At 44.6% G+C, this 72,089-nt stretch overlaps 2 long non-coding RNA genes and 1 pseudogene across 6 annotated transcripts; all 3 read right to left on the reverse strand.

Annotated features, from left to right (window-relative positions):
- Positions 1-16,247: 16,247 nt before the first annotated feature.
- On the reverse strand, positions 16,248-27,040 carry LOC309341513. The gene is made up of 2 exons (XR_014156360.1): positions 25,105-27,040; positions 16,248-16,609 (listed from the first exon to the last, which is right to left on the reverse strand). It is a non-coding gene; the product is annotated as an uncharacterized lncRNA (long non-coding RNA).
- LOC309341466 (potassium voltage-gated channel subfamily A member 1 pseudogene) lies at positions 20,529-23,271 on the reverse strand (annotated as a pseudogene). Its single transcript has one exon. The product of its transcript is annotated as a potassium voltage-gated channel subfamily A member 1 pseudogene (transcript).
- A 10,816-nt stretch (positions 27,041-37,856) lies between the features above and the next one.
- On the reverse strand, positions 37,857-51,152 carry LOC309341509. Of its 4 annotated transcripts, none has more exons than XR_014156351.1 (5): positions 51,020-51,095; positions 44,537-44,640; positions 42,905-43,073; positions 41,715-41,805; positions 37,857-38,091 (listed from the first exon to the last, which is right to left on the reverse strand). It is a non-coding gene; the product is annotated as an uncharacterized lncRNA (long non-coding RNA). The 4 variants fall into 4 exon arrangements; XR_014156353.1 differs by lacking the exon at positions 44,537-44,640 and adding an exon at positions 47,128-47,191 and having other exon boundaries at positions 51,016-51,083; XR_014156350.1 differs by lacking the exon at positions 44,537-44,640 and having other exon boundaries at positions 51,020-51,152.
- Between the last annotated feature and the right edge of the window lie 20,937 nt (positions 51,153-72,089).

Below are 72,089 nucleotides of genomic sequence, written 5' to 3' on the forward strand. Positions count from 1 at the left end.
GTTTTATTGTTAATTTTGTGTGTGTTGGAAGCCACCCAGAGTAGCTGGGGCAACTCAGCCATGGGCTGGGTATAAATATAACAACAACAACAACAACAACAACAACAACAACAACAACAACAACAACGTATTTTGCGAGTCTCAGATGACCCAGACTCATAACAAGGATGCATACAAAGGAACCTCTTTAATACCATCAGTTATTTGAAAAATTTAAATCTGAGAAACAAAAGGGGTTCTCAGTAGATATTTCCCGATTCGAATCTGATCTTGTAAATTCTAAAAGAAAAACTCTTTCCAAAACTTACCGACTCCTCCTTGACTGGACAGTCAAGGAGGAGGAGGTAACAGTGGCAATGGTGAGGTGGTCCCAGGATTTTGGCCATTCAATAACCATCGCCCAATGGGAAAATTTATGGAAGATCAATTGGAAATTCACAAACTGTTACACGATTAGAGAGAACTTTCAAAAAATGCAACATCGATGGTATCTAACACCATGGAAACTTTCAAAAATGTATAAAAATGTGTCAAGTAATTGTTGGAGATGCGGGGACTCAGGAACATTCTACCATATGTGGTGGACATGTAGGAAAATACAGGTATTCTGGGAGAGTATACATGCAGAACTGCAAAAAAATGCTAAAGATCTCTTTCAATAAAAAACCAGAGGCCTACCTCCTGGGAATAACAGATTTGGATATTCCACAAAAGAGGAAGGGTATCTTTTTATATGCGATGGCGGCAGCAAGAGTTTTGTTCGCAGCAAAATGGAAGAGTAATGAAATCCCCTCTATACAAGATTGGATCCAAAAGCTGACAGAATATGCCGAATTAGATGGTTTATCAGAAAAAATAAAGAATAAATCAAAACAGGAATTTGTTTCTAAATGGGAGGTTTTCAAAGAATATCTGAAAAATAAATATAGTAGTTTAAATTCTGTTGCAGCATTCGAGGAACTTCAGTAATAGTTGCTAGGTAGATAGAAGAAATTAGATTTATTGAGAATAAGTTTAATTATGAAAAAAAATGTGTATTGGCAATAAGTAATATGAATTTGAAATATGGAATAGACGGGAAGTTGGGTCTTTAGTGTTAAGACCAATAGATGTTTTATTGTTTGCCAAGAAAATTATGTGTCTATGGTTATTTTTGTAATTTGTGTGTAATTTGGTATTTGGTTTTTTTGTGTTTTTTTTCTTGTTGTATAAATAAATATTATTTAAAAAACAAACAAACAAGGGAACCTCTTCTCCCACCTTCACAGTAGCGCCAGTCGCAACCTCAGCTTCAAAGGTCACCAACTCAATCCAGGATGAGCCCCTAATTCATAATTTGGCCTGTGCTTGAGGCTTCATGCCAGAAGCGGAACTGGTGTCTTTTGAAGCAAATGCTAACAATCCTCGCAATTCGGGCTGTAAAGCCGCTGGCTTTGTGATGCAACAGGGTTCGGTTACATTTGCTAGTCCGCACAGGACACTTTTTTTGGAAAGCGAAGCAGAATCGGAGGGGTCTGCTGACACTCCTCAACTAGCCTTGGGACCTCCCCAGTTGAAGAGAAACTGGAATGCAAGGAATGAACAAATACTCAAATGACTTTCTTTTCCAAAGGGGACGCTAAATGAGTTTTGCTGCAGCTAAAGGACAGAAGAGACGAAGACTAATAAATTTACTGATGGCAGAAGCCTCTTCACGGAAGCTTACGTAACAATAGATTGCCGTTGGTTTTGGTTTTGTGTTTTTGTCATCCGACAATTTGCCACGGTTCATCTGTTTAGCCCACATCTGCTGGCAGTTTGGTCCAGTGAGGGGACATCCTTGCTTCCCAAGCTTTCCCTGTCCCTATTTTCCCAGAGAAACGCATGTCGCTTCTTATCTCCCTCTCTCGTCTTCTGCCCTTGTGGCAGGCTCTCCTGTCAGCTGAACTTGAAAAAGTTTTATTTATTTAAGTGAACTCATATGATGGTTTAGATAGTCTGACAGCTGCAAATTATTTATTTTCTTTTCTGTTTTTTGTAACTAGCTGAAAGCTGTCAGTGACGAGCTTGCCTTGATGGTTCCTCAGGTCATTTGCTGCGTTTTCCTCTCTGCCTGCCTTGCAGCCTAAAGCTGGTATGACTGATTGGCTGGAGGGGAGAAGGGGGTGCATTTGACAGGAGATTGAAAGCCTGCTCATCCTGCCTCAACTCAAATGTCCCTTTGCCTTAATCCAAACAGCAGAGCATTCCCTGAATCCAAAGCCTCGGCTTAGCATACCAGTTCTGTCATTTCTCCCTCTGCCATATTGCTAAACTGCAGGAAAGACTCATGGAATCCTGAAGTGCCTGGGATCAGTGACCTGAAATCTAGTCTCCGCAGATAGCACAATTTCAACAGCATCCTTTCTCAAAGCAAGGGGATCCCACCGGCAACTAAAGGTTTTAGAGAACAGGATGGGATGTGTGGGGCCCATCTAGCAAATGCCTTGCTTGTCAAAGCCCTTTCCACAGGGTTTAATGGGTGTTTTTCGTATTGATGTCCTCAAAATTAGTTCCATTGTTTTAAGGTGGCTGATAAGAAGGCAGCCCGTCCACAAAGTGTTGCCTTTGTTTAGATGATAGCAATGCTTTTTTCTGGGGGGACGCACATCCCTAAACATTTTGTGAATCTTTATACTTTTGTCCATTTACTGTATTTATTTTTCCTGATTTGAACTATAAAATGGTGAATTTCTTGAGTCAAAATGAGAGTAATCCCTAAACATTTTTTTTAGAGAGGAAAAAAAGCACTGGGTGATAGTAAACCACAAACATTTAATTTGTGCACCAGGCATGGTTAGAACAAAAAAGCGAGCAAAAAGAGAAGTTTAGAGTTCATAAATGTAACTGTTTAAGAGATTTACATTTTGAAATCCCAGATGCTTGTACATTTACTTTGTTCCACTGAACTCAATGAGAGAAATTATGAACTGAATGTAGCCCCTAAGAGGGTGATGAATAGGGGAAGGGGAAGAATGCCATATTAAGGTGGCAATTGGAATATAACTGGAAAATAAGTTTTGAAGGGTCACTACATTCTATATAGGGACATGGGTAGCGCTGTGGGTTAAACCACAGAGCCTAGGACTTGCCGATCAGAAGGTCGGCGGTTCGAATCCCCGCGACGGGGTGAGCTCCCGTTGCTCGGTCCCAGCTCCTGCCAACCTAGCAGTTTGAAAGCACGTCCCAGTGCAAGAAGATAAATAGGTACCACTCTGGCGGAAAGGTAAACGGCATTTCCGTGCGCCGTTCTGGTTCGCCACATGAACCAGAAGCTGACCACATGATCATGCTGGCCACATGATCCGGAAGCTGTATGCCGGCTCCCTCAGCCAATAAAGTGAGATGAGCGCCGCAACCCCAGAGTCAGTCACGACTGGACCTAATGGTCAGGGGTCCCTTTACCTTTACCTCTAGTGGGATGGAGACCTCTTTAACACAGGAATGCATAATAGCAGAGACAGGGCAGTGGTAGGAGTGATCAACGATAAATATTATTGAGTGGAAAGAGTGAGGTGTCTAGGAATTCCAAAGATTCCTAGTTGGTAACATGAAACACATTGCCTTTTATGCTCAAGGTAGGCTTAAATGTTTTTAAATACAGTTAGCCAGGAATAATTTGCCCCCAAACTCTGAGAAACGGCATCTAAAAACGCATCTTCCTTCTGGTCTTCCAGTGAGTGGGGGGAAGGGATTAACATATATTTTGGCCTCCTCTGGCTACTCAAATGTCCTGGTTCGCTACAGTGGGAAGAGAAGAGAAGGAATGGCATTTTAGATGATGATATCTTGGCTTAACACTTTCAGAAGGAATCAGGTGCTCTTTTGTTAACATTGACAAACGATAAGGAAGCATGGCAAGAGCGTACAGGAGACAGCAGTCGATATAGATTTGTCAGAAGGTGTTTTGACTCAGCTTGCTGGAACATGCATGCCTGTGTTAATGGAGGAATCCGAGGGCTCCCTTGGACAAGAAACAAAGACACCAACCAGGATAACTTGGAGCAAAACAGCAGCCTGTAGGCTTGGCCTTTATTGGAAACTGTTGTGACAGGACTCCCACCCACAACAAGATGAAGCAAAATGGAAGCCCAGAACAGAAGAAGACCCCAACTTTTATTAGTTACTAATCCCCCAAACTACACTCCTAAGACTACATCACAACTACATTACAAAAAGGAGGACTTGAGGGAGGAGTTGTGGAGGTAACCTGAGTATCTTGTCACTTGGCTGGTTCCTCCTTTCCCCCCTCCCCATGAGTATTTTCCAGGTGACAAAGGGGAGTTTGCAGTTTCCTGCCCCCAGAGGGAAGAGCTGATCATTGTCCTTTGTTCCAGTCTGTGCTGAATCCACTCCTATATGCAAGTTCTTTGTGACCTTGATGGACTTCTGTCTAGGACCATCAGGGTTGGCATAGCAACTGGGGAGGGCTCCTGTGTATGTGCTGGTATGCTCAAGGGATTATGGCTGCCCTGTATCAAACCTTCCCCATTTTGTAGTCCTTCCTTCATGGAGTAAAATAAAAGTGGACCGGTGTAGATCCGATGTATGGTGGATTTTCTATGAATTTACAACAGAAGCGTAGCGTATGTAGTGTGTGTGTGTGTGTGTGTGTGTGTGTGTGTGAAGTTTGTATAAACTGAATGATGGGGGGGGGGTCCTGCGACACCTGCATTCCTGTAACTGAAGCTCTCACCTTGCCTTTCTAGGGGAAATTGGGGGCGGTGGGTGGGTGGGGTGCAGCTCTCTAGCAATAGCTTCATGTCACTAAAACTACTAGATTAGTTATTGTGGGGATGTGGGGAGAAGGAAGGAGGGATTTCTAGGTGATCGTAGTGGCTTGCTTCTCAAAGAAGTCTGATGCTCTTTTGTTTATAGACGATAAGGGAGGAAGAAGAAGAAGAAGAAGAAGAAGAAGAAGAAGAAGAAGAAGAGGAGGAGGAGGAGGAGGAGGAGTTTGGATTTGATATCCCGCCTTTCACTCCCTTTAAGGAGTCTCAAAGCGGCTAACATTCTCCTTTCCCTTCCTCCCCCACAACAAACACTCTATGAGGTGAGGGAGGCTGAGAGACTTCAAATAAGTGTGACTGGCCCAAGGTCACCCAGCAGCTGCATGTGGAGGAGCAGGGAAGCAAACCCGGTTCACCAGATTACGAGACTACCGCTCTTAACCACTACACCACACTGGCATACAGGATGGCAAGGATTTACAGTAAAGGAAACTGCAAACAATGGGCTTAGCAGGAGATATTGCAGCTTAGCTTGCTTGTAATGTGCTGCTTGAGTTACTGCTGTGAAGGCTCTGTCCTTGCCTCTCTAGGCCAAAAGCAAAAACTCCCTTCTCAGGTGCAGCCTACCACAGAAAAAAATGGTACAGAATACAAACAGCCTTGCTGAGAACCCAAACAAGGCTGTGTGCCACCCCAGGCATCCAGCCAGCGCTGTTGCAAATGGCACACTGAGAGCATGTCTTACGCTGAAATCAGTGTGACTTAAAATGCATAACTTTAGCCAGGCCAGGCCAATTATTCACTGACAGCTCACAAGTATAGTTGTGACTCAGCCTGCTTCCACACTCTTGAAAGGAATAACATGAAATTATATAAGGCATGTCATTGTCGAATGTTCAGCATAGAAAATGGCACTGCAGAATGAGGGAACAGATTGCTGTCAAGAACTGTGTGTTTCCCCAGGAAACAGATTGCGCATAGAAAAAGAGCGTTGCTTTGTGTTGCCGTTGCTTCACTTAAACTCTTGCCTAGTTATCTCACGGGAAGAGTGGGGGAATTGTGTCTGGGCTCTTCCTGTAATGAATGAATGTTGTTATAAATCTGTGGGTGCAAGACACCCTAAATTCCAGATCAAGTTACTGTTAGAATTTAATCAGGCTGGTGTGTTAAAACTGGATGCTAGACCCATATGTATTAAGATGTGTGTTAGATGATTTAAATTTTCTGGAATCAACATGTGTGACAGAACTAATTTAGCAAAGCAAACTTCCTACACTATGTATTAGACAACTTGCTAATCCCTTGGAATCTACAAGTGTTAGAAACTAATTAACTCAGACTAATTTCCTTGGAGGTCTTAAGCCTGTGGGGTAATGAGCCCATAGGCTAACAATGGATCAAAGGGAAACTCTGAGGTGACAAGGGGGTGAGGCCCCTTTCACTTCAGGGATAAAGCCAGAAGAAATGTGACTTAGTATAGCTTAGAGAGTGGCAGAGACCATGATGTTCACCAAATTCCTAGATGACACCAAACTGGGAGGGGTAGCTAATGCCGCAGAAGACAGAATCAGAATTCAAAATAACCTTAGCAGATTGGAGAACTGGGCACAAGCTAACAAAATGAATTTCAGTAGGGACAAATGTAAGGTTTTGCACTTAGGCAGGAAGAAGAGAAGAAGAAGAGTTTGGATTTGATATCCCGCCTTCAGGAGTCTCAAAGCGGCTAACATTCTCCTTTCCCTTCCTCCCCCACAACAAACACTCTGTGAGGTGAGTGGGGCTGAGAGACTTCAGAGAAGTGTGACTGGCCCAAGGTCACCCAGCAGCTGCAGGTGGAGGAGCAGAGACGCGAACCCGGTTCCCCAGATTACGAGACTACCGCTCTTAACCACTACACCACACTGGAAGAACCGGATGCACAAATATAGGATGGGGAACACCTGGCAGTACTAGCTGTACATGTGAAAAGGATTTAGAGTAAGGTTACCAGATGTCCCCGTTTCCAGGGGACAGTCCCTGGATTTACAAATCAGTCCCCTGACAAAATCCATCTATTTAGTAGGAAGTTGAAAAGTGTGCCTGGATTCATTGAAAAAAAATCTGGTAACCTTAATTTAGGGGTCTTGGTGGACCACAAGCTTAACATGAGTCAACAGTGAGATGCAGCAGCAAAAAAAGCTAACACTATTCTGGGCTGCATCAACAGAAGTATAGTGTCTAGACCAAGGGAAGTAATAGTTCCACTCTGTTCTACCTTGGTCAGACCACACCTGGAAAACTGTGTCCAATTCTGGGCGCCACAATTAAAAAATTATTGACAAGCTGGAATGTGTGCAGAGGAGGGCAACCAAGATGATCAAGGGTCTGGAAACCAAGCCTTACGAGGAACGCTTGAAGGAGCTGGGGATGTTTAGCCTGGAAAAGAGGAGACTTGAGAGGAGATATGATAGCCATCATCAAATATCTTTAGGGCTGTCACATGGAAGAGGGAGCATGCTTGTTTTCTCCTGCTCTGGAGGGCAGGAGAAATAAATGCATGTAAATAAACTATAAATAAATATGTGCAAATAAACTATATATCCCAAAGATACCACTGCCTCTGCTGTGCTTCATTTTCCAAAAGGAAACACACAGCTTGGGTAAGTGCATTGCTTTTTTCCCAGGGGGTACTCAAAGGTACGGGACGTGGGTGGCGCTGTGGGTTAAACCACAGAGCCTAGGACTTGCCGATCAGAAGGTCGGCGGTTCGAATCCCCACGACGGGGTGAGCTCCCGTTGCTCGGTCCCTGCTCCTGCCAACCTAGCAGTTCGAAAGCGCATCAAAGTGCAAGTGGATAAATAGGTACCCCTCCGGCGGGAAGGTAAACGGCGTTTCCGTGTGCTGCTCTGGTTCGCCAGAAGCGGCTTAGTCATGTTGGCCACATGACCCAGAAGCTGTACGCCGGCTCCCTCAGCCAATAAAGTGAGATGAGCGCTGCAACCCCAGTGTCAGTCACGACTGGACCTAATGGTCAGGGGTCCCTTTACTTTACCTTACTCAAAGGTACACTACTTGATGGTGACTACCAGCACCTATTTTTGCAGGGAAAAAAGCACTGGGTAAGTGCACCTTGAACCCCACGGAATCTTGCTTTTCTCAGTGCATGTGTGCAGCTCTTTGAGCTAGAATTAACATTTTAACAGTTACTATTGTCTTTGTTTCTTTTCTTAAAATTGAAAGCAGAAAGTATATTCTATTGAAAGATCATGACTTAAAATATCAATATCGATTTTGTCTTCAATAATAAGTTGCTAGTAAGTAGTTGTTGGAATATAAAATTTAAACCATATTGATCACGTATTTCCAATTAATTATTTGTTCAGCAAGTTTTGGCTATTTTTAAAAAAGAAAAACATGATACATGCATGTAGCAAAAAATTTAAAAAATACTTTTAAAGTTTTGTTTACAAAATATAAATAATACAAGCGTAATAAGATTCCAGGACGCGGGTGGCGCTGTGGGTAAAACCTCAGCGCCTAGGACCTGCCGATCGCATGGTCGGCGGTTCGAATCCCCGCGGCGGGGTGCACTCCCGTCGTTCAGTCCCAGCGCCTGCCAACCTACCAGTTCGAAAGCACCTCCGGGTGCAAGTAGATAAATAGGGACCGCTTACTAGTGGGAAGGTAAATGGCGTTCCGTGTGCTGTGCTGGCTCGCCAGATGCAGCTTGTCACACTGGCCACGTGACCCGGAAGTGTCTGCACAACCCTAGAGTCTGGCAGGGGTACCTTTACCTTTAATAAGATTCCAGGTAATATGATGCATCATATTCCAGGTAATTTGATGGGTGAAGGGCAGGTAATATATTAAGATGAGGAGGAGGAGGAGGAGGATGGAGGATGGAGGAGGATGGAGTTTCAAAACCATTGAACAACATAGTTGAAATGTAGTCTGAATAATCTCACATATCTAGTGCTACCATTATATAGAATGTAAGGTAAAGGGACCCCTGACCATTCGGTCCAGTCGTGTACAGCTTCCGAGTCATGTGGCCAGCATGACTAAGCCGCTTCTGGCGAACCAGAGCAGTGCACGGAAACGGCATTTACCTTCCCGCCGGAGCAGTACCTATTTATCTACTTGCACTTTCATGTGCTTTCGAACTGCTAGGTTGGCAGGAGCAGGGACCGAGCAACAGGAGCTCACCCCATCGTGGGGATTCAAACCGCCGACCTTCTGATTGGCAAGCCCTAGGCTCAGTGGTTTAACCCACAGTGCAACCCACGTCCCTCTCCATCCCACTACCCAACTCTAAAAAGCTAAAGGTAAAGTACCCCTGACAATTAAGTCCAGTCGCGCACCACTCTGGGGTTGCGGTGCTCATCTCGCTTTACTGGCTGAGGGAGCTGACAGTTTTTCTGGGTCATGTGGCCAGCATGACTAAGCCACTTCTGGCAAACCAGAGCAGTGCACGGAAACGCTATTTACCTTCCCGCCAGAGTGGTACCTATTTATCTACTTGCACTCTGACGTGCTTTCGAACTGCTAGGTTGGCAGGAGCAGGGACCGAGCGACGGGAGCTCACCCCATCACGGGGATTCGAACTGCCGACCTTCTGACTGGCAGCCCTAGGCTCAGTGGTTTACACCACAGCACCCTGCATTAATAAGGGCAGGTATTAAACATCCCTTCTCTCTATCTTGGCAAGTAGTGGGCAGCATAGGCGCTGACTCCATGGGGCCTGAGGGGGCCCGAGCCCCCTCAAAAATTCGTTTGGGGGGGCTCTGCCCCCCCAATAATTTAAGAAAATTATTAGTTATATTATGCTTTGTAAAATCACAAAATTATGTTGGTATTTTTTATTTTCCTTGTTTGACGATAGTTACCTTTTAAAATACATTCAGTAATGAGTTAAAACAAAGCCACTCCCAATCTAGAGAGGGGGTGGGGTTGCTGGCTCTCGACCCATCAACAATCTCGCGGGGCTGGCGTCAGCCCCGCGAGAAGCGGGGATTCCCCCTAGCTCATTAATATTCACCGCCCACGGCGGCAGCCAATCGGCTGCCGCAAAGGGCGGGCCCTCACAGGTTCACTTAAGGTCGGGGCAGCCCGGGGCTCGCCCCTTTCGTTCCCCCAGCAGCTGCGGTTTGGAGGTCTTGGGCCCCCCCCCCAATATTTTTTATAAGTCAGTATGGGCCCCCGCCCCCCCAATATTTTTTATAAGTCGGCGCCCCTGGGGGGCAGTCACAGTGCTCAAGATGCCAACTCATCTTCAAGGGCAGCCCCACTTTGCAGTAGCCAATCCAATGGTTACAAAAGCTGGAAGATAATGGTGGTGAGATCCATCTTCTTCAAGAAGAGGTACAGCCTCTATATTAGATATAACTGAGAGAATGTACTACTGTATATTTGTGTCTCCAGGTACAAAGCTGGATCTAGCAGCAAGACTAGACGGCAAACCTGCAATGACCTCATTCACCAAGTATATTCCTCCTACCAGAGCATCTGGTCTTTCCACTAATCCTGTCTCTCTTTGAATTTTGCTTCAGCTTGCTCAGCCTCATGAACACAACCTTCAGTCACTGATTCAAACCTGGTAGCTTAGTCAGTGATCCACGTCATCGTCGTGGTTGATGTCAGAGGTCCACACAATCTCCCCAAGCAGTTTCACACTGGAGGTTTTATGTGTATATATGAATAATAACAGAGTATTGAGATTTTGACCTTTGTGGAATCGCATACAAAAGTTTATGAAGAGCTAAGGAGTCTTCGCTCTGATTCTTGCACCTCCGTAACCACTCAACAGAGAGTTCAGTCAATTGCTACCAGATGCATTTTTTCCTGTTTGCATCTTGATTGGGGTTGGAGAACCTGTGACCCTCCAGATGTTCCCCCAGATATTTGGGGCCCAGGTTGCTAATAAGTATGGGACAGAAAAAGAAGTAAATTAGAGTGGTAAACAGCTGCCACACCATAAATCCCAAGGCTCCATTTGAGCCATTAAGACAATAAAGGTAAAGGGACCCCTGACAGTTAAGTCCAGTCACGAACGACTCTGGGGTTGAAGTGCTCATCTTGCTTTACTGGCCGAGGGAGTCGACGTTTGTCCGCAGACAGCTTCTGGGTCATGTGGTCAGCATGACTAAGCCGCTTCTGGCGAACCAGAGCAGTGCACGGAAACATTAAGACAATACACAAAGCCAATCTAGTCATAGCTCAATGTGGTGCAGCAGTGAAGGAAGGGAGAGTAAGCACTTTTGGGGAGTCCATGTATGTGCTCACAAACACCACAGTTTGACTTACTATGGCCTGTGAACCAGTCCAGGCCTTTTTTTATTTTCTGCTTTTGTCATCCAGAGCCATGCGCTTGCATGTACTTGGGTTGTGTTGTTCTTGGCACTGGCCAGCTGCTCGACTTTGCCTTACTCATTCACAGGAATGTCTCCCCTTTCACCCCTTATGCTACGGGGCCAGAGAATGGGCATCAGAGCAGTGCAAGTGTGGCAGGAAGGCCTACCCACCCTCCCACCCCCACTAAGCCCACAGGGCCTCATCCACCAGTGCAAGACTGCAGCGGTCTTTCGTTGCTTCCCTTGGCCCCCATGCAGCAAGTTTGCTCTCCCTTCTATATCAGATTTCCTGTTCAGAGCTGAGCTTCAGGCTTCCCAGAATCCAGCCCTGGCAACTCTCTCAGGATATTTTCCATTTGCATATATTTCCAAAACGGCTGACCTCACTTTTAGCTATCCTCCTAGTAGCAGCCCTTTCTCAGCTGCACATTACACTAACTCACCCAGCTAACTCACGTTTTCATCTATTTTCTAGAACGCGGAACAAAGTGAAAGGATATTATGGGAACCCAGGAGATCAGGGTTAAAATTACCACTCAGCCACAAAGCTCACTGTGGGACTTGGGCTGGTCACTATTTTTCAGCCTATCCTTCACCACAAGGTTGTTGTGAGGATGACATGGGGGAAAGGACAAAGCGTGTTCTCTTTCATGGAGAGCACGTGTTGCGGTGGGGTCTGCTGAGCCACCCCACTGTTACCAGGCAGGGTCTCTAAAGATGGCCTGGGGCAGTGATTGGTTCACTGGGTTGCTGGGGTAAAAGTTATGTTGCAATTTTGGTGGGAGGGGTAAAATGTTTAAATACTCTGCATGCAGCCTGGAGCTTTCTCTTTGCTGTGTGCAACGGATCACCCGCCCACCCGCCCTTGAGTAAGGGGTTGTTGCTTTGACCTTGCTATGCCTGTCATGGGGTCGTCTGCTTTGGAGTGGGGGCCTGGTAGGAATTTTGTCCATCTGGCTGATTGGCTGGGCCATTTGGTTTTTGCCTACTGCATAGCAAATTGTCACAACTTGTAAGGTTGCAGTTAGGCATTGGTTATAAATTGGTGGAGGAGGGGTTAGGATAGGCTGGGCCTGCCCCTCCATGGTTGCTGCGGAAAGGGAATTCCGTTTAAGGAATCCTGGGGCTTGCCATCTTTTCGTCCAATCTCTGGAATGGGACTAGGGCCGGCAAGTCTTCGGGGAGCAGGCGGGTGAGAGTTGAGGGTCTGTGTCTCAGCTCCAATTCTTCCCCGACTTGCTTTCCCCCGCACTGTCTTTCGGTGGTGCCCGGAAGTCAGTTCTGTCCCCAGGCGGGGGGACAGATAGTCTTAACCAATGCCTAAACAACCACTCACGGTTTTGTATTTAAAGAAAGTTGTGGCCAAAATTATGCCAAAAACCTTAAACAAAAATTAAGTGTGCGTTGTGAGTTATTTGGGGAGTGGCTTCGGGACCTCGACACGCAACCAGGAATGTCACATTGATCTACTTGGAGAAAACATGATTATGAAAATAATACTGATTGAGAGAGAATGATAGCCATTAAAATGCTTATGTCCAACCAGAATGTCCACAATTTTGAATTGGAGGGGTGTGTTTGTGGAATCATGAAAAAAAAACACTAATAAATATCTGCGACTCAGCAGAATATTCAGACATTGGTCTTTGCAAGCAGTTCCTCAGCAAATCCAATTTGTGGCTGTTGGCTGGGCCAGGCTTGCTTAGGTGATATATGCAGGCAGGGTGCAATCCATAATCCTGAACTATATATAGGCACCGAGCTCTCATCTGAACCATCTCTTGCAGTCTTATACTTTTTGGTTAAGAGCCTTTTTATATTTGCCAGGTTCTTTTAGATTCTTATTTCCCACAACGACCACGTGAGCACATTTTTAGCAAGACAACAGAAAAGAACATCGCTAGCACCTTCAAGACTAACACATTTATTTGGGCACAAGATTTGTGGGACTGCGGCTCACGTCATCAGATGCATCGTTCTTGGTACAGTGGTACCTCAGGTTACATACGCTTCAGGTTACAGACTCTGCTAACCCAGAAATGGTGCTTCAGGTTAAGAGATTTGCTTCAGGATGAGAACAGAAATCGTGCTCCAGTGGCACGGCGGCAGCAGGAGGCCCCATTAGCTAAAGTGGTGCTTCAGGTTAAGAACAGTTTCAGGTTAAGAACGGACCTCTGGAACGAATTAAGTACTTAACCCGAGGTACCACTGTATTCTATGAAAGCACATGCACTTGAAAGTGCTACTTGATTCCTGTGGCTGCTGTTAAGCCCTGGTTAGTTGGCTACCACTTGGACTGAGAACAGACCAGACCAGCCAGACCAGAGTAATCTATCCAAAACTACAATGCCTGTGACAGACAGAAGGAATTTTAAATTTGGTCTCTAGATCTTCTGGTGGGCTGGCTTTTTTAAAAAAGTGTGAAGGCCAGTTAGCTTATTGAGAAGGAATGTGTTCAGGCATAACTAGAATTTATGAGTGTCAGAAATCAATGGTATATGTACCGTGGGGAATAAGATGATTTCCCAAAATGTCCAATATGCCTTTGAAGAAAGCGCTTCAGAACGGATGCATTGTCTATCTAAATAGCAGAGCTGCTAAGCTCAAATCCTGCGGCTGGACTGTCATCATTGGCAGCAAGAGGAAGGAGAACTGCACAGCCACAGCTAGCCCCCAGTGGCCCCAGTAAAATAAAAATAAATATTACAGCATGCATTTACTGGCTGGAGACAGATGAGTAGGACTTCCTGGCCAGAGCAATACATTTGAGTGGTGCAGAGAGCTGATTGGCCAGGTAATGGAAGATTGACATAAATGTCTCCAGGAGCCTCTCTAAATTCAAATAGATTGTGGAAGGATGTGTGGGACAGGAAACAAATTGGCCATGATTAAGTGGGCACAAGACATTGGTCATAACATTATGTTTGCTGACTCGGAAAAGTTGTGGACCACCGGTATGAAATTTACGGCATGTAATGCCCTAAGAGAGAATATTATGAAAATGATTTATAGGTGGTACATGACCCCAGTCAAGCTTGCAAAAATTTACCACTTACCTGATAATAAATGTTGGAAATGTAAAGAGACTGAAGGTACATTCTTTCACCTTTGGTGGACATGCCCAAAGATTAAGGCTTTCTGGGAAATGATATATAATGAAATGAAAAAGGTATTTAAATATACCTTCCTGAAGAAACCAGAGGCCTTTCTCCTGGGTATGGTCGGCCAATTGGTGCCAAAGAAGGATAGAACATTCTTTATGTATGCTACAACAGCAGCAAGAATACTCATCGCAAAGTATTGGAAGACACAAGATCTACCCACCTTGGAAGAATGGCAGATGAAGGTGATAGACTATATGGGACTGGCAGAAATGACTGGCAGAATCCGAGACCAGGGAAGAGAGACAGCGGAAGAAGATTGGAAGAAATTTAAGGACTATCTTAAGAAACATTGCAAAATTAATGAATGTTAGAATGACGTCGGTTTAAAAATTATGTGGTTTCCAGCTGTAATGGTTAAGTAAAAAGAAAAGAAAGGTTAAAAACTAAATGAAAAATAAGGGAGAGGATTTGCTGAATTAATAATTAGAAACTGGAATACAGAAAGGGGAGGTATGAGGAAGTCGGGGAAGTAAGTTATAAGAAAATAAGGGATTGAAATTATACTTGTTTTTGTTTTTGTTTGTTTGTATTGTTGTTTTGTTTTGTTTTTATATAATTTTTGAAACTTTAATAAATATCTATTAAAAAAAACAAATTGGCTTTGAAATTATTATTATTATTATTATTATTATTATTATTATTATTATACTACAAATGGCTGGCATTCCACTTGGTAGGGACCAGTTTACATAATCCAAGGGAGAAAACAGCAAATTCCACTGGATTAAAAGGGGAATCCTTAGCATGGGCTGCTGTCCCCCCTAAATCAAGTAAATAAATAAAAATACTTGACTAAAAGTAGAAATTGCAGAAAGATTTTGACAGATTTTTCTGGGCACTTGGGGTCAAAAGAAAGGGATGTAAAACAACTGTTGTCAAGACATTTCATCCCAAATCTGCTAGACAGAGCCAGACAGAGGATGACAGGTGGGTGTCCTGCACATTCACACCCCACGACATAAATCCTGGCTATGCCCATGATGCTTAACCTACTATGACCTGAAAGAACATAAACATATGTACCACTCCCTCTTCCCCCAGAAAAGCTGTGCCACGTTTATGCTCTTAACATAAAGTGGCCTTTAATTTGTGCTGTTCCTACCCTATCTCTCCATTTGCAGTTGGGTTTAGAGCGTTCACTTTAAAAGCCCCAATCATTTAGGGCCCAGTTAAAGGAACACAGGAGGAAGCATTTTTCCCCCTTGAGCACTGAAATCCAAATAGTGAAAACTCACATTTAAAAGCACTATTGCAACTTGCATGCTGAAGCGTCTGTTTAGACAAGTTGTTGTTAATTCAAGTGTTGTTAATTCATATCTCCAGTAATATTGGACCTCTGCTTTCTCCTAGAGTGAAACATGGAGGGACTTTAAGGAAGCGTTCAGAAATTCTAGCTGCCCTTGATAGGCAACCATTCATTTTACAGTATCAAAGCATTTACAAACAAAATGAAAGACTCTCCGAGCCATTTTTATAGTTCTGTATTAATAACGTTGACTTTATCGAGGTTCCCGAACACATACAATTAAAAGAAAATGTTTATGCTGCAATTCTGTACACGCTTACCTGAAAGTAAGTACACCAAATTCAGTGAGACTTACTTCCAAGTAGACCTATATAGGTTAGCTCTGTCAATCCTCTTATTTATTTCATGACTATTGATACTCCTTTTTTCTGATTTTAAAGGTATTTTTTTTCCTTTCTGGAAATATTTTTCATATTAAACAAGATTGGCTTTTTCTTGGCCAGCAGTGTGTTTATATTTAGCGTGCATATCCAATAAACCCCCAAAGATCAGTTGGTTGAACTAGCAGAAGGCTTTGGCATTTTTAAGACCAATACCATTTTTATAGCATTAGTTTTCATAGGTTAGAGTCTACTTCTCAAATGTGCTTTTTCAGTTAAATTGCTGAAACCCTCTGCTTGACAAGTTTGGAAAAAACTCTGAGGTTTATTTTGTATTCAGGATTCACTGTCCTTTTTGCATTCAAAAGCACTCTCAGAATAAAATTAAAAGGTTTTATTGAAAATGTAAACCAAGGTCTTTGTTTAAAAATACAGATTTCGTCATTTGCAACTGTTACAGCTACAAAGTTTAACTTTTCCAGAGTCTTCTAAGATGTTATGCACGTTGAGTTCAGCGTATTCTCCATTAAACTCAGTGGGACATAACGATGAATGCATAGCATCAGCTAAACATGAGCCAAGAATCTTCTGTCACCTGAAACAGAACCTTTGCATTTCAAATCTCAAGCTAAAAAGTCTAACATAGAACTGCTGCCATTTCAATATGTTTGCTATGTTCCTCTAATTTTTTAGACTGCTATTCTGAGGCGCCAGGCATCCCCTAAAGCAGGGGTCAGCAACCTTTTTCAGATGTGGGCCAGTCCACTGTCCCTCAGACCATGTGGTGGGCCGGACTATATTTTGAAAAAAAATTAAAATGAATGAATTCCTATGCCCCACAAAAAACCCAGAGATGCATTTTAAATAAAAGGACACATTCTACTCATGTAAAAACATACTGATTCCCAGACCGTCCACAGGCCAGATTGAGAAGACGATTGGGCCGCATCCGGCCCCCGGGCCTTAGGTTGCCTACCCCTGCCCTAAAGATTATTTTTCTCATTTTCAATTCCAACTTGATAAACTGTTAGCCTAAGTGGTAAACACACAGGCCCAGATTGGGCCAGGGTGCCTTCCCCATCAGTGATAGGATGGAATCCCTGCCAGATCCACCTCAAAAATGCTTCTTCAGAGTGGCTTGCCCAGCTTCCTGCATCTCTAAAGGTAAAGGTAAAGGGACCCCTGACTATTAGGTCCAGTTGTGACCGACTCTGGGGTTGCGGCGCTCATCTCGCTTTATTGGCTGAGGGAGCCGGCATACAGCTTCTGGGTCATGTGGCCAGCATGACTAAGCCGCCTCTGATGAACCAAAGCAGCACATAGAAACGCTGTTTACCTTCCCACCAGAGTGGTACCTATTTATCTACTTGCACTTTGACGTGCTTTCGAACTGCTAGGTTGGCAGGAGCAGGGACTGAGCAACGGGAGCTCACCCCATTGCGGGGATTCGAACCACTGACCTTCTGATCGGCAAGTCCTAGGCTCTGTGGTTTAACCCACAGCGCCACCCGCGTCCCTTCTGCATCTCTACACCTTTATAATTTCTGCCCATTACCCAGACAATAGTAAAAATGTAAACCCTGCCTTCGGCCCCAAACTTATCAGCACCAGAATTTGGAACAGCTGTCAGCAGTATCCAAGGGAAGGGAATTTGTATGTGTTCTTGCCTATAAGATCCCATAGAAAATAACATTAAGACTTTCATCCTCCTCCTTATATCTGTCAATATATCCTTATCCTCCTTGTACTTTTGAACTAGAAGCAATAATCCTTATCACAATTCCATTATTAAAACATTTTTGGAGTCGTCAGGTACATCTTTTAAAATACACGTACTGAACCGAGGTTTGTTTTGGCTTCTTTATCTGATTACAAAAGAGTTTTTTCAGGTATAGGGAATTAACAAGTTTTTTTAAAAATGCATGTAATTCAATATCCTGAACCCCCAGATTCAAAATGTTGCAACTTTAATTATGCTTTTCTGCATGAGATGCACAATTCCAACCTGACCAGAACAGGAAATAAACATCACAAAGAAGAAAGGGTTTGATTCATAGCTGTCAACTTTTCCCTTTTTTTAAGGGAAATTCCCTTACTCCGAATAGGATGTTGACAGCTATGGTTTGATTTTCCCAACAAGAAGTCCACTCAATTTAGTTTGAGTCTTGAGCATGGATGTGCCTCTATTCACTTCCCTGCAGGGAGAAAATAATGACTTAACTGAGTTTATTATATTTAATTGGGGGGGGGGGCAGTTGCCTTCAAGTGACCAAACAGGGGAATTTTGCAAGATTTGGCTTCTTTAGGCAACTATCAATTTGCATATGTATGAGCAAGCAGGAATAAACACTGAAGGATAGCAACATTTATGGAGATGAGACAGAATTGCATTTTCAGACATGTGTGTTTTTTCTTATGAATATCCCCCTTCCCTCAGCTGCTTTTAGGGAAAACATACAGGAATCTTCTCTCCAGGCACAGGTTAAAAGCTTCTTTTCATATTCAAAATGTGCCCTCATTGGGTGTATTTGTAAGACCAAAAAAAGTCTATTAAAAATCACCAAGTCATGTAGAATGGCAATTCTGCTCCCATTTGCAAAGTTCTGGCCAGTTCATTGGTTGCTTTTATCTCTGAAGTGAGGGTCAACTTACCCCCTGGCAAAACTGAGGGTTATATCCCACGCCCTGAATATAGTAGTTGTGTGAGTAGGGTGTGTGTTTGAATTGTCCACACAAAAATAAGCCCTGTTTACAGAGAAGCTTGTAGAGAAGTATGCTAGAGAGAAGGGTTTAGCTAAACTTCATTCCTGATATGCTATCTTCCAATGAGCTGGGAGTTTTCTCTCTTGAGGATACACCCCACCGGCAGCTTGAAGTGGTGGGGTCCAAAGAAAGTCTTTCCACTTTGCTCTGCTGTCTGTAAGGTAAAAGGTAAAGGACCCCTGGATGGTTAAGTCCAGTCAAAGGTGACTCTGGGGTTGTGGCGCTCATCTCGCTTTCAGGCCGAGGGAGCCAGCGTTTGTCCACAGACAGCTTTCTGGGTCATGTGGCCAGCAGGACTAAACCACTTCTGGTGCAACAGAACACCATGACAGAAACCAGAGTGCACAGAAACGCCATTTACTTTCCTGCCACAGTGGTACCTATTTATCTACAGTGGCACCTTGGTTGGCAACCGTTTTGGATTACAACCATTTTGGATTACAACCATGTCAAACCCTGAAGTGCTGTGTCCCCTTTTTTTGGATTACAGTGGTACCTCGGGTTACATACGCTTCAGGTTACAGACTCCGCTAGCCCAGAAATAGTGCTTCAGGTTAACAACTTTGCTTCAGGATAAGAACAGAAATCGGGCTCCGGCGGTGCGGCAGCAGCAGGAGGCCCCATTAGCTAAAGTGGTGCTTCAGGTTAAGAACAGTTTCAGGTTAAGAACGGACCTCCGGAACAAATTAAGTACTTAACCTGAGGTACCACTGTACAACCCTTTCTTTTTTATTACAACCAAATATTTTTGGGAGGCCCCATTGGCGAAAGTGCGCCTTGAGTTACAACCTGTTTTGGTTTACAACCAGACCTCTGGAACAGATTGTGGTTGTAAACCAAGGTATCGCTGTACTTGCATTGGCGTGCTTTCGAACTGCTAGGTTGGCAGGAGCTGGGACAATGGGTGGCGCTGTGGTCTAAACCACTGAGCCTCTTGGGCTTGCCGATCAGAAGGTCAGCGGTTCAAATCCCCGTGATGGGGTGAGCTATCTGTATGCACTTGGCTTCTGTGTGCTGAGGTCTTTCTGGCATGTAAAGAAGGATTAGGCCATATGTTAATCATGACAGAATTCAAAGGAGTCTCCGGGCTAAGCTTTCAAGAGTGATTTAAAGCTACCTTGATTCACTTTCTTAGCACTCATTAACAAATGCAATTCAGCATGAATAGTTTTGAGTTAGATATAAACTAACCTTGATTGCCGGTCCTCTTCTATGTTCATTAGTAGACTGAAACCTTCATTCACAATGAAATGGGAATTCGACACAAACTCATATAACTTGGTTCCTTGCTGCAGCAACAACAAAAATGATGAGGATGGTTGTCTGAAGACATGGCTCAGCTGATTTCACAGCAGGCTGCGTTATCCTAGGTGAACAATGGAGTTCTGTGCTTCATAAAAGGTAGTCCTGACTCCTGCCATTTATCATTTGAGAACTTCTGTGCAGGAGACTGCGAAATGGGCCCATTGAAGATTTCTCCATGCTTGTCCCATGCAAAATCGAAGCCACAAGAGCATTATTTAGATAACTGCATTCGATACTTTCAGAAGCAACCATTCCTGGAATACTGTCAGTGAGACAACCATACAGTGAAAGCACTAAACGGTACTACCTGGAATCTAGAGTGCCAATTCCAAAGGCTTCACATCCTGAACATATTTATTCTCACGCTCCGCTTATGTCATGTTCAGTGCCTTTGATCTGTGGTGTACTTGGATCAAACCTGATTAATAGTAAACAGTTTCTAGTAACAAAACAAAACAAAACAAAACAAAACAAAACAAAACCCTTAAAAAACAACAGTTATAAAGGACAAGCAACCAAACAGCAACACCAACAAACTTTTAAGATTTTTGTTTCTTGGGATAAAAAGCACATCAATGGATTATCAGAAATATTATACAGTATTATATGTATTTATTAAGAAAAAAAAATCTGCATTTTTAATAATTTAAGGCTCAACAAGAGAACAAAACCCCAACTCTGACAACAAAATACTTTTCTGCTAGAAGGCTGAAAATACCACATTCACTTCACACACGAGAAAATCAGTTTTGTACTAAAAGGGGGGATATATTACTTCACTAAAAGTTTCTAGAGATTTTATGAAGTCATACATCACCGAAAAAGTGCTCTTTTCATCTATAAATATAATCAGACATATAGAAAATAGAAATATTTCAGCTTGAAACTACAGTACCAACAAATAAATCCATTTACTTCCCATGGAAAAAGAGGGTTTGGACAAATGAACTGTGCTACAAATGAACTGTTTCTTTTTCAGTAAAATAAATTATCCGCAAGCAACATCAATTTGCACTTAACAGCTTAGAAAGCCTCCTAGATAATGGGAGGTGTCTAGCTTAGTCTTAGCTGGTTTTATAAATAGATGACAGTCTCATGGGAAGGGGAGAACATTAAAAACCAAAATGAAACAAAATAACTTGCTTTTTCCTGAAGGTTTCTTAAGAACGGCTACCATATTTCAAAAATGAACACTAAGTGACAGTACCATTCAGCTTTCTCTAACAATTCCATCAAGCAAACTTCACCTTCTTCCTATTCCCCTTGTCTTACAAGTCTGTTTCCCTGTTGGTATCCAGGCAGAGTGCATAGAGAGATTTTCTGAGATCCATGCTGCTTTTAGCTTTGATGTTGGCCTTTTCCACAGACCCGGTCCCATTGTTAACCCCCTCAGCGTTTTCCAAGTGCACAACGGATTTGTCCAAAGAGTTTTTGCTGGTTCGTCTCTTCAAGTCCCCGGCTGAGCCGCCTTGAGCAGTACTAGACTCCTCCTTGAGGATGGCCTCTCCCTCATGGTCAGTTTCTCGGTGGTAGAAGTAGTTGAAGTTGGAGACAATAACCGGGACAGGCAGGGCAATGGTGAGCACGCCAGCAATAGCACACAAGGACCCCACAATCTTGCCCCCCACAGTGACAGGCCTCATATCCCCATAGCCCACCGTGGTCATGGTGACCACAGCCCACCAGAAGGCATCAGGGATGCTGGAGAAATGTGATTCGGGATCATCAGCCTCAGCAAAATACACGGCACTGGAGAAGAGAATCACTCCGATGAAAAGGAAGAAGATGAGAAGGCCCAGTTCCCTCATGCTGGCTTTCAAAGTCTGACCCAAGATCTGCAGCCCCTTGGAGTGCCTGGAGAGCTTGAAGATGCGGAAGACCCTGACCAGGCGGATGACCCTCAGGATGGCCAAGGACATGGCTTGTTGCTGGCCTCCGTTGCTGCTGCTGCTGCTGCTGCTGCTACTGCTACTGCTTCCCTGCGGCTGCTCCTTCTTCTGCTGCTCCTGAGCCAGCTCCGTCCCCAGCGTGATGAAGTAGGGGATGATGGCCACAATGTCAATGATGTTCATGATGTTCCTGGAGAACTCGGGCTTGCTGGGGCAGGCGAAGAAGCGCACCAGCAGCTCGAAGGTGAACCAGATGACGCACGTGGTCTCGATGATGAAGAAGGGGTCGCTGAGGGTGCTGGGCGCCGTCGGGGCGCTCTCCGCCGTGCCGTTGGGCGACGGGAGCAGGGGCGCGCGCAGCTCCCGCTCGTCGCGGAACTCGGGCAGCGTCTCCAGGCAGAAGGTGATGATGGAGATGAGGATGACGAGCACGGAGACGATGGCGATGCCCCGCGCAGAGCTGGAGCTCTCCGGGTACTCGAAGATGAGCCACACCTGACGCTGGAACTCGTGCGCCGGGAGCGGCTTCTCCTCCTCGCGGATGAAGCCCTCGTCCTCGCGGAAGCGCTCCATGGCCTCGTCGCCCAGCTGGTAGAAGCGGATCTCGTCGGCGAAAACATCGATGGAGACGTTGACGGGCCGCCGCAGCTTGCCGCCCGACTGGTAGAAGTAGAGGATGCCGTCGAAGCTGGGCCGGTTGCGGTCGAAGAAGTACTCGTTGCGCAGCGGGTCGAAGTACCGCATGCGCTTCTCGGGGTCCCCAAGCAGCGTGTCCGGGAACTGGCTGAGGGTCCCCAGCTGCGTCTCGAAGCGCAGCCCGGAGATGTTGAGCAGGACGCGCTGCTGGCCGCCCAGGGCGCGCTCGCTCTCCGCCTCCGCCTCCGGCCCCTCGTCACCCTCGTCGCCCCCAGCAGCCGACGAAGACGGCGGGGGCTCAGTGGCCGAGGGGGCCCCCGCCGCGGCCCTGGCCCTGCCCGGGCGGGGGGGCCCTTCCTCGTCGGCCGCCAGCATGGCCACGTCGGGTGGGCGCAGGAGGCCTCGCGGCGAGCCGCGCGCTGCGCCCGGCTCCGGGCAGCCCTCCTTGGCGCCGCACTCGGGCAGCCAAGGGAGCCGCTCAGCCCGGCTCAGGCCGCCGCCGGGGCCATCTTCGCCGATGGCCGTGGCGCCGCCGTTCTCCAGCGTTACCAGCGCGATCTCCATGGGGAGCAGCCGGGGCGGCGTCGGGGGCACCAAGAGGCATCGGAGGCTCCCCGCATGCTGCGCCCCGTCCGAGGCAGCCACCTCCCGGTGGGGCGGCGCGCCTCCTCCTCCGGCTGCTGCTGCTGCTGCTTGGGCGCGCACGAAGCGCGCCAAGCGGCGGCCAAACGCGGAGAGGAGGCGGCAGGCTCTCGCTCGCTGGCTCGCCGGCTCCTCCTGACGTCAAGCGAGGCTCTCGCCTTCTTCCCGGGCGGCAACCAGGAGGCGGGGGTCCCGGCGTAGCTCGGCTCTCCGGCGCAACCGCGGCCTCGGCAAATGCGCGCGCGCGCGCGCCCCCCACGCCGCCACCGCCGCCTGCTAAGCGAAAGCCCGCCCCCCGCGGCGCGCCGGGCCCGACGACGACGAAGAGCCGCTGCTGCGCGCTCGGGGCGGGACGCGGGAGATGCGCGCGCGCGCGCGCCGCCTGGACCACTGCCTCCGGGTGGAACGAGAGTGCCTCTGGGCGCGCTGCGCACCGATCGAGGTAGAGAGCCCCGGGGCGCCTCTCTCCGGAGGGGTCATCTCCATAGTTCTCGAGGGAGCGCTCCCGGCGCAACTTTGCGCACCTGTTGGGATGCGCGGGGATGCCACTCCGAGGCAGCGGAGATGCGCCCAGGCGGCGGGGGGGGGGGGTTGTTTTGCTTCGGCAAATACGGCGGCGGGGGAGGGGGGCCGGCGGCGGGGGAACTGCGGCTTCCCAGGGATAATGCAAGAGATTATTACTGTTCCCTTGTGATATTACTTTCATCATCCAGCGCACGAGTGGAGAGCGGGGGGGGGGCGGAGAGGGAGAGGATTATATCTCAGGAAAGCCACACGGATGTTTTGCCAGTACATTTGCAGCAGCAGAGAAATGGAGGCGTGTGGAAAGCCAGACATCTCTGCAAACGCCGCTACCATTTAGGTAGGGCTTCTGTTGCGCATGCAGCAGCATCAGAAATCTTTTCCGGTTAAGGTTGGTCCGTGTTTTATCTCCGAGACGGGGATGGAGAGAAGGTGGCTGGGGAACCTGTGGCTGATAAGCCCACCTGGTGCGTTTACAGCGAAGGTGAAATTTGGACCAGAGACTCGCCTAGTCACACACAGGATCAGCAGGAGCGAAAAGATCTGAGGCATAGATAGATAGCCCCTTTCATGAACTGGATTTTTGGGGGTTTGGGTTTGGCTAAAGGGATTTTACATCAATGAATGAAAAAATTCTCAACAGGCAAGAAACTGCTCTTCTTCCTCCTTCTCCTACATTGGAGGTGCTCCCTTAAACACCCCCACTGGCCCTAAAAGTTTGGTAACCTCTGATGGACACAGAGACTGGCAGCAGTTCATGGCAAATGCACAGAGAATGACCAAAGAAGTATCAGTAAGAATGGCCATTGTTTCCTCTTCAGAAGAAAGGAGTGAAGGAGCTTTGGTTGGACCTGCCTTAGGTTGTCCTGAATGACCTCAGGTAGTTGTCATTGTCAACTGTTCCTTTAAATGTTTTGGCTTGTTCATGGAGTATGGAATCGGCTGCCTTGTGGACTCAGTAGGCAGCAGCAAGGTTGTGGCAGATAACCCACAGGCATGGCCGTGTGGCAAACGGGCATATAATCATAGATTTATGGAGTTGGAAGGGACCGTGAGAATCATCTAGTCCAACCCCCTGCAATGCAGGAATCTTTTGCCCCATGTGGGGCTCAAACCCACAATCCTGAGATTAAGAGTCTCATGCTTCTTTCTATGACTGTCCTGAGATCCTGGTGCAATGTTGCCACAGATGGGCACTGTTCCTCGTCTTTCCTTTCTTCTGTGCTTCTCATTTCTAGGCTTCTGATTTCTAGGCATATGTTCTTGCCAGCTTCAAGGTCACTGGCATTTCAAATCCCCCTTTGTACTTGTTTTCATAATCTTAAGGAATAGAAACTTAACTAAAAGAAGAATCTGCACCAGCTAAAACTTGGGGCACTGAATGCAGGTGTTTTTTGTTTGTTTGCTTGCAACCACTTGCTGACAACACACATTCCCAGCTTCTTCTTTTGCATTGTTAGTTTAGATCAGGGGTCTAACCTTTCTCAGCTGTGGGCCGGTCCACCGTCCCTCAGACCATGTGGTGGGGCCGGACTATATTTTGAAGAAAAAAAAATCAATGAATTCCTATGCCCCACAAATAACCCAGAGATGCATTTTAAATAAAAGTGCACATTCTGCTCATGTAAAAACACCAGGCAGGCCCCACAAATAACCCAGAGATGCATTTTAAATAAAAGCACACATTCTGCTCATGTAAAAACACCAGGCAGGCCCCACAAATAACCCAGAGATGCATTTTAAATAAAAGGACACATTCTACTCAAGTAAAAACATGCTGATTCCTGGATTGTCCGCGGGCCGGATTGAGAAGGCAATTGAGCCGCATCCGGTCCCCAGGCCTTAGGTTGCCTACCCCTGATCTAGATGACCCTTTGGGACTGTTCTAATGCTACAGTTTTACAATTCTGTGGAATCAAAAACTTCCTCTTTCCGGTTCAGCCTCTCCCATTGCTATTTCCCTATACAGTATTGCAATTTTAAAACCCAGGAATCTGAAAGAGAACCTGACTAAACAAAGGGCACTTAATCACCTGCCCATCACACTGAGTAGTAAAGCAATAAAATGGGCTCAACCTGTAATCTCTCAGTTAATGTTAGAAATTACATTTGCTGAATGGAACTTACTTGCAAGTAGGCAATATGGAAGGATGCTATAATATAATGCCTTGCTGGATAATATTCTGTAGAATTAAGTGCTTTAATTTTGCTTCCTGCCAATTGAAGAAAAACTGCCTCTGTGATGCTGTAGGGTAGGTCTTTAGTGTGGAAACAAACGGTGCAGTTTTTCCTACAAAGATTTTGTTGTGGAGAGTGCTGTGGTCAGGTGTCATTTTGTTGCTGCAATTACTATTTTTGCTGTTATTTTCCCTATTGGTTTTGCTGTTTTTTTGAAGTTGTTTTTGTATGTTTTGTTGTCATAATTTTGAAGGCCACCTCCAAACGGTGGGGGAGGGGGGATAAAATGTTCCAAATAAAGAAATTGAAATAATAAAATCTGCTGAGCCAGGCTCTTCTGGGGCAGGTAAAGCCCCTGTCCCATAGCCCGTTGCAGAAAACTCCTGGGTAACTCTGCAGCGGTATTTTCATACTCAATCTGTCTGGCATCTTCATCAAGCCATATCATTCCCAATTTCCTAAGGATTAACTCATTTCCCTTTAATGAAAAACATTGCCCTCAAAACACTGCCCCAAAGATACAAAATATCCCTGCGACAGAAAAAAAATTAATTATGTTAAATGGTTGACATTAGTGATTATTTCCTGGCAACGTGGTCCTTTTGATATAATTTTCTTCCAACAATTTAATACGGCGTTAGTGGCATCTAAGGTTACAAGCTTGCAAAAATAATCAGTGTAGATTATTTATTGTTGAGAACTGGAGGTTACCTTATGAGGGGAGGGGGGTCAAGAGTCACCCATGGGGCGTGAGAAACTTGCAGGTACATCAACTGGCCACAGAGACAGGAGTTATGAAACTGCAGACGTAGCTTTATCTCTGCCATTCTATGCAACCGTATTTTTAAACCAGAACTGCTGGGTATATTTCTTCATGTTTCTTTATTTATTTTGAACGAGAACTAGGAGCTGCACTCCTGCTCATGTTGCTCACCAGCCCAGCCTACCCCATCTCCCACCCTATGCCAAACAACCCCAACCCCACACACTAACCCCTTAGACCTGTCAGTTTGCATTTCTTAGTACAGAAAATATTGGTATGATGTGTAGAGATCTTTCCTATTCTACTTAATTCAAGAGGGTTCTGGCAGCTTCTCTGTGTGAAAGAAACAAGCAGAAGGTTCATGATATTTGGGTGATTCCTTCAGAGAAGCTGATTGCAGCTGTCTTAAACTGGTTCTCTTAATTCTTTCTGTCAAGGGCATACTGACTATAAGAAGCCAGAAGGAGTCTGGGTTTCACTTGCTTTCTCTATCTCTTTTCCTATCGGTGTGGTGTCCTGTATATACTGTAGTTTTAAGGTTTAGTCTTATTATAAGTTATTGTAAGTTTAAGTGAAGTCTGCTGCAACTGGATTTCTTATGGACAGCGCCATTCCTGAATGTATTAGATTTGTGACCATTATGCTCATTTGCCTTCAGTTGGTACAAAAATGGTATTAAACACCTGTAAGGTTATAGCATATTACAAAATCTGGAAGTAAGAATTGTTGGAGGAAATGTGGAGTGATGGGAACGTACAGTCATATGTGGTGGGACTGTCCGTTAGTTAATGAATTTTGGAAACGGATTGGTATAGAAATATCGGGAATTGTGGGTTGGAAGGTGGGAATATCTAAATTAATGGTTCTTATTAGTCTGAGCAGCACCGAGTTAAAAACAAAAGAGGAATATAAATGGGTAAAATTGATGGTAACTGCACCCAGACAGGTTATAGCGAGTAATTGGAAAAATGCAGAAGAGCTAGGGGTGAACCAATGGAGGAAAAAACTGAATAATATTATAATTTTAGAATATCTAACTGTGAAGATACACAGAATGAAAGGGTTTAAGGTCAGTGAGAAAGAGGAGGATTGGTTTGAGAAGATATTGAATTATTTGGGTAGGTTTGAACAATTTGGGGCAATTAAAATGTTGAAAGTTAAATAAACCTTGCGGATGGAGGAGTGTTAACGTATATAAAATTGTACATATGGTTGATTTGAATATGTTATTATTGATTATGTATACCCAATGTATCAGTCGCCTGGGGGTTTCACTGTTTGTGTTTTGGTTGTTGGTAAAAAAAATTCTTTTTAAAAAATTGCCTTCAGTAGCAGTAAAGCTCTGCTGGATGAAATATTAATTGCCTCTGGTCTATCTTTTGGGAATCCTGCAACATGTTTAAGTTTTTACTCTGCTAACTATACTCTGGAGTTCTGCTCTGGATCAATATTGAATAGAATTCCACGACAAGACCAGCAACAAGAAACCTTTCTGGCTCCCACTCTAAGGACTAACATTTGACAGGTGGGTGGGGCAACCCACCTATCAATCACATGGCATTCTGATGTCACATGGTGGACAGGTGATGCTCCTGCCCTCTGTCCAAATCAGCAGTTGAAATGGGGAGTGTGGGAAGGTGTAGTGGGAAGGTGGGAGTGTGGTGGAGTGGTTAAGAGTGGTAGTCTCGTAATCTGGTGAACCGGGTTCGCTTCCCTGCTCCTCCACATACACCCAGCTGCTGGGTGACCTTGGGCTAGTTACACTTCTCTCAAGTCTCTCAGCCTCACTCACCTCACAGAGTATTTGTTGTGGTGGAGGAAGAGAAAGGAGATTGTTAGCCGCTTTGAGACTCCTTAGGGTAGTGATAAAGCAGGACATCAAATCCAAACTCTTTTTCTTGCAAATTCTTCCCTACACTAATTTCAACTACTTCATCTTCTCCCCCTTGCATGTCAGAGGTGCAAAGGAGAAGGGAAGGGTGTCACAAAAGGCTCAGGCCCCCTTTCCACCTCATGCTGCTGCCCCAGCCTATGTCATAGAAAGTGGTCTCAGCCAGAGGGAACAGCACAGGAAGGAGCCACCGGATGGGGGATCGGTGGCAGCTGCAGGACTGGCTTGGCCACGCCAGTTGGCTGACACTTCTGGCCACCTTCCCCCATCCTGCGCTGCTATTCCTCCCAGGCCGACTCTTCATTCTGGGCAGAGGCTGAGGTAGCACAGCAGATGACCAAGCTAGCTGGCAAGGAGGAAGGTGCCTAGCAGGAGCACCAGCCAGCCCGCAAATATATAAAAGGATGTCACATAGAGGAGGGAGAAAGGTGGTTTTCTGCTGCTCCAGAGAAGCAGACATGGAGCAATGGATCCAAACTACAAGAAAGAAGATTCCACCTAAACATTAGGAAGAACTTCCTGACAGTAAGAGCTGTTTGACAGTGGAATTTGCTGCCAAGGAGTGGTGGAGTCTCCTTCTTTGGAGGTCTAAGCAGAGGCTTGAAAACCATATGTCAGGAGTGCTCTGGTGGTGTTTCCTGCTTGGCAGGGGGTTGGACTCGATGGCCCTTGTGGTCTCTTCCAACTCTATGATTCTATGAAATCTGGCTGGCAAGTGGAGGAACCAAAAGAGCTTGAGGGAGCTGCTGCAGCCTGTTCTATGTGGGATGTGAAACACAAGAGCAGTCAAGTACAACATTCCCAGAGTGAACATGTTTACACATGGGGAGGAATGTTTGTCCAGCCAGCAGGTAAACTTCCTGTTTCCTTCTGGGCTGGGACAGACTTCCTCTGCATGTGACTAGAGGTGGGTGTGGCCTCACCTGTGCAGGTAATGACAAAAGCACAGGGCAGGGCAGCCATCTCTCTTTCACCACATGCATTGAAGAAACAACATCTACTGAGCCAAAGATGCCATCTAGCCAAGAGAGGACAAAGGGACTGTCTTCTTTTGAGATAGATTTCAAGTGTATGTTACTTCATTAAGCTAAGTCTGCCTTCTGGGATCTGACTGTGAACAGAATGTGAGTAAACTCTTTTTATACTTTTGTAAAAGACTGTGTCGTCTCTTATATTTTATGAGGGGAAAAAGGGGGAAATACCAGAGCAGTTATTATAGAGGCTTAGAGAGCCTGCGCAAAGGCATCCGTTGCAAAGTTTAAAATAAGGGGAATGTTACTCTGCTGAAATTGTGGAACTTGTTAACACAAGTTGGATAAGGATATAATCAGACAATATATCCTCTCCTGCATCCCTGAACATTCCCACATTCTAGCTGTCCTGCTGTGGATCACCAGGGCTTCCCTGCCAGCATCTCCTTCTGTGGCCAAGCAAACTGCAGCCTGACTACAGTCTTACATTTTTATTATATGTAAAGATAGATTGGGGGGGTTTCTTCGCAAAGGGCTTAGTTAGAAAGCAGAACTACAGGTTTAAAAGATATCTCATGTCATCATTTTGGGAGGTCTAAGGGGAAATCAAAAATTAACAGTGGTACTGCTTCAATGTAAACATGCTGTTCAGTGGGACTTACTCCCAAGTAAACACACTGAGAAATCAACAAAATGATTCAGCGAAACGAAGTTGGGAATCCTTATTTTTGATGTAATCCTTGTTTCTCTTCAGCCCCAGTCTAATGATAGACCCTCTGAGTGTCGCTATTTTCCAGGGACGTCCCTGATTTAGAGAAGCCATCCTGGTTTCTGATTTGATCCCAGAATGTCCCACTTTTCCTTAGCATGTCCCAATTTTCATTGGAGAAATGTTGGAGGGTATGGTGTTATCCAACCCCCAAGCCGTCTGAAGGCAATCTTCTATGGGGAAGTTTTTTAAATATTTCATTATGTTTTTATATACTGTATGTTGGAAGATGCTCAGCATGCTGGGGTGACCCAATAAGATGTGTGGGGTATAAATACAGTGGTACCTCAGGTTAAGAACTTATTTCGTTTCGGAGGTCCATTCTTAACCTGAAACTGTTCTTAACCTGAAGCACCACTTTAGCTAATGGGGCCTCCTGCTGCCATCACGCCGCTGGAGCACGATTTCTGTTCTCATCCTGAAGCAAAGTTCTAAACCCGAGGTACTATTTCTGGGTTAGCGGAGTCTCTAACCTGAAGCGTCTGTAACCTAAAGCGTCTGTAACCCAAGGTACCATTGTAGTAAAATTATCTTTATGGAATGGGATGTCCATATTTTCATTGGAGTAATGTTGGAGGGTATGTAATGAGGAATACCTGTTCATCTGCTGTAGTGCCTCTGCATGTTAAATAAGTTACTGGGGTATCTTTGTAAATAAAAAAAAATTCTGCTATTGTACAGCTGAACTCCTGCAGAACACAAAAATATGAGGTTGTTTTTTTTAATGACACAAGTTTATTTCGTAACATGATAGTGTTTAGATTCATTTTAATTTCTTTTCTTCCAATTATGCTTCCATAATAAAAGATAATTTAAAAGAAGATTTGGAAAGTAAACAGCAGCTTCGGGGGGGGGGGCTTTTACATCGGCTGAATCACCTGTCCCACTGTACTGCTTTCAATTTTAAAATATAAATACCTGAGCTTTTAATTTCTGCTTTTTTCTTCCTGCAGGAGCACTAATATCAACAACAGCAGCTTTAGAGGAACATTTAAAAAAGAAAACAGTGTGTGAGGAGACTTGCCAATAGTCCATAATCTAAAATCTGTGGTGCAGAACCCCCCTGAACTGGATTGCCAGGAAAATATGGAGTACAGCAAGGGGAATTGGCTCAATCTCTCCCCCCCCCCCTGCAGTATGTTTTAGGGCATCCTGTTGATTCACACAGGACAGCCGTGAGGCCTTGAGTATGCCCTAGTCCCGTATGTGGGAATGTTGAGGGTGGCAGGAGAGGATATAATCTTTATTAATATTCACCCTAACTTGTGCTAGCACGTTCCTTCACTTAGCAGGGTGCGTTCCCCTTCTTAAAAGGTAAAGGGACCCCTGACCATTAGATCCAGTCGTGACCAACTCTGGCGTTGTGGCGCTCATCTCGCTTTATTGGCCGAGGGAGCCGGCGTACAGCTTCCGGGTCATGTGGCCAGCATGACTAAGCCGCTTCTGGCGAACCAGAGCAGCGTACGGAAATGCCATTTACCTTCCCGCCGGAGCGGTACCTATTTATCTACTTGCACTTTGACGTGCTTTCGAACTGCTAGATTGGCAGGAGCTGGGACTGAGCAACGGGACCTCACCCCGTCATGAGGATTCGAACTGCCGACCTTCTGATTGCCAAGTCCTAGGCTCTGTGGTTTAACCCACAGCGCCACCCATGTCCATTCCCCTTCTTACACAGCAGAAAGCTGGTTGCAAGCTCAGTATCAGCAGTACAGGAAGTTTGCAGGACGGAAAGGAAGAGAGAAGAGAGAAAAGTGGTGGCATTCCTTGGCCTTTTACCAGGTCTGGAAAGGTCACGCCCACCCACTAGTCACATGCAAGGAAGGATGCTCCAGGTCAGGAGGAACAGTTTCGACTGGCTGGACCAAACATTCCCTTGCATGTAGAACTTTCTTTATGTATGCTACAGCAGCAGCAAGAATACTCATCGCAAAGTACTGGAAGACACAAGATCTACCCACCCTGGAAGAATGGCAGATGAAAGTAATAGACTACATGGAATTGGCGGAAATGACTGGCAGTATCCGAGACCAGGGAGAAGAGTTGGTGGAAGAAGACTGGAAGAAATTTAAAGACTATTTTCAGAAATATTGTAAAATTAATGAAAGTTAAAATGATGTTGGATTGAAACGAAGTGGTTTTAGCAATAAGGTTAGAATGAATTTGCAAAAATAGATTGATAACAGATGAAAATATAAAGTTACAATGTGTTAAGACATTGGATTAAGATTAAAGCAAAGAGGGAAAGGATTTGCTGAACTAAATATGTGAACTGGAATACAGAAAATGGAGGTGTGAGGGGGTCAGGGAAATAAGTAAATGAAGTATAAGCTATGAAAAGATGGATTTGTTTTTAATTGTTTTTTTTTCCTATTTTGTATTTCGTAACTTTTTTCTTGTATCTCTGTACTTTTGTACCTTTTCTTGTTTTTTTTTCCCTTTTGACATCTATTTTGTAATCCATTTCTTCTTCTAAAACCTTAATAAAGATATTTTTTAAAAAAAACAAAAACAAACATTCCCTTGCATGTCCACTCTAGCAAAACAAGGAATGTTGTACTTGACTGCTCCCAGTGGATTACATCTCACACGGTAACTTCTCTGTCCTTCACACTCTTGAGGAAACTGTGGTCACAGTCGACAATGGAAGCTTGTCTGTCATTATGGATCCTCACATGGAGGAAAGCTTGATAAGCTTCCTGGGAATTGCAAATGATCTCTGGAACATTGATTAAAAACCCGTGGGATTGCAGGAGAATAGCTGAAGGAAATATGGGCACAGCAGAGGCAGGGGAGGTCTGTTCTTACAGCCTGCTCAGCCAGTCCCTATTTTCATGAATCCAAATTACTGGGAATGGGGAAAGGAGATAATGTTTCTGTGTAAGCTCCCAGAGGGAGACACCAGCTGAAAGGCTCTTCTGTTTCCTGTGCAGTGGATTAAATTGCAACACCATTGACAAATCACAGCAAAACATCTGCATGGGGTGTATTCTCTGTACTGAAGTCTAATCCCCCCTGAAAAAAATTCATTAATGTATTCAGGGCATTCACATGCTTCTATCTATAGCATCTGGCTGGTCTATTTCAGCCTCATCCTTGCAGGTGATGATGCTTCTGGGGGCGTGTCCCAGTGCAAGTTAGGTTTTATTTTCATTTAGAAAGAAACTGGTTTTCACCCAAGCCTTGTGGCAGGAATTGGGAACTAGGGAGAGGACCTGTTTTCTGGTATGTATGAGCAGTGCCTTTGTTCCATTAAAAAAATGCTTAGGGGTGCTCTCATTTTCCTATTCATATTGAAATACTGTCCCTCAATGAGGCCAAACTTAGATTCACAAAATGTTTAGGGGTATGCGTACCCCTGCATCCGCCCAGAAAAAAAGCACTGTGCATTAGAAATGGATAGGTTGGAGGCCCAAAAGGAATTGCTGGGGGGGGGGCAGAGAAACAAGCCAAAAAAATCCCACCCCTCTATAGTATCCTGCTGTGAGATTTCTGAACATTAACTGCCCAGTTATAGGACTAATAATAATAATAATAATAATAATAATAATAAATTTTATTTATATCCCGCCCTCTCCAGCCGAAGCCGGGCTCAGGGCGGCTAACAACACTAAAGTAGTGCAACATTATAAAAACATTATAAAAATTAATTAAAATCAAAATTGATAACAACCATAAACTAAAGTTCTGTAAAGATTGCCAAAGGAGGGAGTCAGGCTGCGCCCTGACCAAAGGCCTGGTGGAACAGCTCTGTCTTGCAGGCCCTGCGGAAAAATGTCAAGTCCTGCAGGGCCCTTGTCTCTTGTGACGAAGCATTCCACCAGGTTGGAGCCGCAGCTGAAAAAGCCCTGGCTCTAGTTGAGGCCAGCCTAACCTCTCTGTGGCCTGGGACCTTCAAGATGTTTTTATTTGAAGACCGTAAGGTCCTCCGTGGGACATACCAGGAGAGGTGGTCCCGTAGGTACGAGGGTCCTAGGCTGTATAGCGCTTTGAAGGTTAAAACCAGCACCTTAAACCTGATCCTGTACTCCACCGGGAGCCAGTGCAGCTGGTATAGCACCGGATGAATGTGATCTCGCAGCGAAGACCCCATAAGGAGTCTCGCTGCAGCATTCTGCACTCGCTGGAGTTTTTGGGTCAGTCTCAAGGGCAGCCCCACGTAGAGTGAGTTACAATAATCCAGTCTGGAGGCGACCGTCGCGTGGATCACAGTGGCTAGGTCAGGGCGAGAGAGGTAAGGAGCCAACTGCTTAGCTTGGCGGAGATGAAAAAATGCCGCCTTTGTAATAGCTGCAATCTGCGCCTCCATGGAGAGGGAGGTATCGAAGATTACACCCAAACTCTTAACGGACGGTGCTGGTACTAATTGCACCCCCGCAAGAGATGGGAGTTGCCCCCTCAATCCCATATCGTCCCGTCCCAGCCAGAGGACCTCTGTCTTCATCTAGCTCCAAACTTGAGTGGAGGAGAGGGTGGAGAAGGGGGTCTACAGCTCTGGGATAGTTTGGTTGGGGTGGAAGAGGGGCTCATGTCACACACATCCTCAGCCCTAATTTCATCTTTCATTCCAGGATATTTTAAGCTGTTGGGGCATTTGGGGAAAAACTGTGTACAGTTCTGGTCACCTCGCCTCAAAGAGGGTATTGTGGAGTTGGGAACGGTTCAGAAAGGGGCCACTAAAATGATCAAGCAGATGGAGCGACTATCCAAGGAAGAAAGGTTGCAGGCAACATTGGGCGGGCGGGCAGCTTAAAGAAAAGGCAACAAGAGGTAACATGATAGAAGTACATGGCACAGAGAGAAGGAATAGAGAAAAGTTTTTCTCTACCATAACACTTGTGGGCTTCCAATGAAGCTGAGCGTTGTTGGATTGAGGACCGATAAGAGAAGGTACATACTTTTAGAATCATAGAATCATAGAATCATAGAGTTGGAAGAGACCACAAGGGCCTTCGAGTCCAACCCCCTGCCAAGCAGGAAACACCATCAGAGCACTCCTGACATATGGTTGTCAAGCCTCTGCTTAAAGACCTCCAAAGAAGGAGACTCCACCACACTCCTTGGCAGCAAATTCCACTGTCGAACAACTCTTACTGTCTCCTTGTGCCCTCAATCTTTCCCAACATCAGGGTCCATAAAGAAGACCATAAAGAAGGCTGATCGCCAAAGAACTGATGCTTTTGAATTATGGTGCAGTCCCATGGACTGCAAGAAGATCAAACCTATCCATTCTGAAGGAAATCAGCCCTGAGTGCTCACTGGAAGGACAGATCCTGAAGCTGAGGCTTCAATACTTTGGCCACCTCATGAGAAGAGAAGACTCCCTGGAAAAGACCCTGATGTTGGGAAAGATGGAGGGCACAAGGAGAAGGGGACGACAGAGGACGAGATGGTTGGATAGTGTTCTTGAAGCAACCAGCATGAGTTTGACCAAACTGCGGGAGGCAGTGGAAGACAGGAGTGCCTGGCGTGCTCTGGTCCATGGGGTCATGAAGAGTCGGACACGACTAAATGACTAAACATAGCTTGGTCAGCGCAGGGCAAAGAATGAAGGGAGAAGCCCAAGCACAAAGGACCTTTTTGCTCTAAGTTTCCCTGTCTAATCCTCAATTCATTCCCTCTGAAATCTCTTCCTCTGAATCATCATCATCATCATCATCATCATCATCATCATCATCACTTGTTACATAGGAAACATTTCCAAGTGACTTAGGACATTTTAAAGAGCATAAACGCAAGTAAAACAAAACAAAACACAATAAAAAACAAGCAGTTCATAAAAATCCTCAATGACAGCAGCAAAAAGCTTCAGCAGCACAACTAACAGGAAATAGTAATAGAGCACAGGACTCTTAATCTCGGGGGTTCAAGCCCCATGTTGGGGAAAAGATTCCTGCATGAAAAGTTTAAATCGAGACCAAAAAAATAGTTTAAAATTAATATTAAATAATTTTGGGGCAAGCAGATAAATTACAGATGGTTTTAATCATCTGATCCATGGAAGGTTTTCCATGCACGAACAGAGTCTCATTTTATATTCCAAGCAGAGAATAACTTCTTGGGCCAAGATGCTCAATTCACAATAGTTCCAATATGAGCTGTGCAAATTGGTATTCAGAACCAAGGAATCCAGAGGAGAATGAAATCTTTCCATTCCATTCCAAAACTGGGGGTCCAGCATTGGTTTGGTCTGGTCCAGTTAAATTCCAGGTGGAAACCCTGATTTTTGAATGCTGGGATGAAACTGATTCTGTGCATGAGCTATTCATGATTATCTGGCTTTTAAGTGTTTTTTTCGTTTGAAAAGAACATCAGTTCCCTTGTATCATTTTTATCTACTTCCATTTAAGTCAACGGGGACATATTGACTTGTGAACACAGACAAAAAAGCAGCAGACATTACCGCTGAAATCAGTAGGAAGGTTTAAAGAGGTTGCAGCTCAGGAAATGTGTCATGGGGACAAACAGCACTTCCGACCAGTGGCGTAGCGTGGGGGGTGCAGGGGGGGCCGGCCGCACCGGGCACAACATCTGGGGGTTAGGGTTAGGGGTAGGGTTAGGGGGCGCAAATCCACGGGTTAGGGGGCGCAAATTACTTGCCTTGCCCCGGGTGCTGACAACCCACACTACGCCACTGCTTCCGACAAAGCATTCCCAAGGCTGCAGCTTCTTTCTGTCCCCCACTGCTCAGCCAACAGTGTATCAAAACAATAACTTTGACTTTAATGGGTTTGAATATGCATTTTGTGCTGTCATCCCCTGCCCCTCTGCTCTTCACCCCGTTTTTTGCTCTGCTATAAAAGCACAAGTACGACATCTTATGGCACCTTGCAGATTTAATGACATAGTCTAGGCAAAGCTAAGCACCTTTAAGCCTCCTTGATTTCAACAGGCTAAACTTCTTCCACCCAAACTAACGAGGCTTGATGATGCCTGATAAACTATTACAGCATGAGTTTTCAGAGGCAACCAACAAATGCCACCAGAATATGTCATTTAGAATAATAAGGATTTATTTGTTTTACTACTCACTGAGATATAATATCTCTTTACATGATAAGCGTAGAGTAACTTACATATGGTCTCCCATCTAGAGTGCTGACCAGGCCCACACCTGCTTAGCTCCGATAGTGTTTCTGAACACAGGTTGCAGGCAAATAATGCTGCGATCCTGACCTTCTTGTGGGCTTCCTATGGGCACCTGGACTAGATGGCTTTTGTTTTGCTCCAGAATAGCGCTTCTTGTGTTCTTAATAATGCTATGGTAGCAAGTCTGAAGCCACAGCATAGGGATGCCATCATGATTATGGGCTTTTTAGATGTATCCAGCTTGCTTCTATGAGAAACAGAATGCTAAGCCAGGATGGCAATTCAGATGTGTCCGAGATGGAATAGTTGGAACATATAAACATGTTCTTCATGACTGCAAGGTCTGCCCATTAAGACCTGCCAAAAGAATCATCAGTTTCAATCCAGACGAGTTCCATTCGACGAGTGTTCAACAATGAAGGGCTCCATTGTTCAGCGCAAATGCTCAGAGTCAACTGCTTTGTTTCTGATGCCATTAAGACACCCAGAAGGGAACAGCGCAGTGTCATAGAATCATAGAATCATAGAATCATAGAGTTGGAAGAGACCACAAGGGCCATCATGTCCTTTCCCACCACAGGAAGAGCTTCATCTTGGAACAGCTGGTATAAAGGCAGTCAAAATTCCAAGAGCAGTCTCAAAATGTCTTTTTTTCTTTTTCACTTAAGTCCAGCAGTAGAGGTTTCGGATGACAATAATTAAGCGAAGATTTAGATGAAGACCACCAGGTTTGGAATCCAGCTGGGAATAGATGCACCGCAAGCAGATTGCAAGAGGCGTAGACAGCAGTGGCCAGAAACTGGAACTGCAGTGGGTAGGCAAGGAGAAGAATATAGATCAGCTATATTGGTGATAACCATCAGTCAAACAATATAGATAGATGAATCCTTCTTAATCATAACAAAATAAATAAGTAAATAAAAATTCCTTCCAGTGGCACCTTAGAGACCAACTAAAGCACAATAACAAACTTAGTTGGTCTCTAAGGTGTGGTGGAAGAAGATTGGAAAAAATTTAAAGTTTATCTACAGAAACATTGCAAAATTAAGGAATGCTAGAAGGTTGTTGGAATGAAGTAATGTGGTTTTAGCAGAAATGATATAAAGGATTAGGTTAAAATTGATTTTTTAATTGGTGAAAGATGAGAATTACAGTATATTAAGATAAATTATTAGGATAAAAACAAAGCTGGAAAGGATTTGCTGAAACATCTAATTGAACTAGAATACAAAAAAGGGAGGTGTGAGGAGGTCAAGGAAATAAGTAAAGGAAAGAAAGTTATGTAAAGGTTTGATCTGTTCGTTTTTTTTAATTAAGACAAAATAAAAAAATTCCTTCCAGTAGCACCTTAAAGACCAACTAAGTTAGTTCTAGGTATGAGCTTTCGTGGGCATGCACACTTCTTCAGATACACTTCTTCAGATGCACACTTCTTCAGAATTTTTTCCTTTTTTTAATTGTTTGTATTTTTTCTGTCTTTTTTATTTTTCTTCTTTTGTTTTTTTTATTTTTTCTCTTTGTAATCTTTAAAATTTGAATAAATATTATTTAAAAAAAAAACAACTAAGGTGCTACCGGAAGGAATCTTTATTTATTTATTTATTTATTTATTTATTTTCGACTATGGCAGACCAACACGGCTACCTACCTGTAACTTCTTAATCAAATTACAGTTAAAATTAGCAATTCAAAACAAAGCAGAAGTACTAAAAACAAAATGTCTAATTCAATTACACTGACTACTTAACCCACTGGCCATGTATCTGGGAAGGATCCACTGGTGTATGAGCACCAACAAAGCACCCTGCAGCCACTGCCACATGCCAACAGAAAAAAAAAAACCCTCCCCTTTAGCAGCACCTGACAATGTGCTTTGAAGTTCTGACTTTGGGCCTTCAAAGCACCTTGCACTTGATGCCATTGTCCTATCTCTGTGTTGCGGTAGCATAGTGTCAGGGTTTTAGGGAGAGAGGAGACAGAGAGCGAGGGCGACGAGGAAGAGGACGACAACGACCCGAGGTTGCCCCAAAGTCCGTCTAGCGAATCAGAGGATTCCCAGAAGGGAGCCCCCCTGGTCAGGCCAAGGGGCAATAGAGAGGGAATCAGTCAGAAAGAGGGGAACGAAGAGGGAATCCCCAGTGGGAGTGGCAAAGCGGGACCAGCTCCCCCGTCGGAACGGAGTGGAGGGGGGGGAGTTGCCAGTGTGTCAGAAAAAGCAGGACAGGAAGGAGGAAGGGGGAGGAGTTCGGAGCAAGACGTCCTGCCTGAAAGGGAGGAGTGTAGTACCGAGAGCAGCGTAACTGTAGCAAGGAAGGTCAGAGGCAACGTACGCGCGCCAAGTTCAAATATAGAGGCGCGCGGAAATGAGGAGAGCTCTGAGGAGGAGCCTGGTGCCAAAGCACGAAGGAGGGGGGAGCAGGCGGGAGAAGACTCAGCCTCTGGGGAGTCCCGGAAAGAGGGAAGACAGGGGGGCAGGAAGACCCTGCGGAAAAGGAAAGAGAGGAAAAGGTGGAGCAGTACAAGCCTCTTAAATTGGTGCAGGGGAGGGACGGACTCAGAGGGGACTTCTAACATCTAAGGGTAACAGATGCGGAGCCACGGAGTTGGGATGTAATGGCTACAATGATCTTCAATAAATCCTTTTGTACATAACTTGGACTGGACTTTGGTCTCTTGTGAGCTGGGACCTCGGGTGGCTCTGACACATAGCATAGCCTTTTGGGGGACATTGTGGCCACCCCCCTCCTTGGAACTCTGCTGGAGCCTGTGATATGGATGGAGCACAAACCGAAAGATGTTATGGCCTTCGACAAGTAGGGGGTAAAACCACGAAACTAATATGAGTCCTGAGACTCCACATCTCCTTCCTCTTTTCCTATGGGGTGAAGTGATACAGTGTCTTGATTTAGTCCCTATGCTCATGCAGTGGACAATCGCCCAGGATTGGAGTTCTCTGGAACAACTTTAGATTAGAATCAACTTCCAGTAACACCAGAGAAGCAGAGGCCAAAATAATATCCACCAGACCTGGATGAACTATAGCAGGGGTCGGCAAGGTTTATCTTGCTTGGACCGGATTGGTCCCGCAGAGATCCCTCCATGGGCTGGACCGTGCATGCGCACCACTGATTTTCTTAAGTAATGTAGGCATAGGTAAAGATAAAGGGACCCCTGACCATTAGGTCCAGTTGTGGCCGACTCTGGGGTTGCGGCACTCATCTCGCTTTATTGGCCAAGGGAGCTGGCGTACAGCTTCTGGGTCATGTTGCCAGCATGACTAAGCCCCTTCTGGCGAACCAGAGCAGCGCACGGAAACGCTGTTTACCTTCCCGCCGGAGCGGTACCTATTTATCTACTTACACTTTGACGTGCTTTCGAACTGCTAGGTTGGCAGGAGCAGGGACCAAGCAACAGGAGCTCACCCCGTCGCGGGGATTCGAACCGCCAACCTTCTGATCAGCAAGTCCTAGGCTCTGTGGTTTAACCCACAGCGCCACCCTACAAGAAGGCATAGAGAAGGGTTATTAGCTCAGCTATCGAAAATAAGAGCTTCGGGATGGAAAAAGCAAAAGCAAAAGATGCGCCTTGAGAAGCTTCTTCAAGTAAAACAGATTAGTAGTTAGACAAGCATTATGTGGGAGAGAATTTGAACCATATGCAGCAGGAAGTGGAGAGAGAGAGAGAGAGAGAGAGAGAGAGAGAGAGAGAGAGAGAGAGAATCAGATTCAGCAAAGCCAGCCTTACTGTGTGAAACAACTCAATGACTTTGACGAAGAACCACCAACACACTCTTGCCATCTGCTGGGCAAAGGCAGGGAAATGCTGTCAAATGCTATAGACATCAAAAGACGTGTCCTTAGAACTGTATCTGTATCTACCATCTCTCCATGTTCTTAAGCCCAGGGCAGGGCCTTGCCATTGGGGACAGCCAGTAAAAGACCATAACTATGTCTCATGACTGTTCTTTCTCATGACCTTTCTGTCACCGGAATGGCAGAAGATGCTGCACACTATATAAAGCAACAATCCGGCACAGGAGGATCCAGAGGTCTGCTTCATGCCATCACTAAGATTGTTTGGGTGATAGGTAAAAACTTTTCTCTTTCCCCAGGCATCTGGTGGATTAGCACAATTTTGCTGACTATTGTTGGTGTGTTTTTACTGCTAAGCCTTTTGCTGTCATTTCACTAGTTTTGCTCTATGGGCTGTTTTATCTCTACTTCTGTCAGCGGCAAAAGGTGGGGTAATAATAATAATAATTTTAAAAAATGACTTTGATTGCAATGCATTTTTTTCCATTTTATGCTAAGCTTTTGAATTTTTTAAGTCACTTGGAAACTCTTTATGGGTTAAGTAAATTAATACTAAGAATAACTGTCATATATCTGCATTCCCAGCTCATATCAGCTTTCATCAACCATAGTTTACCTTGTATTGGTTCATCCAAGGAGACAACAAAATCAGCAGTAAGTGACCATGGTGTGTGTCCTGTATCATTCAGAGTGATGGCGCATGCAGACTGTGAACAAATAAAAACATTCCTATTAGTACTGTAAATATATCCAGTCCAACATGCCCACAAACATTTTTTTAAAGCTCTTGCATATTTTTTAATTGCTTTTTATTGATTTTCCAACACAACAAAAATTATACATTCCAAATAAAACACACAAAAAAACAAATTTCCAAATAAACCAATATATATTCCTAAAATACACTTATATTGTTTAAGTCTTTTTCTTAATCGACAAATTATTAATTCCTCCATATGGCTTCCAACTGCCTCATTGAGGGTTCATCCTTCCCCCCCTTTTTGTTATCACTGTTTCCGTATTCCTTACTCAATTTCTTTCTTCTATTATGTCTCATGTATTCTTAATCTAACTTGCAACTTGCAGAGTTTAGTCAAAACATGTCCATTGTGGACAATGTTTAATTAAATATTCTTTATAAATTCTCCATTCATTTTCGTACCTTTGGGTTGGCTGTCCCCTAATTATCTCAGTTAATTTAGCTAATTCAAGATATTCAAACAATTTCTCCTGCCACTCCTTTTTTGATGGTATCATTTCACCTTTCCATTTTTTGGCAACCAGTATTCTAGCTGCTGTTGCAGCGTATAAGAATATTCTTCTTTTCCCTTAGAGAACTCTGGTCCCAATATTTCCAAGAGGAAGGCTTCTGGGTTGTTTTTTGAAAGTTTGTTTAAAGGTTTTTTTAATTTCTTTGTATATCGTGTCCCATAATTTTTTAATTTTATTGCAGCCCAACCACATATGAATCATTGTCCCTTCAGCCTGTTTACACCACCAGCATATATTGGAACATGTTCTATGCATCTTTGCTAATTTGCTGGGGATTAAATACCACCTGTAGAACATTGCCATATGATTTTCCCTGAATCAATTTTCCCTTGATAAAAATGCAAGAATCACAGCTTTTATTAATAAAATATTTTCACATTCAAAAGAACAACTTTAAAGTTTTAATTCTCAATCAGGACAACCAGAAACCAAATTTTTAGATCTGTACGAAAGCAAGGTGTTTCGGCTGACTCATGAAAGGCTGCCCCCAATATTTAACTCTAGATGGTAATTGTTATGTACTGAAGTTCTCACCCTGGGCCAGCAGAGGGATACTGTAGATAGTTCAGGTCCACATATGCAAATAAGGGATCGAAAGTGACATTCAGTGATTGGATAGTTACAGAAAGTTGTTACAGTTACGTTGTACTGGAGCTCTATATAGGCAGGCTGGCTGAACCCTTTAGTTCAGTTCTGTTCTGACCTGTGAATAAACAAGAGCTGTTTGGAGAATCGCTGTGTCGTCTGATATGTTCACCCACAACCTAACAGTAATCTAGATGGATTTGGAGCTGGGTCCTGTGTTTTGCTATTTTCGCTTTGTAAAACACCATGCACAGCAATAATAAATGATTACCAGCAGGCAATGTGAAAGGGCCAGTGCCTTATATCCTTGAAAATGAGAGGGAAGGTTGAGGGAATTTCTTTTGCTTATATCTCAGGGAACATAAGAGAGCCTTTAAGACCTGGGAGTTTCTGCTTCTGCATGTGAGGTTTCCTGCCACTAAGATCAAATGACCTGTATATTGAGCATTTATCCCAATTTGCTTGTGGGGAGATTAGACGATGTTGTGTCAAGCAAGTGTTATCTCAGACTTGCCAAGAAAAACAGCTATTCATTGCAATTTATGAAGCACAGTGGACAAGCCTGGTTTTAATCCAATGTCCAGCACGAACTCACTGTCATTGTTATCAAAGCTATCCAGGGAACTTCCTTCCTCTCTGCCTTTATTTCGAAATATATCCCAGCCCGTGAAGTTTGCACTTCTGACTGTAACACCCTCAGGTGCTGCAAAGTCTCCCCCTGTTCACTTAAACTCTTCTAGCTTCTTAGCTTTTCCATGCCCTCTACCTTCCTCTTAAAATTCCTACACAATGCCAGTTCCCTCCTCAAAGCTCACCTCTTAACCGCTTAGTCTCCCAGCAGCTGAAATGAAAGCACATAGGTGCATTTGCTATTGTATTGTATTGTACTGACCCCTTGCGACTCTTCCTTCTGCATTCTCCCTTTGTTGTCTCTTCTGTCATTGAAATTTATATTGCAAGTTCCTCAGGGCAAGGACTAGTCATTGTGGATGTGCTTCTTTTATGCTGTAATGTGTAACGTGCAGTGATTGCAATATATAAATAGGAAATAGTCATAATAAACTGCTGAAGTTTTTGACCGCAGTTTGTTCCCTCGCTGGCAAGGGAGAAGGCTGGCAGGCCTGAGGTTTTCCACAACTGCTTTAAGATAACCTTAAAAGCTGCTGTATTTAGAAGGCTGGAGTGCACATTATTAAATAAATAACTTGGACCAACTGCAATTCTCTCTCCTTTGACAACATGCAAAATTCCAGTGTTTGCAACCACGCAATCTTTAGAATAAGACTTAGCACGTAGAACTTCTAAGTGTACAAATACATTATCTTGCTGCATTTCGACAATTCTGTAAGATTCATCAGTAACTTTATCTTAATATTGCTGATGGGAGGGCAGGCTACTGAGGCTGAGTGGCTTAACGTAAGGCCAACTTGTGGTTTTCGGCAGAGGTGATTATTGAACTAGGGATTCGAGAAATTTGAACCTTTTTTGCTTCTCAGCCTTGCTGACTACCCTTTGGCACAGCAGTTTTCTTTTAGCATTTGAAGGTAAGCTACTCGAGTGAGCCAGATTGTTTCTAGATACCTTATTTATTGAACATTCCTCCTCATTTGTTCGTGAGATTGGATGGCATTGCATCAAGCAAATATTATTCCACACTTTCCAGTGTTTTCCTATCGCTTTCCTTACTGCAAAAAGTCCAATTTTTAAGAGAAACAGATCTGTTGCACAAGAGCACCAGACCAGCAAAACCTGAATTTACCTGTATGTGTTTGAATTCTGCCTGAACATAACAATAGTCTGGAAGCAATAGTCTGGTGAATTGGATTGTAAACCTATTATCTCATAGTCTACCCCCCCCCCCGGGGAGTTGTGGGGTTAAAGATGGGGAGAGAAAACCATATAAAATGTAATAACTAACATCTTTGAGTGCATCTCACAGTCCTTTTTCACCTCTTCCATTACACAAAACCATTTCAAGACTGCCAGGACCACACATCACATGGGCCGTGGCACTGCAGCTCCACCTGGCGGCAATATCCAGAACAGCCTTTCTCAACCTTGGGTCCCTTGATGCCATTGGACTACAACTCCCATCATTGCTAGCCAGCATGGCCAGTGGTCAAGGATGATGGGAGTTGTAGTCCAAGTACTCCTGGTGTCCCAAGGTTGAGAAAAGCTGGTCTAGAACTACAGAACACATCAATCGCCACCATTTAAATATGAGTCTGTAAGATTCTGGTGAACTTTTATGGACATTTTCAACATGGATCAATTCTATACAGTACTTTATGGCCAGGCTGGGGGTTCTTTATTGTGTAGGGAGGGAACTTTTTATAGTAGCATCCCCAACCGATTTTCCAAAATGCAGAAGGTGGCAAGAAGCGGTGAACTATGTTTAGCAGAACTGTATAAGAACAGACGCGGGTGGCACTGTGGGTTAAACCACTGAGCCTAGGACTTGATCAGAAGATCGGCGGTTCGAATCCCCGCAACGGGGTGAGCTCCCATTGCTCGGTCCCTGCTCCTGCCAACCTAGCAGTTCGAAAGCACCTCAAAGTGCAAGTAGATAAACAGGTACCACTACGGTGGGAAGGTAAACGGCGTTTCGGTGCGCTGCTCTGGTTCGCCAGAAGCGGCTTAGTCATGCTGGCCACATGACCCGGAAGCTGTACGCCGGCTCCCTCGGCCAGTAAAGTGAGATGAGCACCGCAACCCCAGAGTCAGCCACGACTGGACCTAATGGTCAGGGGTCCCTTTATCTTATAAGGACAGCATAGACTTTGCAGCTCAAGGGAGGACAGACTGTGTATGTTCAAAGCAAATGAGTAAGACTGATTGCCAAGGATTAAGGAAGCCTTTCCATGGTAAGAAATGATTAGATCTGACATGTCTGGGAAAGACCCTCTCCTGCTATCACATGCTGTATATTATTTATGTTCAGGCAGTTGCTGCTGTCACCATAGCGGAATAGCCAAGATACTTAGCTGTGAATCAGAATCCCATCTGCAAACGCAGTCCTTGATCACACTGACCTACCTTTCAGGGTTCTGCTATCGCATTCTGAGATAAGGTGTAGAGCTCACTTTGCCCACTTGAAGGGGTTATGAAAATACAAAGTCATATCATAAACACAAGGTTCTAAAGAGGTTTTATTTTGGAGTAGAAATGTAAGTTGTTGCCTCGTTTATAGGAACTTCAGTGGAGTACACATCCTGTTTACAGTTTGTTTGTTTGTTTGTTTGTTTGTTTGTTTGTTTGTTTGTTTGTTTGTAATAATAATAATAATAATAATAATAATAATAATAATAATAATAATAATTTATTTATACCCCGCCCATCTGGTTGAATTTCCCCAGCCACTCTGGGCGGCTTCCAATCAAGTGTTAAAAACACCACAGCATTAAATATTAAAAACTTCCCTAAACAGGGCTGCCTTCAGATGTCTTTTAAAAAGAAGATAGCTGCTTATTTCTTTCACATCTGAAGGGAGGGCATTCCACAGGATGGGCGCCACTACCGAGAAGGCCCTCTGTCTGATTCCCTGGTTACAAAAGGATGCTGTCTGGCAAGATTACATTTCCATTTTTCTCTGCCTCTGTTTTCAGGAGCCTAACAGCAGAATTCTTGGGTGTTCCTCACAAACGGAGGCCATAACAAATTTTGCTTCTAGAGCACAGAGAGTGGCTAAATATTCAGTTCTAATGAATTTTAAGACAACAGGGTGGTGATGTCAGGGAATTCTAACAAAAATGGAAACAGGAGTGGAAATTGCTGCAGTTCACATTTTTATCTGTAGGCAGGAATGGAAATCAGTTAAGAGAATACGATCAGTATCTGTTCAGATTGTTGCTTTTGTTTTAAGTCTGCAAGTGATACCTACTATGATTTTTTTTTTACATTGTTTTCATGTTTTCTTTACATGGATGTATCTTATATAAATCGTTGCATAAGTTATGTAACTTATGTTAAATAGTGGAGAGTGAGATAAATAATGTGGTATTTGGCAGAAATTGAACTGCAGCAGTACGGAAACAGCACTGATTAAGGATGAATAGAGGTCAGAATGGAAATTGCTGGTACTTACATCCCTCAGACAGGAGTGCCTGGCGTGCTCTGGTCCATGGGGTCACGAAGAGTCGGACACGACTAAACGACTAAACAACAACAACAACATCCCTCCTTGTAGGGGTTCAATCACAGCTCCCTCCAATAATAAGTTGTTGAATTATTTAACATCTATGTTAACTCCCTGGTCACATGTTGCCGTGAAATCGAAACCCATCCCCCCGTGTTCTCTAACGGCAGAAAAGTACCAGTTTTAATGTATGCGGATGACGCTGTTCTTCTCTCTCAAACCAAAGTGGGCTTGAAACGTGCCTTAGGAAAGTTCAGTGACCAATGTAACACTGAGCTGTTAACAATTAACTTTGCCAAAACCAAAATTGTACATTTTAACCGCTCCTTCAGGAAAGATAATTGGAGCGTAAAGGGAAACGCCATTGAACAGACTAAGATCTTCCAATACCTAGGCATTACTTTCTCTTATAATGCCAAATTGTCAACACACCTGACCACATCAGCTATATCAGCAGGAAGAAGTGCAAATGCCATCCTTAGATTATTCAGAAGGAAAGGAGCTGGCTTCCTCCCGATGGCCCTTAAAGTTTTCCAGGCAAAATCGTTAGCCCAACTCCTGTATGGCTCTCAAATTAGCCCTTCTACCAACCTTAAGACCCTTGAAACAGTACAATCAAAATTCTTAAGATCATTATTTGCTACCCCAAAGTGTACACCTAATGCAGTCTTAAGGCAAGAGGCAGGACTGCCCAGAGTGGAATTAAAAGTCTGGGAGCAAGCAATATCCCTCTGGTTGAAAATCCATTACAACCCTAAGGGACTGTTACCTTACTTCCTGGCTGCAGTTCCCTATCCTCCTTGGCTTATGCAAATAACTAACAAGATCAAACAAACTGGCCTAAACCCTGAAAATCTTCTTATTGGAACTCTGAACAAGGCTAAAGTAATTATCACTCAGAGACTCTATGATGTCGAATTACAACAAGAAGACGCCCTACTCCCGGAGACGTATAGATCTTTAAAAGCTTGGTCTAATTTTTCAGCTGCCCCTTACTTAACTAACATCACTAACGAAGCTTATAGATGGGCTTTCTCCAGAGCCCGCTTTGAGACAATGCCCTCAGCAGTGCTGTACGGCAAATTTACGCGGGTACCAATGCATGCGCGTCTCTGCCCCTGTATGTCTAATAAGGTAGAATCTGTCACTCACATCCTTCTATTTTGCGAATTCTATAGTGAAGAACGAGCTCAACTTATTTTGCCGCTTTTATCAAAATTTATACCCCTTCAACATTATTTGGAATCCTCCCCCGAAATTCTACGAAAATACCTTCTGGAAGATTCCTCAAGCTCAATATCATATGAGGTGGCCAAATTTTGCACTTTAGCAATCAGGAAGCGTAAATCTCTTTTGTTGAACGGCACACTGCGAAGCTCCCTTGCGTAATAATTTTCTTTCTTTCTTTCTTTCTTTCTTTCTTTCTTTTTTTTTTTCCTTCTTGATGCTGTTGTTGATTTCCTTTTGTATGATCTTGTGGTGTTCTGTGTCACTGGCTTTTGCCGCAATAAAACTTGACTTGAGTTGTTGAATTGGGTGATGAATTTCTGGTGGTTAAACATAACTGGATTAATTTGTTTCTGCTTCCTGGCCCAAGAATCCAACCAGTCTTCAGATTTCCTCTGCCCCCCCCCCCCAAGGCCTTGGTACATTTTACCTGCATTTGATTCTGCCATGGGTTCCACAGAACCCACCCGATAAAGGTCCAAAAATATACAAAGCACCCTTTTTGGAGATGCTGGCTTTTGCTTTCCTGCAACTATCCTGACTAAACCCAAAATGAAAACATCAAACATGGCCTAGAACCCTGGAGAGAACGACAAGAGGCAAGAAGGGTAAGGGATTGAGCTAAGGTGGGGAAGAAATATTGCTCCTTTAGGTATCCATGGAGTTGGATCAAGCTTGGAGAAGAGTAGAATAGAAGGCAGCCTTCCTGGGGAACCCCAAAAAGCTGGGGAAGGCTGAAAAACTGGGGAATGAGAAGTGCCCAGCTGTTAGGAAGGGGCTGGCTTGCTGGCAATAGCTGTGACACAGAGGGCCAGGGCAAGATTTAGGTTTGATGAGGCCCTAAGCTACTGAAAGTAGTGAGGCCCTTTATAAGTCCAGCTGTCCTTTGTCAACAACAAATTGTTGCTGTTTTGTGTTGAATTTATGCTATATGGTAATTTATGGACCTAATAGGTATCTAAAGCCATTTGCACGTAACAAAATACCGTATTTTTCACCCCATAGGACGCACCAGCCCATAGGATGCACCTAGTTTTTTTTGGGGGGGGGAATAAAGAAAAAAAATTATTTCCCCTCCAGGTGTGGGGCTGGGGCGGGGGAAGTCCGAGCTTCCCCCGCCCCCAGCCCCCAGAACAGGCTGCTATCCGCAAGCCGTGGGAGAGCTGCGCGAAGTCGCACGGCTCTCCCACGGCTAGCGGAGAGCTGCGCAAAGCCAGAAGCCTGGGGTGTGCTGAGCTCAGCGCTCCCCAAGCACCTGGGTGCAGGCAAGGTCTCTGCTAGCCGTGGGAGAGCTGCGCGAAGTCGCACAGCTCTCCCACGGCTAGCGGATAGCTTCCTGAAGCCTGGAGAGTGAGAGAGGTCGGTGCGCACCGACCCCTCTCGCTCTCCACGCTTCAGCGAAAGCCTCATTCGCCCCATAGGACGCACACACATTTCCCCTTCATTTTTGGAGGGGGAAAAGTGCGTCCTATAGGGCAAAAAATACGGTATGTATTTTATCAAAGTAATTGTTGTACTGAAATACAATTAAGAAGAAGGATATTAATAGTCAAATAATTATTAAGCTGTAACTTAAAATGATTTTTTATTCATAATAAACTTAATAATGCAAAAACCTTGGCATTTCTCAATAACAAAAGTTCCTTTAGAAACACAATTTACAAAGACTCATAATCTCGTCTCTAGAAACTTGCTATAACATGAAATAATAATAGCAAAACAGTGATATTTTAGGGAGCAGGCTAGCAGGCGGGGCCCATTACTTACATCAGAGGAACCTACACAACACAAAACACTGTTGCTGTATGTAGGTTTTATTTTATTTGTTTTTTATCTTATATTTTGGAAATGTATATCCAGTTTTTTTCTTCCTTTAATTTTTTTGGGGGGCCCCAAGAGAGTGGGGCCCTAAGCTATAGCTTGTTTAGCTTATAAGTAAATCCAGCACCGCAGAGGGTGCTCTCATTAAGAATGGAGATGTGGTGGAAAGGACTTTAAATGACAATGGCTGCAAGTAGTAGACTCTTACTGAACGTCACAATATGATTTTACCACTGGAGAGAGAGACTGGGAGGTCAGGAAGGATGTCTGGATAATCAGAATTTGCAGCCAGGTAACTGAGGTATAGAAAGTGGAGGCATTTCCCTAGAAACTTAAATTTGGACAATGCACATTTAGCCTTAATCTGGTCGCTGGGCTAAGGCACTTACCAGAGGATGCCATTTTTACTGTCCGGGATTAATTAATACCAAATACAGGCATTCACTTCCAGGGGTTATGAGGGCTATTTAGGCTTACACTTACCGTAATCTCTAGTGCAGTGTTTCCCAACCTTGGGCCTCCAGCTGTTTTTGAACTACAACTCCCATCATCCCTGACTAGCAAGACCAGTGGCAAGGGATGATGGGAATTGTAGTCCAAAAACAGCTGGAGCCCAAGGCTGGGAAACACTGCTCTAGTGTACATGGGTTTTAGTGGGAAAATTCCTCTGCGTGGCAAATACAATGCAGAATGTATGTGGCAGGAAGAACCAGAGCTTCCTTTGATCCTTAGCTAGAACCTATTCCTTTGCAATGGCATCGTATACTCACAGCTTGAGGCAAAGCCAAATGAACACAATGCGCAAGGGGCATGTGCAGAGTTCTAGCTGAGCCGAGCTTCTTGGAAACAAGTGGAAATGTGTGTAATTGGAGCAGACTTACCCTGTGAGAGTAGCCTTCCCCGTACTTTCTTCAAGGACACCCCCAAGACGCAACCTCATTTGACTCTTCCGGCAGGCACTGCAGATGGCAGAGGATGAGCTGGAAGCAATGTCTGTTTCTGCGCAATTTTCTTCTGAGGAGGGAGATTCCTTTCCCAGACTTTGGCGGAGCTTCCCCGGGTATGGCTTTGTCCCCCTCTCCTTTGTTGCGAAGGTTAACAAGCAAAATTATTTATTTATTCATGGAGTGAGCACTAAAAGATGTGCAGACACCAGGATGAATTTGGTGCTTTTATTTGAACAGCTGGATGGAAATGATTTGTTGAACGGTTTTATCACATTGATTACAGCTCGAAGTCTTAGGTGTTTTCCTTTCTTTGTGGGTAGCAGCATATGAAAAAGTTGTAGGGTCACATGCACTGTTGAGTCCGCATGCTGTGATCTTCAGATGAAGGGTGGCGTATCAATTTAATTAATACCCCCCCACCATCATCATCAGTAATGCTGTCCAGGGTCCTCTCCCTATCATATCATTATTATCATCATCATCATCATCATCATCATCCTAAGATCCCAGTTTAAAGCAACTTACAAACACAGAAGAAAGGGGAGTCCTAAAATTCGCACAGGGCAGGGGCAGAGCCAGTAGGAGCCCCCAAGGTGGGCTAAGGCCAGGGTATCAGCTTTCACCTTCTCTCCATGCTATGCGATGTCCACAAAGGGTTAAAGTTACTGTTGTTATGTACTGAAGTTCTCACCCTGGGCCAGCAGGGGGATACTGTAGATAGTTATGCAAATAAGGGATCGGAAGTGACGTTCAGTGATTGGATAGTTTTAGAAAGTTGCTACAGTTACGTTGTACTGGAGCTCTATATAAGCAGGCTGACTGAACCCTTCAGTTCAGTTCTGTCCTGGCCTGTGAATAAACAAGAGCTGTTTGAAGAATCGCTGTGTCGTCTGATATGTTCACCCACAACTTAACAACTGTCATTTTCAAAACCCTTACTTCTAGCGGGTTTCAATGACTGTGCATTTGCAACAGCTTCCTCATAGACTAATGTGAATTCATGGGATAAATCTGGAAGGCAAAAGTAATTTTGGTAAGACTAAGGAACGTAGGTTGTGCCTCGCATACATTCCTACGCGTCTTTGGTCAGATGGTGTCGTTTGTGTCTTGCCTGACTAAAAACATTATTGGGCGTTCTGGAGATAGTGAAGAAACTCTCCCTGCACTGGATAAGGCTGAGGTCTAGAGTATTTCCACTGAATATTTCCTAATGCGAAATTCTGAGGTGAATTTCATGGTTCCTTCTTGGGAGAAAAACCCAAGGAACCCTGGGGAAAACAAAGAGGCTTTTGGTAAGGCTAGCAAAATTTCATTGGTGTGCAAGACTCCTCACAACCTGACAAATTTGCAATCAATGTGTGCATTGGTTTCCATTTTGCACCACTAGAGGTCTGTATGGTTCCACATAAGTCAGCAAACACCATCTCAATTCCTTCTAGTGACTGATTCAAATGTAAAATCCATGTAGTGTTTTTAAGAAAGTCTTTGTGCATCAGTCCACTGCTAGGTTTTACTTTGCTAGGTTTAACTCTGTGTTTTACCTCCTCTTATTTATTTAATGTTGGTGTATTATTGCTGTTTTCAAATTTTGTAACCTACCCTGAGATCTGCGGGCTGAAAGAAACCTCTGAAAAGAAATAAACAGATGATTAAATAAAAAATGTTTTTTTAAAAAGGAAACCTTTTATAATCACTTGTTTTAGCATTAGCATTTCAGTGGTAGAATACTGTGCTACTTATATCAGTCAATAGCAGAGGGGATTATGAAGTGCCACATACACAAATGTAATGTTAGGAATCTGAATGGTCTTGCTAGAAAAAAACAAGGCGGTTTCTCGCTGTTGTAAAAGTGAATTCAGGCTAGAGATGGCGGGGTGAACTAATAGTGGCATTTGATGTACATAATGGCTACCATTAATGGGTTCTGCACTCACATTGCAAGAAAGGTTTATCCAGATGAGCATATGAAGCCGTCTTGTTCTGAATCAGACCACTGGCCCACAGATTCACAGACCAGCAATTGCAGTCTCAAGGATCATAGCTCTGATAGACAGGTTTAGGCATTCAAATAATGTACTCTACCATTCTTACCAAAATATTGGCCAGACTGACATGTAGTAGGGGTGTGTGTGCTTGTGTGCCTGTGTGTAATTACTGGGATATTTACAGTAATTTAATCAGCATCTGGGTCCAAGTGGAAAGGTAAGACTTTTTCAATATCATGTCAGCACTACGGACAAGCACACATTGTTATCCTTAAAGCCCTTTCGAAGCACATTCACACACACACACCCAATGAATTCTGGGCACTGCGGTTTGTTAAGGGTTGCTGGGAATCATAACTCTGTGAAGGATAAACTGCAGTGCCCAGATTTCTTTGCGGGAAAGAATGAGCTTTCAAATTTGCTTTAAAGGTACAGGGCATGTACACACTGAAAACACAGCAAAGCCGTTTCTCCCCAGATTTATGTTGCTGTACGCAACACCTGATTTGCTTCCTCACACCTGCACCCCTCCCCAAATTCCCACTCAAGGAAGCCAAAATCTGCACAACGATTATCGAAAATGTACCTACCTTAGCACAACCATAGCTTACGTTTTTGACTCAGATGGAAGCTGGTTTGAGAGGAAACACATCAATTTGCAGCATTTCTCAGGAAACTACAGGACACAGGTGGATTGTGGCTAAAGCCATGTGTCTTCAGCTTCAAACACCAGCACTGGGAGCCTTGCATACACCCCCACGGCCTGCTGCTGTGTACAGATTCCAGTGAACTCCTAGGAGAACTGAGGTTTTAAAGTGACATATAGATATTAACTTTCTGCAAACATGGCCAAAAACATCTGGCAAATATAGAACACACCCATCTCCTGCATGACAAGAAAATGAAAAATAAAATTTGTTGAAGTTCTGGAGAAACAAACGTCCTATGAATCACACGTCTTCTGCATCATTTGTAGTCTGGATGTCAAGGATGAACCAAATGCCGCACATTCCATTGCCCCATTTGAGGTCAGTAAAACGTGGGTGGGAAAATTTTGGTGACTTTCCAAGGTGGCAGGGCTGGGATGAAGAAGTGGCAGCTACACCTCAGACATCTGGTTGTCCTCTCTCCGCCCCCCAGGTGTGTGTGATGCAAGTTCCAGTTGGCTTTTTGGAAAGAGCTTGGAAAGGCAGCGAACTTTGGTGGCAAGAAAAAATATTTCTATAGGCATTGTGGTGGAGAATGGGAGTACCACAGCCACCTGCTGCAGAGCAAGAAGTCTTCTCCCCCCCCCCCCAAAAAAAGGGAGACAAACCTCTCTGCTTTCAGAAACCTGCCCACCACCTCAAAAATTGTGACGGTTTTCCGGCCTACTCATGAAAACTGCGGAAATTACCTCCTTCCTCACTTTCACAGCCAAAGAATGTAGCTGTGAAGATTGGGCCCAAAGTTTCCTCCAGCTCTGCTTTCCCCTGACCAGGGAACAGAGCTGCCTCATCACCGACCATCTCTTGTTGGGTGGAGGAGTGATGCCACCCTTCTGCCAGAGTAGCATCACTGCTGCCAGGGGGACAAGCCCTGCCACCCCAAAACTGAGACTGGTGGGGAAAAACATGAGCTTGGGGCAGCATGCCAACTCAAAGGTTGGGTGAAAAGCTGTTAGGGCATGGGTGGAGAACCTGTGGCCTTCCGAATGTTGCCAAACTACAACTCCCATCATTCCTGACCACTTGCCACTGTACCCAGCAACACTGAGAGGGCTCTGTGTTAGGGGAATTTTCAACTCAACACCAGCTCTAGCAATGTAGAGAAATGAGCCAGCCTCTCTCCAAATTTGGCTGAATTATACTTGGGATGTGGGACGCGGGTGGCGCTGTGGGTTAAACCACAGAGCCTAGGACTTGCCGATCAGAAGGTCGGCGGTTAGAATCCCTGTGACGGGGTGAGCTCCCGTCGCTCGGTCCCTGCTCCTGCCAACCTAGCAGTTCGAAAACACTAAGTGCAAGTGGATAAATAGGTACCACTCCAGCGGGAAGGTAAACGGCGTTTCCATGCGCTGCTCTGGTTCGCCAGAAGCGGCTTAGTCATGCTGGCCACATGACTGTACGCCGGCTCCCTCAGCCATTAAAGCGAGATGAGCGCCGCAACCCCAGAGTCGGTCACGACTGGACTTAACGGTCAAGGGTTCTTTACCTTTATACTTGGGATGTACAGTTATCGGAGGGGGATAAGAGGAATAAGTAAGAAAGGTGAGTTTGACTCCAAAAGGCCTCATTTTATATTGCTTATGAATGGCTATCTAATGGCAATCTCTCTTCTGTCTCCATCACAGCAGTCGCTATGGATAAATGATCTCTCCAGTATACCTTGTGGGTGTGAGCTGAATCTGTAACGTTGAAGATTTTCCAAGTTTGCGTTGATGCCATGTGGATGACTGTGTAAAATAAAGTTTGTAAAATAAAATAAGTTTGTAAAATAAAATAAAATAAAAGCCCTATACCTGAAATATTAATTGACCGTTAACTGTACAGCCAAATACAGTCACTTGGCAAATATTGTTACCTCAGTTACTTTGCTCCATGACTCAGCAAATACAAGAGTGAAGGGGTTTTGTTTGCTACAGACGTCAGTAGACTCACATCCTTCATTTAGGAGTATTTAATTCTTGACACCTGTTTATGAATACCTCTGGGGTTCCAGAATTAAAAACAAGAACTGTTGAATATTTAATATCGTTTGTATAATGTATTGAATTATAAATAATGATTGCTTATTACCGTTTTCAAAAAAAACCATATTAAAATGTTATTTAAAGGCAGCTTTCTAGCACACAATTCTCACATGGCAGGAAAAAACTTTAAGATGCGTTGCTTCAAACCGTCGTAATGGGAGTTCAGTACAAACCAGCAGCACGAAAACATTGTTAGGAAAAGGTGGCCTGGAAGAGGTTAAATTTTCTGTGTCCATTTGAAGACCTTATAGATGACATTCATCGTTCAGTAGGAAAGGAGTTCGGAAGCACAACTCTCATTTGCACTTTCAAAATGCGGCTGGAACTGGGGACAGGGATTCCCTCACCCCAATAGTTGAGCTCTATCCAAGTAAGTTGTACTCAGACTAGAACCGTGAAAGTTAAGGGGCATAAGTTAGTTTGACTTTGGGATCAGCCGCACTTACCTTGTGCCCCGCACTTTCTAGGAGCAGGTCTGTGCAGTGCCCTCCCTTTTTTGCCCTAGCACTTTCCCCATAAAAATTATTTAATGCTCTAGGGAAAGACCTGTCAAAAAAGTTGAAAAACATCTTCATGTATGCGACAACAGCCGCGAGAGTTCTGGTAGCGCAAGGATGGAAGACTGAAGAAACCCCAACTAAAGAATCATGTCAAGAAAAATTGATGGACTATGCAGAACTGGCAAAATTGACATATAAGCTACGGGACAAGGATAACTATGACTTTAAGGATGAATGGGAACCTTTTACAAAGTGTCTGAAGATGCAACAAAGCGAACTGGACTCCTTGGCAGGTTTTGAATAAAATTCGCAATTTTTTTACTGATAATAATCAGCTAAACAGTTTGAGGATCTATACAACATTGTAACATGCAGAAAACAGCATTATTAGAGAAACCAAAGACTGGAACTGAGGGTTCTGTGTGGGAGGGGGGAGGGAGGAAAAATGGGGGGGAAATAAGGATGATGTGTTTTTGGATATTATGTCTTGTTATTATTTTGAATAAAAAATTAAAAAAAATTATTTAATGCTGGATCGGAACAAACAGAAATTCAGACGAACAACAACAGCAGTGTTCGGACATGGCACTTTTAAGTGCTGATCTGTATCTAGAAATGCAGAACAAAAGAAAGTCTATATGAGCTTTAACATTTTATCCAGGCCAATGTTTCTGAACATAATGCTTCATCCTTCCAGGGACCATTTCTGGTCGTTTTGTAGATGTCTGGTAGGAGTTACACTTGCTAGCAGCTTCTAGTGGCTTTTATGCCTAATTTTTTGATGAAGGAGGTGGAGGAGACATTTATACCACTTAATTGTAAGCTAATTCCTTCTTCCCCCAAAGAAGTGTTTACCTCAAGTCCTTTCCAACCCGAATTCAAAAGCCCACCCAAATTCACCTGGGTCTAAACATGTGGGTAGCTAGCTTCTTGGCCCTACTTCCCACCCACATTTTTCTTTACTCAGGGTCAGCAAATGTTTTCAGCAGGGGACCATTCCACTGTCCCTCAGACTTTGTGGGGGTCCAGGCTATATTTTGAAGAGAGAGGGGGGAATGAATTCCTATGACCCACAAATAACCCCGAGATGCATTTTAAATAAAAGGACACATTCTACTCAACCAAAATGGTCAAAGGCCTGGAAACGATGCCTTATGAGGAATGGCTAAGGGAGCTAGGGATGTTTAGCCTGGAGAAGAGGAGGTTAAGGGGTGATATGATAGCCATGTTCAAATATATAAAATATATAAAAGGATGTCACATAGAGGAGGGAGAAAGGTTGTTTTCTGCTGCTCCAGAGAAGCGGACACGGAGCAATGGTTCCAAACTACAAGAAAGAAGATTCCACCTCAACATTAGGAAGAACTTCCTGACAGTAAGAGCTGTTCGACAGTGGAATTTGCTGCCAAGGAGTGTGGTGGAGTCTCCTTCTTTGGAGGTCTTTAAGCAGAGGCTTGACAACCATATGTCAGGAGTGCTCTGATGGTGTTTCCTGCTTGGCAGGGGGTTGGACTCGATGGCCCTTGTGGTCTCTTCCAACTCTATGATTCTATGATTCTATGATTCTTTTTTTTTTTTTTTTTTAAATAATTTTTATTAAGGTTTTCCAAATTAAAACAAATTAAATCCAATTTATAAACTTTTTCCAATAACTAGGACTTCCCCTCCCCACCCCCTCATGTATTCCAAATCTTCCAAATAAACAATTAGGTTCAACAAATTCTTATCCCCAAATTGCAATCATCCTCCATTACCCAGTTTAGCGTAATTCCCATCCCCCTAAGCTCGATCTATTCCCTTCCACGAGTTTCCCCCTTTAATACAAATAAAAAACGACAACATAAAATTAAATAATAATTTTACAACCTTTGGATTCCAACTTTCCCTCCCCTTTTTCCCTGTTACGTTCCTCCTAGCCCTCCATCTCTAATATCTTCCTGGAGTTCCCACATTACATTAAACACACATCCCTCTGATTCTTTGCCAGTCTTATTAATTGCGAATGTCCAATCATTTTATTACGAATGTCCAATCCTAAAAAAAAGTCTATCGAGAAGAGGGTCCATTTCTTCTATCCAGATTTTTATATCCAGGAGTAGAAACTCCAATTTTAATTCCATAAGCTTGTCAAATCTGGATATCCCAAATGTCCCCTTTCCCATTTCTGTACAGTTCTTGTTGTTTCCTTATTCTTGTCGGCCATTCTCCTCCTTTTTGTTTCTCTGTTCTCCCACAGAAATGTTCTTTCTCCAAAAGTTTCTAATGTCCCTGCAGAGGCTTGTTGTTCAGGAACAAAACGTTACATCATGATCCTTTCATTTTCCAACAGATAATTCCATTGTTTCCTATAGTGTGTAGACCTCTGTAGACAAAATAATGATCCATTTCTGCAGTTTCCCAAGAGATTAAAAGTTCTATTCAACTGCACAAGTTTCCTGTCAAAAACACATGCAGTATCCCTCAGCTCCTCTAGATGGATTCCCATAACAAAGTTCCCTTCCAAAGCCCATCCACCAGTCCGAATAGCTTGTTTATCCTTATTTAGACAATTTGAAACAATTTATACTCAACTTATATCAAATGTAACCGGCAAAGTCCATAACCAAGTCTCTGTTACATTCTTCCGTTTTGACAGCTCCTTGACGGCTGTCAAAACCTGTCAAAACCTCCGTTACTCTTCTCCAAGCATTTCCACGTACTCTTCTCCAGGCATTTTCACGAATCGCTCCAGGGATTCCGGGGGGGGGGTGTTACTTTTTAATACAAATTCCACTTTTCTCCTCCGGCTCAATCTTATAAATTTCCCTCGCGAAGTTGTTAATTCGGTGAAATTAGGTTACTCTCGATCTTAGTTATCCATTCCTTTGTTTTGGCTCTTCTACAATTTAGGGGGGGCTGACTTCCTTTTTTCCACCTCCCCCGTTCGCTCCAAATTTTAAAAATTTGTCCCCTTTTTTTAGTCCATATTCCAATTTACTCACGGGTTCTTCTTTTAGATCCGAATTTTCAATAGAAGAAGTCAGCGCTCTCCGCCGGATGGCATGCGGCTGCGCTCGGCAGGGATAGCAGAGAACTCAAGCACCACGCTTCTCCCCGGCACCCGATCCGGAGCCTTTAAAAAGGCTCCTTCACGAGTCGGGAGGGCGCTAACGGTGCCAGCCGAGTCTCCATGTCCACGGCCTCCTCTGGCCGTGGTTTTTAAGGGTCCCCGCATCGCCGGTGCGGTAGGACCCAGCCCCTGCCGAGCAGACTCCCTCCGGAGCTCGGAGGGAGTCCGCCATTCGGCGATGGCGCCAACCCGGAAGTCCTATGATTCTATGATTCTATGATTCTATGATTCTATGATTCTATGATTCTATGATTCTATGATTCTATGATTCTATGAAAAACACGCTGATTCCTGGACGGTCAGCGGGCCAGATTTGAAGGCGATTGGGCCAGATCCTGGCCCCCAGGCCTTAGTTTGCCTACCCATGCTTTACATGGACCGATAATACCTGAGAAAGACCAGTCCTTCAACTCCATCCTGGATCCAATTTCACTAGAGAGTAACCCTTCAAGCATCTCCTGTATCCGGGCATCATCAGGCTGTATTAATAAATGAAATTCATCCAAGCAAAGGCAATCAGATGGCTTTCCCGTAACATCCTGTACTTGTACTGCATCCAAGAGAGCATCTCAATTGGATTCGATTTGAGTTTTTTTCTCTCATAGAATCATAGAACTGTAGAGGATCATCTAGCCCCAAACCCTGCAATGCAGGGATGTACAGTTGTCCCATATGGGGACAGAACCTGCAACCTGGGTGTTATCGGCACCATGCTCTAACCAACCGAGCTATCCAGGACCAGCTTGCTAAGTGGTATGTGAACACATCATAGTGGGATATCAATAGACCCCTCTGCCTTCCCTAGCAGGAACCTGTGAGAAGAGGATTCCTCATCACTTGAAACCACTCTGCTGGATGACACTGTTGACGCAAAAGGAGGAAAAATATTATCATCAGCACGGAGTAGGCTGTACAATGAACTCTGCCAGCACCAGGTTTTTCTCTGCTTGTCATCAAGCTGTTGTCCCAACTGCTTCAAAGCCTCCACATCTCTTGAATTCAGGAAGGAGACTTGACAGAAAAAGCCTACAGTCATTCTGGTTAGTAAGGCTGAAATCCTGCATCCATTGACCCTAGGAGTAAGCCCCATGAAATTCACTGGGACTTCCTCCAGCATAAATACCTGCAGGATTACACAGCGAGTTAATTACATTTAAGTGTGAGGCAAGTGAGAAATTAAAATACGGGAAACTCCTGACGTGCCCACAAATTGCATTTTTGAAAGCCAGGGTACCATGATGAATAGAAGTCAAGAAATTGCCTGGGTTCAAATCTCTATTTAGCCGGCAAGCTGGTTTTTGGGAGGCTACCTTAAGAAGATTGTTATGAAAATAAAATTGGATATACTATAGGGTAGATCAAGGCGACTGAGAGAATCGTTTGTGGTTGAGATGAGATTTGAACTGTGGAGTTTGCTGGTCCTCTTCACATGACCTTTTTAATGTGCATTCAGGGTGATCTGTGCTCTTAATGGTATCGGGCTGGTCACACACACTCAAGTGGATTGGCACCCTCAAAATGTTTGTGATGGTCACAGGGCACAAAGTAGCCATCTGTGCATGGTCCGTAGCTTCCAGCAAAGATCTCAAAAGCTTTTCCTTCCAGGGATGCTCCCCTTTTCATTTTTGCTACCACCTTTGATGAGCCACCATGCCAATGTGCCCAACTGACACCACTTCTTCCTGGCATAGGCAACTCCCGTGCACTCGCTGTCGATGCTTTTGTGGAACCAAGAGAAAGGTTCAGCATAGCAATCACAGCCTGAACATTAAAAGCTGCAAAAGTGAAAGTAGGGTGCTGGCATGGTGTCATAGCGCAGATAACGTACGCTTACATTAAAAATGGGGGTGCGGAGAGATAATACTGCCGTATGCTCACTCTCACTAGCTGTGTGGTGTGCTTGCATTACAAGGAGGGTTAAAGGGAAGTTTTGTGGGTCCTGTTTTGTTGCGTTCAGGGACAAAGTGAAAGTGGAAGGCGTCCAAATGGAGGAAACGCACACAAATACAGCAAGCGCGGATCCAAACTTACCTTCCCTCTGCATTTCCCCAGGCATGGTCCACACTTTAAAACTTCATGTCTGAATGCCCCCCCCCCCAATTTTTGCTCCAGAGCTTTCCCCGCAAAATCCCACTCTTTACTGCTGAATCGGAGCAAACAGCAATGCGCAGGAAACCTGAATTGAACTTTGCTCCGATGCTGCTTCAAAAGAGCAGGTTTTTGCAGGGCAAATTTTTTAATAAAAATAAAAAATGGGGGGGGCATTCAGACACAGAGCTCAAACATCGGAGCTCTCCTTCCCCCCCAAGGGCTGTATCTCTGCAAAACTGCATGTTGCGGGGGGGGGGGGATAAGAGCAGCACTGCTGTTAGGGCAGATGCTGGCAAGAACAGCAGCTACAAGGCCCCTATGGATCCTGCCACCTGAGGCAGTCACTCACCTTTCCTCATGGGTGGGCCAGCCCTGCAACTAACTTCCACTTTTTGGGTGGGGGGGGTGGACTGTGGGAATAGAAACAATGGCTTCGGAGGAGTCAAAGAGGCCAGTGCAGAATCGTTAATGCAGGAGTACTAAAGAACCTTTATGTGGCAGGCATTCCAGTGCAAATTCTTTTACCAGTTCTCTTTGAAAGCATACACGCTGAAGGGTCCCTTCAACAGCACATCTTGGGCTGGCTGGCTGCGCTCCTATCTCCCGCCTAAGAGTATCTCCAGTGGGTTGTAAGCTCTCAAAGCGTAATATGGCGTGGGCAGCAATTTAGCACAACAGCAGACCACAGCGATTTGGGTTTGCTCCCTTCTTCTGCTACGATTCCTGTAGTAGTGTGGGTGAAGCCATGCCACTTTTCTGCTGATTTATATTTCATCCCCTCCCCAACGTGTTAAAAGGGAGAAGGAAAATGAAGCATGCTGCTCAGCCTCAGGTTGAGACACCGAGTTCCAAATGAACATGTTAAACTTCACTGTTGTAAGAGGGTGGAGACATAAAAATAGAATAGAATAATACTGTTGTTATGACAAGCTGTACATTCGGTTGAGGGGTGTGTGTGTGTGTCTTAAAAGAGTGGGACATTTCAGAACACGAAACTGGGTGAATGTACCGAGCCAGGCAATGCCAGGGCTTAGCCTTCAAATATATCCTTATTGAAAGTACAGCAAATATTCTCCTGTCTCGCTACTACAGCCCTTCGAAGGACCAAACCTTGCATCTTACCTGCAATTTATCTTTGCCATGTAGCTGCGGGGCTGGTGCATTAAGCTGCCCCAACGTCCAGGTTTGGGGTAAGCAAAAGGATGGATGGACATACCTGATGCGTTGAGAAAACTACACCACAAAAACTGGGGGCGGTGAGTTTCAAAAATGAGCTGTGCTGAATGCAAAGCAAACCCCAATGCTTCTGTGGCATTTGCCTCCTAGGTGGGTCATAAGGAAAGGGTTAAAATAGGTGTGATGTGATTGGCCAGTGAGAATGCAAGGGGGGAATAAAAGTTAGAGTGGGAGGTTTTGGAAGTCAGTTGAGGTTGAGGTTTGGGAGTTGAAGAAGGAAGAGGAAGGAATAGGCTTTTGGTTGGCAGAGTTGTATTGTGAGAGAGTGAGAGGAATTGTTAGGTGGAGTCAGATAGATAGTTGGAATAATCAGTTTGGAGTTGTTAGGAACTAAGAATAAGAAACTGACAAGAGAAAAATTAACTGAAACCATAAACTTGTTTCTGCATTTAAAAATAAACTTGATTATCTGTTTATGTTAACAACTGACTAGACTCCGTGTGTCCCCGTGAGATACGGGGTGGTGGCAGCGGAAAAAGCAATCGCAGTGGCGGCACAGGGTCAATAGACCGTCAAACGTCCGGGGGCCCTGTGTGTGATCACCACAGCCTCCTTCATTCCTAGCGAGGAGAGGTGAGCAAACAGTAAAAAGCAAATTCTCCCGCCTGCCCTGTAGCACCATGCCCTCTTGAGCTGCGACTTGAAGGGGAGAAGAGCATGGAAGAGATTGCAGTGGCTGCTCCTTGTCTCCTATCTCTTGCTCAGCTGCTGCTCTGGGCATCACGATGGGGAGTATTGAGTCTCTGGCACTGCCCATGAGTTGCTTCTGCCCATTCACCCACCCTTTCTTTGGGGGCTGCAGCATCAAAGACTGGTCGTGGAAAGAGCACCCACCTCAACCTCATGTTTGACACTCCTCCTCAGCAGCACAGCCGTGGTCCAGGGAACGCAGTCCACCCAGCCATGCCTCCCAGAGAGAGGGTGAGCAAGACCCTTGCCACTGTTATGTATTCAGTGGTCTGTGTTTGCTTGAGCTTGAGTCTGGACTAAGGATTCTGAGCTCCTGTGTTCTGATTTGATACATGATGTCCAATCACAGAACATTTCAGGATTTGGGCCTCTGCTATTGGCCCTTGAACTCTGAGTCGTGATTTGCAGCTTGGAGGTTTGGATAGCCAATCACGTTGGGAGTGGGAGTGGCCCAGACTTTCAGGAATGTACATAAGCAGTTGCTTTGCCCCTGTTGTCCAGCTCTGTTAGTTCAATAAAGGTTCTTGCTATTATCACTGTATCTTGTCTCATGGGAGCCCACCTAGACTTCAGCCACCAAGGATGGTTGGGGAAACAGGGGTTGATGCTGCCTCGGATTGCTCACCTGCTTTCTCCCACTGGAAGTCTCGACCTGGTCATTCAACCTCCTTCAGCCTCTTTTTCTGCATTGGGAAGGTCTGGGTCTAGTGAGACCATCGGGAGATCCTACCTCCATAATGGAAACAACCTCAAATATTGCAGACAGTGTGCACCGTGAGCCTTTGAGAAACCTGCTACCTTTAAATAAGCAAACAGGGGCTTATTACCAATATTTGTGCTCTGGTCCTCTGATTAAAGGAGGTGCTGCCTGCTAATAATGTTACCTATATAATAAAATCACAGAGTTGAAAGGGACCCTGAGGATCATCTAGTCCAACAATGCAGGAATAGGCAGTTGTCCCATACAAGGATCGAACCTGCAACCTTGACATTATCAGCAACATGCTCTGCCCAACAGCAGCCCTACTTGGAATGACTGGTTGGCAACACATGTATCTGCTATCTCTCAGGACTCACTCCATTCCCAAGGATTTTGCCACATGTGTTGCTAGAGGTCATCACAAGAACATATGAAGGGTCTGCTGGATCAGGCCCATGGCCCATCGAGTCCAGCATCCTGTTCTCACACTGGGAAACCAGGGAGCAGAACATGAGCACAAGAGCATCTCTCAACTGCTGTGGTTTCCAGCAATGGGCCATCAGAAGCATTGCTTCAACCCTGGAGGCCACCAGCCCTTGCTAGATTCTCTTCCATCCATTTGTCCAACCCACCCATCCAAGTTGGCGAACATCGCTGCCTCCCAGGGGAGAGAGTTCTACAGTTTGACTATGGACTGTTCTTTTACCTTCCTGAATCTTCCAACATTCAGCTTCATCGAATGTCCACAAGAGCGTGTTTAGAAGTGCATTCCACTTGCCACCTAAGCAAGCCCTAACTGGGAGTGGAGAAACAGCAGGGATGGGGGGAAGCCACCCCAAAAGACTCTCAGTGATCCTCCCATGGGGAAAGGGGGATCCCAGAGCACCGAAGGCAGCCTCCCTACTGGTCCAACACTGGAAGTCATCTGGCAGGGAGGCCAGGGCCAAAGTATGGTGCAACCAATCATGTCAGGGATGGAGCAATACCTTTGCTCTGAACTGCTCGTTGTGTTTTTCCCTTCTGCTCTGGGCTGGGCAAGTGGAGGATTCGACATATATTGTGTAGCTTAGTAATAATAATAATAATAATAATAATAATAATAATAATAATAATTATTATTATTTACACCCCGGCCATCTGGCTGGGGTTTCCTCAGCCACTCTGGGCGGCTTCCAACAGAACACTAAAATACAATAACCTATTAAACATTAAAAGCTTCCCTAAACAGGGCTGCCTTCAGATGTCTTCTAAAAGTTTGGTAGTTCTTTTTCTCTTTGACATCTGGCGGGAGGGCGTTCCACAGGGCGGGTGCCACTACTGAGAAGGCCCTCTGCCTGGTTCCCTGTAACTTGGCTTCTCGTAGCGAGGGAACCGCCAGAAGGCCCACGGTGCTGGACCTCAGTGTCCAGGCAGAATGATGGGGGAGGAGACGCTCCTTCAGATATACTGGACCGAGGCTGCTTAGGGCTTTAAAAGTCAGCACCAACACTTTGAATTGTGCTCGGAAACGTACTGGGAGCCAGTGTAGGTCTTTCAAGACTGGTGTTATATGGTCTCGGCGGCTGCTTCCAGTCACCAGTCTAGCTGCAGCATTCTGGATTAATTGTAGTTTCCGGGTCACCTTCAAAGGTAGCCCCACATAGAGCGCATTGCAGTAGTCCAAGCGAAAGATAACCAGAGCATGCACCACTCTGGCGAGACAGTCCGCAGGCAGATAGGGTCTCAGCCTGCGTACCAGATGGAGATGATAAACAGCTGCCCTGGACACAGAATTGACCTGCACCTCCATGGACAGCTGTGAGTCCAAAATGACTCCCAGGCTGCGCACCTCGTCCTTCAGGGGCACAGTTACCCCATTCATGACCAGGGAGTCCTCCACACCTGCCCGCCTCCTGTCCCCCAAAACAGTACTTCTGTCTTGTCAGGATTCAACCTCAATGTGTTAGCCACCATTCATCCTCCAACCGCCTAGGTAAACAGTGACAATAATTGGAAAATAGAATCACTCTGCCCATAGATGCCTGCATTCGCTCCATAGGACGCACACACATTTCACCTTCATTTTTGGAGGGGGAAAAGTCGTCCTATAGAGCGAAAAATACAGTACTTGTGCACTTTGCAAAATAAATAAATAAGGTATTTCAGAACCTTCTAAAATATTTTATCGGTGTTCCTTTCTAACAATCCTACATCACATATCCAGAGGGCCATTAATCTGATTACATGTTGCAATTTTAGATTTTGCAAAAGTGTGCAGCTGCTCTGTAGCCTGCAAGAAAGGATTCCTTCCTTTGACACATCCTTTGTGCCAAGCTTAGGCAAAAGGCTTCATGCTGGACAGGGAAATCTTTCCGTTCAATATTAAGAAGCTAAACTTTGCATATTACTCTGTTCGCTGTGGCACCCACTGGCTGCCTTCTGATTTGCAGGGATTAGGAGTCCTATCAGTGAGTCATAGCTTCTGACTTGGTAACATTATCTACCCCCCCCCCACCTCTCTTTGCATCCCTAGGCACTTCTGCTGACTTCTGTTGACTTTGTAATATAACCTAGCCTCTTGACATTGTTATATAATTCCCAGAGACTTTTGCAATGGAAAAGGCTCTTGCAATGAAGCAGATACGTAATTAAGTTTCACAGGCGTTCTTGTTTTCTCCTACGTTGTAACAAAATTCCCTTCCACTTCTTTTGACGCTATCGTTAAATACTAGAAAGACGCCCCTTGTGGATTTTGAATTGTCGGAGAGGTGGGGCTCACTAGTTCCCAGGCCAATTAATTCCTGGTTCTTCCCCCTCCAGACTGATTTTATGCAGATATGATCTGTGCGTTTGTACACACACATTTAACCCTGATGAAGTGTTTCCAACTTCACTGAAGGTGAATTAGCCTTTCAAGCGTATCAAGTGTCAAGGGATTAACAGCTCCCTCACTCACATTTATTAAAAACCAAGTCTGGGCTGAAATGCCCCCCTCCCCGCTTCTACAGCCCCATTTTCAGGCTGTGTGATAGCAGCATAGCGATTGTTAGACGTATGAAAGGTGACTGCTTTGTGGGCCTTGTACCGAGTTGTCCAGCAACCTGCCTTCCCCTCAGAACAGCCTCCGTGAACAGTGCTATAGGCTGACACAGCATACCCACATGGGGCGTTAGGGGCACAAATATGGGATGTTTTGTCAGCTGCTGGTCATCCAAAAAGAGCCATTGCCAGAAATCTGATGGTGGTGAGAAAGAGGGGGGAGTCAGACACAGGGAAAAGCAGGCCAGTTGCCCACTTTTGGTCCTTAATCCCAACTCCCTCACCCATGCAAACCGAAAGTGAAATTTTGGCTCGCTTCTATTTTTTTATAGTCCCAGGCAGGCACCAGAGGCAGAAGGTTATCAAGCTCAACGTCACAATGCCCCATTATTTATGAAAAGTTAAAACTTAGGAGCCTGGTTTACAAATGAATATATTGGATAGCAGCCACACCTAGTAGTATTAGTAGTAGTAGTAGTAGTAGTAGTAGTAGTAGTAATAAAATAATAATAATAATAATAATAATAATAATAATAATAATAATAATAATAATCCTCCATCCATCTGGCTGGGTTTCCCCAGCCACTCTGGGCAGCTCCCAACAGAATATTAAAAACACGATAAAAGATCAAACATTAAAACTTCCCTAAACAGGGCTGCCTTCAGATGTCTTCTAAAAGTCAGATAGTTGTTTATTTCCTTGACATCTGGTGGGAGGGTGTTCCACAGGGTGGGTGCCACTACTGAGAAGGCCCTCTGCCTGGTTCCCTGTAATCTCACTTTTCGCAGTGAGGGAACCGCCAGAAGGCCCCCAGAGCTGGACCTCAAACTAAACTAAGCTGAACTATGCCAGTTCCTGAAGAGGCAAGGTTCGGCATTGTGGGAAAGGGACTGTGATAGGTAGTTTCATAGCACAGAGCTTGAGTGAACACTTAAGCAAGATTCTGACATTCAACATTTGGCAGATGTCAGATTCCACACAGCATGGAGCTCCTACAGAAGGAATTTCATTTGCAGCATAAATGAGTCTTTCTGAAGCTAAATTAAGGGGCCTTCCACACATTCCATCCCCATTGACATATTAAGACTGAGAAATGGCGGCGGCGGGAGGGGGGGGGTAAAATCACTTGCTGCCACCACACTTTTCCTGCCCATTTATTACTCTGCTGAGCTGGGTCAAGCATTCGGAAAGTGCTATTTCACATACACAAGCATACCAGGAACAAAAAGTAAGGTTTTCAACAGAAAGGAGAACCGGGTTCATGATGGGAACTCGGGATTAAAACTGCCCTCAAGTGAATAAAACCGCCAACGTAGGGTTCGAGACCAGATTGTGATTACCTGTAATTGTAATAGAAATTTCAGAGAAAACATTTTGCCAGAATGAATGTATCGGGTCAGAGTTCCACACCACCTGTGGATCAGGAATCCCAAAGAGTCACACACTCACCAGCATTTTGGGGATAGATTCTGGTTAATTTGAAAGCGTTTGAGTGGAAGCCAACGCCACGTAAATATAACTTGTGTTATATTTAAGCATTCTCTTGTATCTTGGCTGCTATTGTTTCCATAAGTGCTCTGGACTATATCCTCTTGGCATGCAAGGCTAAGTATTTTTCCCAGAATGCAGGCTGCCATTTTCCTCCCCACAACAATATACTGGGAATGAAACTATGTCACAATATAGTGCTGCTTAGGGAGGCATTAAACTCTCTGGAAAGCTTAGAGAAGCAGCACCAAAACCCTTTTTAAAAGAAAGGAAAAACTTTCATAGTTTGCTTCTCCCCCTCCCTGCCCTCAAAAAAATATTGCTTTCCCTTCCCCTCTCTCTGCTCCTCCAAGCCCTCCTCAGGGGAACCACTGGCCCACCTACAATCAGAGAATTGCAGGACCAGATGGTACTTCAAGGTTCATCTAGCCCAAACCCTCTGCAATGCAGGAACCACACATAGCCTCTGAAGGGGAGTCTGTTCCAGAGTCAAACAGCTCCTGTTGTCAGGAAGATCTTCCTAATGTTTAGCTGAATTTACTTTATGTAACTGGAATCTGTTGCTTCAGGTTCTACCCTCTGAAACAGCAGAAAACAAGCATATTCCATCCTCCATGTGACAGCCCTTCGGATATTTGAAGATGACTATCATATCACCTCTCATCTTCTCTTCGCCAGGCTAGACATACTCAGCTCTCTCCACCATTCCTCATAAAGGTTTGGTTTCCAGACCCTTGGTCATTTTGGTTGCTGTCCTCTGCACACATTCCAGCTTGTCAACATCCTTCTTTAATTGTGGTGCCCAGAACTGGACACAGTACTCCAGGCAGCCTGGCCAAACAGAGTGCTGCTACTACTTTCCCTTGATTTGGACACTGTAGCCTAGAACTGATTTCACTCTCTTTGCTGCTGCACCAGACTGCTGACTCATGTTAAGCTTCACGCATACTGCTGACTAGCCAGGTGTCCACTATCCTATATCTGTGCATCTGATTATTCCTGCCTGAGTGCCTATTGAAATTCATTTTGTTAGTTTGGGCCCCATTCGTCAATCTGTTAAGGTCATCTTGACCATAGCTACCCCTCCCTGCTTGGTGTCATCTGCAAATTTGGTGAGCATCCCCCCCAATTCATCACCCAAGTCCGAATGTCAGAACCCATGGCACCCCAATTGTCACTTTTTTCCAAGGATGACAAGGAACCATTAGCGAGCACTCTTTAGGTTTGGTCAGTCAACCAATTACAAATCCACCCAGCAGTAATGTTGCCTCACATTTTACCAGATTCTCTGCAAGAATATCTTGGGGGACTTCCTCAAGAACCTTACTGAAATCAGGATACCCTTCATCCACAGCATTCCCCTGAACCACCAAACTGGTAACTCTACTGAAAAAAGGGGTTGAAATGACATTCATCCGCCATGACTTGCTTTTGAGAAACCCTTGCTGGCTCTTAGTAATCACAGCCTCCTTTTCTCAATGTTCACATATCAACTGTGTAATTATCCATTCTATGATGACTGTCACGTGATAGACAACAATCCCATGACTGCATTCATGGAGCAGGAATTCTAACAGTTTCCTGGCATTGATCTCAAGCTGACCAGTCAGCAGTTTCTTGGGTCCTGCTTTAGTCCCCTTTTTGAATACTGGGATAATTGCCTGCCTCCAGACCATAGGGACCTCACCTTTTCCCCAAGAATTCTCAAAGATGGTACACAAAGGCGCTGAGATTACACCTGCAAGTTCCTCAGTCCCTGGAGATCTGGATTCATTCAAAGGAGCCAGGTGTTCCTTTAGCCCCTCTTTTCCTATCTTGGGCTGCTACTAGCAGCTGGTTAGGCACTGTGCGAAATCCCCCAGCGTATTCTCAGACCAGGTTCTAACCCCAAGGAATATTCCTACCCGGCTGCTCCCTCCAGTGGTTGGAAGAAGAAAATCTCAGCAACTCTCAGCACCGTGTGGTTAAGTCAAATGGCGCTACGAAAGAACCACACTATTCAAGACAGTTCAGCAACAGCTTGGAAACCCACAAAGCACAAAGCTCTTATGCTTATTGCACTAAGTGCTTGCTCAAAGCAGGGGTCCTTTTTATCACCAGTTAAGGAAACTGTGGTGGCATTAAGTGGAGTTAAGCTGCAAGGGTATTAGCTGGCAAATGTGTGTAAAATGAAAGGTCACTTAATTCAATAGAGAATACACTTTGGTCTTGCTGACATTTGAGAAGCAGGCTGAAGCCTAGCTTTGGTACAAGCAATGGCTGTCTCTCTCAGGTTCACTGCCAGTGTAAAAATCTTGCTCACACAAACAGGACAAAGCATTACTCCAGTATGTTATAGAGTACACCAAACTCTAACACCTTCCCCTCCTGCTTTCCTATCTTCTAAAACAAGGGTTGCCACTGAATTTACCCAAATCAAAACGCTGAGGTTCCAGCTTAGGTAAAACATGGGAGGAATTTTGAGGGAAGTGAAAGGTATTTCAGTAAGACTATGAAAATTTCACATACTCTAAAATTGTCACACACTGAATTTCACCAAAAGCAAATCTTCAAGAAGAATTTGAAGGTTCTTGCTCAGAGCCAGACAAAACATTCAAGTAATTGCAACTGCATTTTCCTAATGTCATTCAGATGCATATATAGATCCAGCCTTGTTCTTTACAGGTACCAAAGCCATAAAGGGTGGGTTTTTTTAGTAGAGTAAATATTAATTTTAAAAGCTCAGGATAAACAAGCATCCACCCAAGTCTGTGCGCTACCTTTGACGATTCTGATGTTTTTATGGAAATGTAATTTTAATTCCAAGCCATAGTATTCAACTTTAGCAAAAAAAAAAAAAAAGTAGTTTTATGCTACTTTAATAGAGCAGTCAAAATAAAAACAGGTCCAAAACCACAGCTTACAAATGAAGACATAGCCTCCTCCCATTTCCTCAGCTAACGAGAAACAATGACTTCATTGTTTGCACTTACCTATTTTGAATGTTGGTGACTGAGCTTGAGCAAGTTATTAGGCTCTCAGGTAAGCAAGTCTGGCTTCTGTTGTCAGGGATTTCTGACCACTCATCCCAATCTTTGTGACTGAAATGAGGCCACTGGGCAGGAAAAGGTTCTTCAGCATGCTTGGAGGGTGCCGAGGTACAAAACGTGACAAATCAAACCCAAGGGAGGAAGCCCTACAAAACAGCCCAAAGAGGACTGGACATACTTAGCAGCCTCAGAGCACTGAGAATCAGTAGGAAAAGAAAACTGGTGTGTGTGTGTGTGTAGGAATGGAATCAGTGGAATGGCTGTCTAGAGATGGGTGGTGAAATTAGATGTGACCACAGAAGGCCAGGAAGCTGCAAAACATCTGACAGGTTGTCAGGAAAGGCTGGCTGGCAGGCAAGGGGTGCAGAGGTGATAAAAAGGAGAGCGGGGCCAGAGCAAGAGAGGATGAAGAGACACAGAGAACTA

This window comes from Podarcis erhardii, assembly GCF_964252035.2.
Source record: "Podarcis erhardii genome assembly, chromosome: 5".
In the NCBI taxonomy this organism is placed as follows: Eukaryota; Metazoa; Chordata; class Lepidosauria; order Squamata; family Lacertidae; genus Podarcis; species Podarcis erhardii.